Source organism: Asterias amurensis, chromosome 22 (assembly GCF_032118995.1).
Source record: "Asterias amurensis chromosome 22, ASM3211899v1".
Taxonomy (NCBI): Eukaryota; Metazoa; Echinodermata; class Asteroidea; order Forcipulatida; family Asteriidae; genus Asterias; species Asterias amurensis.
Window position 1 is genome coordinate 647,260 of NC_092669.1, and position 70,564 is coordinate 717,823.

The 70,564-nt window shown below is 37.4% G+C and overlaps 7 protein-coding genes across 12 annotated transcripts in view; 4 read left to right on the forward strand and 3 right to left on the reverse strand.

Annotated features, from left to right (window-relative positions):
- Positions 1 to 2,802: 2,802 nt before the first annotated feature.
- Positions 2,803 to 13,169, reverse strand: LOC139953629 (uncharacterized). 2 transcript variants are annotated; one of them, XM_071953118.1, is made up of 8 exons: positions 13,082 to 13,169; positions 11,238 to 11,397; positions 7,954 to 10,798; positions 7,439 to 7,492; positions 7,093 to 7,329; positions 5,773 to 5,877; positions 4,108 to 4,326; positions 2,803 to 3,705 (listed from the first exon to the last, which is right to left on the reverse strand). In XM_071953118.1, exons 1-8 carry the CDS (start codon positions 13,158 to 13,160, stop codon positions 3,643 to 3,645), a joined length of 3,762 nt encoding a protein of 1,253 aa, XP_071809219.1. In that variant the 5' UTR covers positions 13,161 to 13,169; the 3' UTR covers positions 2,803 to 3,642. The 2 variants fall into 2 exon arrangements, with proteins under 2 accessions (XP_071809219.1, XP_071809220.1); XM_071953119.1 differs by lacking the exon at positions 13,082 to 13,169 and adding an exon at positions 12,589 to 12,707.
- LOC139953630 (RING finger protein 141-like) lies at positions 12,844 to 17,573 on the forward strand. Of its 3 annotated transcripts, none has more exons than XM_071953123.1 (6): positions 12,844 to 12,945; positions 13,771 to 13,919; positions 14,201 to 14,312; positions 14,513 to 14,796; positions 15,439 to 15,558; positions 16,211 to 17,573. In XM_071953123.1, exons 2-6 carry the CDS (start codon positions 13,771 to 13,773, stop codon positions 16,413 to 16,415), a joined length of 870 nt encoding a protein of 289 aa, XP_071809224.1. In that variant the 5' UTR covers positions 12,844 to 12,945; the 3' UTR covers positions 16,416 to 17,573. The 3 variants fall into 3 exon arrangements, with proteins under 3 accessions (XP_071809224.1, XP_071809222.1, XP_071809221.1); XM_071953121.1 differs by lacking the exon at positions 12,844 to 12,945 and adding an exon at positions 13,218 to 13,354; XM_071953120.1 differs by lacking the exon at positions 12,844 to 12,945 and adding an exon at positions 13,235 to 13,369.
- A 380-nt stretch (positions 17,574 to 17,953) lies between these two features.
- LOC139953631 (CD63 antigen-like) lies at positions 17,954 to 21,783 on the reverse strand. The gene is made up of 7 exons (XM_071953124.1): positions 21,594 to 21,783; positions 21,069 to 21,266; positions 20,535 to 20,609; positions 20,186 to 20,290; positions 19,514 to 19,684; positions 18,959 to 19,042; positions 17,954 to 18,640 (listed from the first exon to the last, which is right to left on the reverse strand). The coding sequence occupies exons 1-7, from the start codon at positions 21,657 to 21,659 to the stop codon at positions 18,572 to 18,574; spliced, it is 768 nt and encodes a 255-aa protein (XP_071809225.1). The 5' UTR covers positions 21,660 to 21,783; the 3' UTR covers positions 17,954 to 18,571.
- Positions 21,784 to 23,304: 1,521 nt separating this feature from the next.
- On the forward strand, positions 23,305 to 30,861 carry LOC139953607 (tetraspanin-7-like). The gene is made up of 8 exons (XM_071953079.1): positions 23,305 to 23,437; positions 24,052 to 24,134; positions 24,715 to 24,912; positions 25,887 to 25,961; positions 26,223 to 26,321; positions 26,471 to 26,644; positions 27,741 to 27,824; positions 28,522 to 30,861. Exons 2-8 carry the CDS (start codon positions 24,060 to 24,062, stop codon positions 28,630 to 28,632), a joined length of 816 nt encoding a protein of 271 aa, XP_071809180.1. The 5' UTR covers positions 23,305 to 23,437; positions 24,052 to 24,059; the 3' UTR covers positions 28,633 to 30,861.
- A 1,418-nt stretch (positions 30,862 to 32,279) lies between these two features.
- Positions 32,280 to 51,963, forward strand: LOC139953608 (CD151 antigen-like). Of its 3 annotated transcripts, none has more exons than XM_071953081.1 (9): positions 32,292 to 32,557; positions 43,847 to 43,946; positions 45,283 to 45,480; positions 45,853 to 45,927; positions 46,514 to 46,615; positions 48,135 to 48,311; positions 49,329 to 49,412; positions 50,120 to 50,189; positions 50,603 to 51,962. In XM_071953081.1, the coding sequence occupies exons 2-8, from the start codon at positions 43,881 to 43,883 to the stop codon at positions 50,180 to 50,182; spliced, it is 765 nt and encodes a 254-aa protein (XP_071809182.1). In that variant the 5' UTR covers positions 32,292 to 32,557; positions 43,847 to 43,880; the 3' UTR covers positions 50,183 to 50,189; positions 50,603 to 51,962. The 3 variants fall into 3 exon arrangements, with proteins under 3 accessions (XP_071809184.1, XP_071809182.1, XP_071809183.1); XM_071953082.1 differs by lacking the exon at positions 32,292 to 32,557 and adding an exon at positions 34,952 to 35,078 and having other exon boundaries at positions 50,603 to 51,963; XM_071953083.1 differs by lacking the exon at positions 50,120 to 50,189 and having other exon boundaries at positions 32,280 to 32,557.
- Positions 51,964 to 52,373: 410 nt separating this feature from the next.
- Positions 52,374 to 68,241, reverse strand: LOC139953612 (protein arginine N-methyltransferase 1-B-like). Its single transcript, XM_071953088.1, has 11 exons — positions 68,226 to 68,241; positions 62,193 to 62,275; positions 61,390 to 61,566; positions 60,123 to 60,278; positions 59,601 to 59,664; positions 58,691 to 58,833; positions 58,291 to 58,378; positions 57,702 to 57,817; positions 57,019 to 57,169; positions 56,118 to 56,239; positions 52,374 to 54,638 (listed from the first exon to the last, which is right to left on the reverse strand). Exons 2-11 carry the CDS (start codon positions 62,208 to 62,210, stop codon positions 54,555 to 54,557), a joined length of 1,119 nt encoding a protein of 372 aa, XP_071809189.1. The 5' UTR covers positions 62,211 to 62,275; positions 68,226 to 68,241; the 3' UTR covers positions 52,374 to 54,554.
- Positions 68,227 to 70,564, forward strand: part of LOC139953615 (CD151 antigen-like) — a 7,954-nt gene continuing 5,616 nt past the window's right edge. Inside the window, exons 1-4 of the mRNA XM_071953091.1 lie at positions 68,227 to 68,359; positions 69,011 to 69,202; positions 69,870 to 69,944; positions 70,271 to 70,375. Of these exons, the coding sequence (XP_071809192.1) occupies positions 68,276 to 68,359; positions 69,011 to 69,202; positions 69,870 to 69,944; positions 70,271 to 70,375 (456 nt within the window). The 5' untranslated portion in view covers positions 68,227 to 68,275. The remainder of the gene's footprint in view (positions 68,360 to 69,010; positions 69,203 to 69,869; positions 69,945 to 70,270; positions 70,376 to 70,564) is intronic.

The window sequence follows — 70,564 nt, forward strand, 5'->3', positions numbered from 1 at the left end:
AGGTTTTAGTAGATGAAAACATCTCATCACGATCTCATAAATGGAGGGATTTTTGAGGGGAAAAGGGACCGATAGTAAAATGAGAAAGGTTGCAATGTCCTCCAGACACTGTCACCTGGTGTCTCTCCACCGTCATGAGAGAGAGAGAGAGAGAATGTCTCCACAAAAAGCTTGGGGTATTTTTTATTTTCTCCACGTCGTGTAAATGAAGAGCGTAAGCTGAGTGTTACCACGCGTCTATTTCAAGCCGCCGGGGGTACACCAAACTTGATTAACTTCTCACACTCGATACGAGGGTGCTCAACGGGGTGCCGTGACAGAAAACACGGCGACTTGGCCATGTCAAACCATGGAGGATTACCATAGAGGAGAAAGTAGATACAGGTTTGAACCCCCCCCCCCCCCCCCCCCCCTTGGTACCATAGAGAAAGGTTAAACCATGCAGGTAGAATAAATCATGGAGGGGAAAAACACCACGTGACTCTGAGAAAAATAAAAAGTTCTTCGTCCGGACTAAATTACACCCCTCTCTCCCCTGCTTGCTGAAGAAACCAAACTGTAGTATCAAACCAGTCCGTTTCTCCATAACCCCCCCCCCCCCCTCCACCCCATTCGACCCTTAGAAATATCCATGTTTATTTACTTAACAGATAACAAAAGTGATTATCTTTTTACAGATAATAACTGGTAAACAATCTGATGTGCTTGAAGGGTCACTAAAATAAGAAGCATTTTCCAAAATGTCAATACACCTTTCTTGTGCTATTTCTTCTGTCCATTTTTCTTTTATTCGAAGTTGGCTCCAGAAGACGCCCCTCCACCCCAACCCAACCCAACCCTCCCGAAACTCAGTCCAAGACAACCCCAAACCGTGCCACAGACAGACGGGACGGAAGACGAAAGGAAGTATTTCATCTTGGAGATTATTTCAAGACGACTTCCGTATCGCCTTGAGGGTGTTTGCTCAATGGTTTCCACATGGAGCAACATTGTCGTCGTTTCGATGCTTTTATGGTCTACGCTAAATCAAGAATAGTGTGACTCTTTCAGCTCTTCGGAAGTTTACTTTGGAATTTGAGAAACTTGATTCCAACAAATCGGTAGTCATTTTAGAATTATAAATAATAATAATAATAAATAAATAATAATAAGGCTTGTAATGCGCACATATCCACCCTGCTGGGTGTTATGGCTCCAATATTTTACAATACCAACTCGACCGATCCAAGGCAACGTGTCCCTTTAACCTAACTATAAACAAACAGTTTACTGTTAATTCTTATATTTCACACCATGCAAAGCTTCAAACATCATTATTTCAGAACTAAGAAGTCTCCCGAATTCCGAAAATCTACTCCTCGGTGGCAGAATATAATATATCAAGACAAGTTCCCAATCTACCTGGTAAGTAGACACACACACACGTGATGTTCATGTGTTTAATTATACGCCTCCATGGGTCAAACCAAATTATGCAATAAATCATTAACACACGACATGAAACAGTCAACGGGCGACGCAAGAAATTGGTGATTGCGTAACAAGGTGCCATGCATCCAGTCAGACACCTTGCTGTATTGAGTTACCAAAAAGGCTTTAAGTTATGATAAGCTGTTAACAGCTGGTTTATATTTCATCATCTGTTATTCCATGGTTACTCAGTTGCGAAACTTCGAGAGGGGGATTTATGTCCGTGCCCCCCCCCCCCCGCCCCCACCTCAACACCCCACCCCTGTAGAGGATTCCAAAGAAACTTGTAAAGATGGAAACATCTTACACCTTGGAATCAGGAAGATGTTGTACAATAATAAGGAGGATATTCAGGAATACCATGGAGGAAGAAATAATACCTGTACAATTATTTAATCATATTATTAGAAACAAAGTTTCCATAATCATGGAGTTTTTAAAAAACTTATTAGCACATGACCACAAACTTTGGATGGCAACTTTTTGCAGAATCAGGGATAGCTGATAGCTTACGTAGTGAAGGGTTTGATGACCCTCCTGGATTTTTCCATTGAGAAAGAAAATCAGTTATTTCCCACTAACGTCAGTGCCCCACACCCTATTTGAAATCAAAATTGTTGATTATAAAAGATAACAGAGTGTAATGTTACAATTTTATAAGCCGCAAATCGAATACAAATCGATACCTTACTACGTGATGCAATATTATTTCAAAAAGGCCTAACCATGTCTTGTTGACTTTAAGGGCAACAAATCGGAAATCAGATTTTTAGTTAGGAACATCCTAGCTGGATGATCACAAAACTTCCCCTGGTAGCTCCTCTAGCTACCTCACCTAGCTTTGCTGCTGCTTCTTTTTTCTTCCTCCATGTTCTAAGTAACTATTTTCTCAATGCTCATCGTTGAGAAGGCTAGATTGTCACTGTGGTGTGACGTCAAACATTCATGATACAAAGTAAAACTGCCCAACTTTGAACAGTGAGGGCGCTAGCACAACTCAGCGGTCAAAAATCACCATCACAGTAAAAAAGACAACATTTGTTTACAACTTCGGTAAATTTTTGATCACAACTCTGAACATTGTTTTTATACCTGAAATGTTTGACAAAATTTGTTTGTTTATTTGGGTGTCCATTTGTGTGTGTGTTTGTTTGTTTGTTTGTTTGTTTGTTTGTTAACAAGTATACAAAGAAGGGTATCACCTTCTACAGAATATGACTTTAAACAATAACTTTGTAAAATCGTTTCAGACACTATTGTAATCCAATCCTCCAATGGAGAAATAAAATCAACAGAATACTTTAGGGTTTTAAGTTAAATATTTATTCTCACATATATATTTACACCCCTGAATATAGATCAATACATCTCAGACTATAGCAAGAAATACAAACCATACAGTAACAAAAACACGTCCACTAAATGTAATGAAAAACACAATCATTTCTATAAAGGTTATTTTTAAATTAAGAAGAAACATATCCCAGTCAAGCTTGATCCTAGTTAATGATTGCGTCATTTAACTGATATAGTAACTTTGATTTCAAAGGATTGCTGACGCACCTTTTAAACCATATTGCAGATTTTTTTTAAACTCACTCTATAAATCACAGTTATAATCGTTTTCTTTCCATAATATTTGAGGACTTAAACCTGGTTCATGCAAAAGCGAATTCGCATGGCTCAAGCAATATGGCTCAAACAATCAGTATGGGGCGTTTTCCAATTTAGATGTACGAAAACCAAGCCTTGAATTTCGTTCTTGAAGGGGCATAGCAATTCAATCTTCCTTTGGTAAGGGCACTTCTAGGAGGAGAATTTAAATTAAGTATCTTGGACAGGCCGAAACCAGACAACTTGAAGGGTGCATCTTCTGAATTATTGGCATACAACAAGTTCTCTGCCTTCAAATCTCTGTGGACTTTTCCATTCTCAAGTAGGTACTCCGTGGGAACTTTGCAAAGGGCACCACAACAAAAGCACAGGGCACCACGGCATTTGCTGTGTGTGCTGTGAAATATTTCGAGGCCTGGAAAACTCACTGCTCGATTCCCATGAAGTATGAACCTGGCTATAACAAACATGAAATCGATAAGAAATGTTCTCCTTACATGCTTTATAATGCAGGGTCAAAGATCACTCATTTGTTGATGTCTGAATGCTCCGAGGTCATCAATGAAAGTTTACTGGGTTAAAGTTCACCTCTTCTCGACACACTGGACAGATGCGATTTTCCTACAAGAAAAAAATTGCAAAAAAAGTTAATGGCCTGACGTTTCAACTCTTCGGAATCTTTTACATAAAGTATGAACCGGGCTAAATGCTGTATAGTCTTGATTCAACTCACTTTCAGCCATTTATCAATACAGACCGCATGAATGCTGTATAGACTTGATTCAACTCACTTTCAGCCATTTATCAATACAGACCGCATGAACGCTGTATAGTCTTGATTCAACTCACTTTCAGCCATTTATCAATACAGACCGCATGAACGCTGTATAGTCTTGATTCAACTCACTTTCAGCCATTTATCAATACAGACCGCATGAATGCTGTATAGTCTTGATTCAACTCACTTTCAGCCATTTATCAATACAGACCGAATGAATGCAGTCTAGTCTTGATTCAACTCACTTTCAGCCATTTATCAATACAGACAGCATGATAGAAATGGAAGCATGGTAACCGCCTCATGTTCTCTCCCGTCTCGTAGTCTCCCATACAAATAGAGCATTCCTTCTCTTCAGATGACTGGCCAGGAGTGTAGAGAAACGTCGGTAGGTAGTTAATGGAAGATTCAGGAAGACCTTTGCTGATGGCTGGGCCGACTGACTCGGCAAGATTCCATAAAGTCTAAAAAATAATAATAACATTAATATGAATAAAAAGTTCTTGATTTGACCTCTTCCACCCACGTCACACGTTACTAAAGTTTCCCTTGCTCATTGACTCCCAAAATGGCGCAACAAAAATTATTTGACGTTAGGTGAATCGGGTCAATAAGGCATTTAAGTATAAAATCCTGTAACTATTTATAGAGGTAACTATCCGAGTCTTAAGTTAGTTTGAAACTTACAATGGCTTCAGAATGTTAGTTTAACTTCCTATGATAAATCTACAACCCTACAAAGCACCACAAAAAGTTATAGCATTAGCAAATCAATTTGTATACATAAAAGACGTTAATTGAAATTAAACATTAAACATTACAAAAAGAGGTTCCACTGGCAACCAAATTGACCTGTGGTCTAACATCTCTTAACATCTATCAAATGTTAGCAGTATGAACTGAACTTCTAGGCCTAGCTACCGAGTAATCTCGGTGGTCTAGTGGTAAGACATCTACTCTAGAATGGCAAAGGTCGTGGGTTCGAATCCCACCATGCTTGTGGGATTTTTCATAGACCTAGGGAAAATACTGAGTAGGCCTATACAAAGATAACACACATCAGTGAGTAAAACAAAGGAATATCAGGGTAAAAAAAGCAATCAATAAAAGGAAATCAATAAATAAAAACATCATCAAATAAATACAGTATTATTGCCAATATTGCAATAAAGTTAAATAACACAAAGTAAAATGCAGTTGAATATATTTCAATCATAAAAAACACACTGGATTGAAATGTTAAAATTCACAATAAATGGTATGCAATCACAAAGACACATATTAAATGGCAACAATGCAGTCAAATATTGAACAATTACACATCAAAGAAAAAATACATTGACACATTAATTGGCAACAAGGCAACCATAAAGTACAAATGGACACAAAAAACATACACTGGTAAAATATACAATGGAGAAAATACAACAACAATATCATATCAATTTGATTGTCAATGTCAAAAATACAACTTTGTAATTGTTTCAAGTAAAAGTGGGTTATATTTACAGAAGAAAATACAACACATCAAATTTCACAGAAAGTAGCTAAGCATAAAACAATTATGCTTATCAGAATAGGGTTACCACCCAAAATATAATGTCACATAATGGAGGTTCCATCTGTGGCTGGTATCCTTCATAAGCCCGGTTCATACAAATGTACTTCCTGTGAATGCGGATGTTGGCGTCACAAATTTGCAATGAATAATTCGCAGCAGTTGAGATGTGCTCAACTCTTGAGTTGTGACGTCAAAATCACATCAAATTTGCATCGCATTGGCAAACACAGGAAGTATGAACTGGGCTTTACTTGTGTTAAGCAGAAATTTGTGAAGCAATATTTCCTGCTTAAGCAACTCTATGAAATTGGGCCCTGGTCCCAGAGATGAAGGGCAACTCTTTCCCTACCTCATAATCAGCGCCATTAGCCATCGGTGATTGCATATTGTGAGGATTCCGCCGGCCTCTTCCCCTTCCTCGACGCTGACCTCGGTTTCTTTGTCTTGGAGGAGGCTACAAAAGAAGATAAATTTCAAGAAATAAACCATTTGAGAAACTGACTGGATATGATTTTTTTAACAGTTTTGGGTTTGAATAAAAAAAAAATTACTCAAGCATTTACCAAGTGATTATATACTGTCCTATATGCCCCTCTCTGTAGAGACCATTAGCCAAGTGAATATGCTGTCCTATATGAACTCTTACCAAGTGAATATGCTGTCCTATATGAACTCTTACCAAGTGAATATGCTGTCCTATATGAACTCTTACCAAGTGAATATGCTGTCCTATATGAACTCTTACCAAGTGAATATGCTGTCCTATATGAACTCTTACCAAGTGAATATGCTGTCCTATATGAACTCTTACCAAGTGAATATGCTGTCCTATATGAACTCTTACCAAGTGAATATGCTGTCCTATATGAACTCTTACCAAGTGAACATGCTGTCCTATATGAACTCTTACCAAGTGAACATGCTGTCCTATATGAACTCTTACCAAGTGAATATGCTGTCCTATATGAACTCTTACCAAGTGAATATGCTGTCCTATATGAACTCTTACCAAGTGAATATGCTGTCCTATATGAACTCTTACCAAGTGAATATGCTGTCCTATATGAACTCTTACCAAGTGAATATGCTGTCCTATATGAACTCTTACCAAGTGAATATGCTGTCCTATATGAACTCTTACCAAGTGAATATGCTGTCCTATATGAACTCTTACCAAGTGAATATGCTGTCCTATATGAACTCTTACCAAGTGAACATGCTGTCCTATATGAACTCTTACCAAGTGAACATGCTGTCCTATATGAACTCTTACCAAGTGAATATGCTGTCCTATATGAACTCTTACCAAGTGAATATGCTGTCCTATATGAACTCTTACCAAGTGAATATGCTGTCCTATATGAACTCTTACCAAGTGAATATGCTGTCCTATATGAACTCTTACCAAGTGAATATGCTGTTCTATATGAACTCTTACCAAGTGAACATGCTGTCCTATATGAACTCTTACCAAGTGAATATGCTGTCCTATATGAACTCTTACCAAGTGAATATGCTGTTCTATATGAACTCTTACCAAGTGAACATGCTGTCCTATATGAACTCTTACCAAGTGAATATGCTGTCCTATATGAACTCTTACCAAGTGAATATGCTGTCCTATATGAACTCTTACCAAGTGAATATGCTGTCCTATATGAACTCTTACCAAGTGAATATGCTGTCCTATATGCCCCTCCATGTTATCCACAAGAAATCGATCCATCTCCAGCATCATGGCAGCGTTGACGGGATTATTGTCGACCAAGTCATCTCTCCATCTCATCTCCCACTGGTTGGTACCTCGTTGATTGGGGAAGGCAGTGTTATGGGCACCGGGGAAGAGAGGTAACACAGGCATGGAGGGAACATGGCCCGGACCATCGATGTTATGGATCAAGATCGGCTGAAAAATAAAAAGAAATAACATTTGTAAGCAGAAGTGTGAACAGTGAACCATTGAAGAAACTCATACCTGCTAAGCATATGACAAAAGCTGGATAAAACTTGCTTACCTGATCGTTTGAAGACGCCTCTGCCAGTCTGTTCGCCTCTGCATCAAATTCCTCCTAAAAATACAAGAGAAAGAGAGATTAGATTTTAAAATTTCAAAAAGTTTTGCAGGGAACTGTTTAAAAATAGCATACAAATTTCAAAATGGTTTGCAAGAAACCGTTTAACAAAAAATAAACGCACACGTGTACTTTTCTGTTGTGTTTTTCTATTTATTTTTTTAAGGGTTGGGGTTAGAATGGCAGAATTTAAATCAAATCAAAATAATCTTTTGCTGCAAAAGCCATCTATTTTTTATGCTCTATTCATTTTGAGACATCGTCATCGCTACCCAATAAAACTTGATCAACCAGTTCAATACTTGGGACCTAATTCAGAAACGCCATTTATAGGGCATTTTTGTTAAACAAGCCACAATATTTGCTTTTTTTGCCACCATGATTGGATTCAAACAGGCTGACCGAGCCTTAGCCAGCTTAAGCCAGAGCCATTACTGAAGCCATTGTAAGAGACTTACCTGGAGTTGTTTTGCCATAGCCTCATCATTCTCCATCTGTCTTACCAGCTCAATCACATCTGGTGACTCAGGACGCCCCGAAGACCTCTTCTCTCGACTTTTCCGCTTATGTTTAGATGACTTGTGTTCTTTTCTGTGTTTTGACCTATGACCCTCAGAATTCATTGCACCGACATCCGTTGTAGGTGGTTTTGCAATGTCTTTGTCCTTCTTTGATTCTTTTCTAGTCCTTTTTGACTTGTGCCTTGAGACTCTACTTCCATCATCTGGACCAACACTGGGAAGCTCAAGGTGCCTTTCATCAATGGAGTTGGAACATATCCCAGGACTGGTCTGATGGTCACCCAGTTCGCCAACTTCCAGTTCCAAGTTCCTAGTCGCTATACCGGAACCAGGTATGTTGACAACTTGGTTTGAACTTGTGCCGTAACTCCCAATGTTCAAGGAGCTAGCTCTTGGTGTAGTAAGAGTGATATCTTGGATCTCAAGTCTTGGATTAAATCCAATCGGATAAGAAGAACTGCTAACAACAGTAACAGTATCAGTCCTTCCTTGGGAAGGCCTTCTTCTGACTTCTTCGCCATCTGATTTAGAACCTCTTGCTGAATTTCCCAACGCTGAGTTTGATACTTGTCCAGCAAGCACCAAACTGGGATTGGAGTCAGTCCATTTTTGTTTATGCGTTCTTGAAGTGTGTCCAGAAATGTTAGGGTGGTCTGTGTCGGTCAGGTTCACAATCATGTGGTTGTCATCAGGAGACATGGATAGATTTCTGCGGGTATTGTTTTGCTTCCTGTCGTGATTCCTAAGACGATGTTGAGGTGAGGAGTCATCGCTTCCTCGCGTGGTAGTTTCCCTTGAAAAGCGTTGCATGAATCCTGGAGACTGAGAAGGACTTCCAAAACCTGTAAGATTCTGGGGAACTTGGTTGTTGCTCAATGTGATGTCACTCTTTTTAGGGGTGATCTCCTTTTGAGAACATCGAAAGAACACTGGAGAACGAGAAGGGCTAGAACTAATTCCACTTGCCAAAATGGGGATAGAAATTGTAGGACTCTCTGGTTCAGAACTGTCATCTCTTTCTGTGCTTTGAATTGTGTTTATATGCACCACATCGTCATCCCACGCAACGTTGGATCTGATTTTGATCGATGGGACATGATCCTCTCTGTTCAGTGGAGCTTTCTGTTTGAAGCTCATCAAAGAGGTCTTGGAGTTTCTTTGGCAAGGCGAGAAGTTGGACTGGAACTCGGGACTGGTTTGTCCTGACATAGCTCCTCTGTCTGCACTCTGCGTTATGTCGATTAGTATGACTCCTTCGTCCCTACCAGGAGGGTGAGCCACTCTCTTCTGGCTGATATTATCACTTGGACCTTGGCTACATGATGCTCTCAAACTCATGGACATGTGTCTGCTGTCGGGGTTATATGGACGCTGAGTGGTGTTCTTAGCTTGATGAGTTTCTTCGCCAACACCCTGGCCAGAGTCAATCAAGATGACTTGATCATCTTGTCTGTCTTGGATTCTATCATCATCTTCCTCTGTTTCATCCCCATCAGTACTTGATGTCGATCCAAACAACTTCAAGTCCATTTGTTTTTGGTCTGAGTGGTTATCGTTTCGATGAACCTTATCAGAAGTGTCGTGTGTTTGTTTCGCACTTCCAGCAGAGCCTTGTTCAAACTTGGTATGTCTTCTTTCCAATGCATTTGATGAGGAATTTAGAATACTAGACATCGACCAGGAAACTGGCAATATTCTGGCTTTCTTGGTTCTTGGAGGATTGTCAACTTTCAAGGACCGTTTATTCTGTCCGAATTGTTGTCGTATGTTACTGTCTTTTGGAACTGTTGACATTCTTTGCAACACTTTCATGAATCCATTATGTTTTGGTGACGTTACTTTTTCTTCTTCTCTTGCCAGGTTATTATTCACCGAAGCGACCACATCAGGCAGTTGGGAGATGCTTCTCAGAGCATCATTTTGCCGACTTCCCAACTTATTTTGAAGTCTCCTTGCAAGTGGCTGTCTGTTATCAGAGGATGATCTATTTGGAAAGGTTGACGAGAAAATTGAATCAGAATCTGAGCTACTGCCACTCGAGTCATTCTCAACTTTATCAAGACCTTCTAATCTTCTAAACTTCTGGGTGAGTTGCGGCCGACTGCTTGGATAACTTGTTGCCTGCCGGCCAATATCAGATCTTGACTCTGAATTACTGAATACTTCCGAGGTGGGTCTTGACCACACATCACGATGTTTATTGTGTGAACTGTTATTGCTGATAACGGACTTAACTTTTTGGCTCCTTTCGATTTCATTAATACTGTGAGGTATTGCTGGATCATTTTGTTCCCTGAAAAATGTGTCCCTTCTGATGCCAGAGTTTATCCTTCCTTCTCCAAGGAACGGATTCTGCCCATGTATTGATGCACTATTGTGGGTCTTTTCTACAGTAATTACACCCCCTGCCTGTGAAGAGTCTACATTCTTTGTAAAAATTTTTCTTCCACTGTTCTTAGAGCAGTCTCTTTCACTATTCCTTGCGGTTTGATCGACCTTAAACACAAAACTCTTCACAGAAGTTTGTTCTTTATCCTTGGGTGGTTTGACACGACTCAATCTTATTGGAGGTACATGTAGCTTGCTCGGCTTCCTGGTTGTTTGAAACAGCGTCGACTCTTCAGTCTCTTGAGGTAGTCTCAACTCCTTTGTTGAGTCTTGGCTGGATCTTTTTCTCGGCCTCTTCAATTGATGGAGGATACTCTCCCCAATATCAAAAGGACTTTCCCGTCCTGATCGAGGTAGCTGATGCTCAACAATGGGGTGTAGTTTCCGTTCTGGGCTGTAGAAAGTAAACACAAAAAAATCCAAGCATTTTTACTTTGTGCTTCACTAGTACTGCAGTCAACTCTCGTTATAAAAAGGTCGCTGGAACTGGCCAAATTACCCCTTTATAACAGAATGTTGTTTAAGGGCATCCTTATCTTTTACTATTTTTATTTTACTTTTTTTTTTTTGGAGACAAAGTTTATGTGTTTATAATGTATCATTAAACTTACTAATCTTAAGAACTTGTAATATACATAAAGTGGTTGGCAACTCTAAACTGAACAATTGGGGGCCAGTTTGAATTATAATGTTTGACAGCCACCTTTAATTAAAAGAAATAAAGAATAAAAAAATAAAAAGGACCTCATCCCCCTCTTTTTGAAAGAACCTGGATGATAAACTGATTTTGTTTACTTGGCCTTAAACAATCCCTACATGTCAGCTGCACAAACCTTGGTGTATCGGGCACTAAGATGCAACCATCGTTAGACCTGGCCGTTTCATCCTCATCACTGCTACTCCAAAGGTCAAGAAGAACCGCTGCATGTTTGAACTTTGACCTTTTAGAAGCCTCACTCTTCTGAAGATGCTCCATGGGCATCTTTGTCTTTACTAGGGAGGACAAATAGAGAGACATTTACTTTCTTGTAAGCATACAAATTCTGAAAGAAGTTTAAGAAAAAGGGGCGGGGGAGAGAACAAAGTCTATGAAGCAAGAGAACAAAGTCTATGAAGCAAGAGAACAAAGTCTATGAAGCAAGATCTAACTGATGACTGAGGCTTGTTGACATACGTCTATATTTGTGGTTCTCAAGTTTCTTGAGTTTCTGTATGTCAGACAGAAGCAAAAACCACGTCCAAACGAAGTTGTGGTAAAAAAAAAAAAAATTAGTTCATTCATGTGTTTTACTGTAACCACCGGCGCGCGGTGGCATGCAGTCACTGCCTGTCAACAGAAATTAAAATATATTGGAAAGGACATGGTGGAATGGAAGGTCCACAATGAAGGGATGGGGGGGTAGCTCCAACCCATCATGGGATTCATGATCATCATCATGATGGAGATGGACGACGGGAAGGACACATGTTATTTGTTTTACCAGGATTTGGTTAAAAAAAAAAAAGTTTGCTGAATTTGCTGAAAATTTAAAGCTTGGTTCAAAAATCAATGGATGGCAAGTTAGTTAGTCGGTGTGTCCAAATTGTTTAATTCACTTTCTATATTCAATATATTATTTACATGTATAACATGTAATAGTTTTTGTTAATAAATGACAGATCATGCAGATAATAAGTATTTAAAAAATAAAAAACAGGGTAGGGTGTCCAACTCCAAATTTAAAACAGCAGGGGAAGAGGGTGTCAAATTAAAAAGACACACACACAGTCACAGGGGACAGCACAACAGCCCACAGCACAGACACCCCGACACCCCTCCCTTTGCCCCTCTGCTCTTCTGCCTAAACAACACGTAGTAAATAAGGTCCATGTTGTATGGGAAAGGACATGATTTTTCACCGACCCAAACCATAATGGAGGTCCATGCACTAACTAACTAAGTTAGTATTTTACTAACTCAATCAATTAAAAATAAAACTGCCAATCCGCGCCATCACGCTACGCCTGACCGACTCCCGATTTTTGTTCCTTCCTCCCCGGACTGACTGACTGGGTCTCTACTCTCTTCTTGTCATGCTTGTGTAATTACTTAAATAAAAATAACAAAAATCTATCATTTAACATTACCCTAATTTTAAATCATTCCGAAAAGAAAATACGGCTGAATTTACAGTAAATACAAACCTGTTTTTCCATTTGCGCGTAAAATCTCCACCGCTGCCAGATTTTTTTCAAAATCTCATTAAATTATTGACCTTAGGTCATGCTGAAGGCTCTACCCACCAAACGAATAACTTGCTTTAGTCGTTTAAAAATGTAAGTGTGTATTAAATTATTTTTTAATTACATAAAATAAAATTTTGGCCGAGAGTTTTTTTTTATAAGTATTATATAAAAAATCAATTACTGCAAACGAAATAATTTTTCAATTCTAGAATGAAGGAAGAGGGTGAAGTCCTCAAAACAAGATGGCCGCGCCTGATCGTCTGCCAAATTTTCAACGTTTTTAATAGAAAGGACTAGATCTCCATCGATTATGAGGCAAATATTTTAACAATTTATATTTAAACTAAACTACAACAATTTGCATATATTAAGTAGTGTATCGTTTAATTTGTGGACATTTTTATGATGTTTTAAAGGGTTTTAACGTCATTTATGTCGCTGAGTGACTTACTTTTACCGCTGCCGTCTCCTAAATGCTGTTTGACATTAAAAGCGCTGACGTGATTGAGGGCGCTGTTTATGTAATTCATTCAAACAAACAAAAGAGCGTGAACTGAATGGAGGGGGATTTCCCAAGAGTGGCCCTGTTACAAACTGTGCACGACGGAGCTCAATCATGCATGGAGGAAGGAGAGTAGACATACTTTGTTGTGTGGATCATGAAAAGAACTGATGAAAAGTCCTATATTACCGTCTGTGGTTTTGTTCTAACTCAATGCCTCAAGTAAGGAAGGCTAGAGTTAGTAATTTATATTTTGATATTTTTAAAGAAAGTTCAAATTCAGATTCATAATATTAATAATGACATGTATGAACAAATTTACATTACATTAGTGATGATGGGGTAATGGTTGGTTAAACGGCTATCATGACTATATAAATTGCATCAATTTCTAGAAATTGTGATTCGGTCACTAGACAACAAAACTTATTCTAGTCATTGTTAAAATAAATCAGCGGTTAGCTTGGTAAGATTTGAACCCACAACCTTCCCTTGTAATTGCAAGTCCAACAGTCTAACCACCAGACCGAGGTGCACTACATAGGCCTGCTGCTCGGCAGTCCAAACAAGACAACTGGGGGTATTTCATGTTAACAAATTGATCAAGATGTTTTCTTTTCCTTTCTCCTATTTCATAGATGGGCCATAATCAAAGCAATGTTTGCGGCAAGCAAAACAGTCTGAGTGAATGGAGGGATTTCTTCTTCTCACAAGGTCATCTACTTAAGCAGATAGCTACACTCAAATATGCAGACTTTGTTAAGGCTGTCGAGGGACTCAATACCATGTAAGACATAGCCAAGTGATTGCTGTTGGTGATATTCATCCATGATGATAACAGAATGTTGAGGTGCCTCCCCTCCCCTTTCGCCCGTCTTTCACAAAAATCCTTTGTTTCTGTGTGGTACTCACTACGCCTAGCCAAGTAATTATCGTCCATACGTCTTCAACAGCAATGCAAATATTGAAAGATAAATCAACCAACATCACTTTTGCTCAGAAAAACAGGCTAAAACCACCCCATTCTTCTTGTCCATCGAAAATAGTCATTTCAATTTTTATTTGCAGATCCAACACATTGAGTAGTTCAAGAGGCAGGTACTTAGTTTTTAGTATCATTCCTGGAACAGACAGCACATCCATGCTCTGGAGGTCAAAGGTCAGGGTAAAGTGTTGTAAGGTAAGAAATGTTAATGTATATCAAAGTAACCAGTGTGCCACGTGTCATTGATACTCTTCTTGTATCTAAGTTGTCCATGCACTTTGTTTAATGTAAAACTCAAAAAAAGGGCAAGACTTTTGTAGAATGAAATTCCTTAAATCACTTCAGTAATAAAACCCTCCAACTAAACCAATTCTTCAATATTCCTTAATTTAAAGATGACATCCGCCTTGTCTCCAGAATGTGAGTCTACTCGAACGATGACCCTAAAACAATTCGTCCAAGTCTACGCCAGCATCATGCAGCAGTGCGAAAGCATCGAAGACCGACAAAGATCAACAGACGTAACTAGTGCTTCAGGAGAATCCAGGATGAATATCAATTCAGACATAGAGGAGGCGGATGATGTTGGAGCTACGGAGATTGATGATGAAAGTGAATATCGTCAAACCATCGACTCAAGCGAGACTCACTGGCTGGAAGTCTCTTCAATATTTGCAACGTATGTTTGAAAGTCTGGTAAAATTGTTCTCAATAGTTACACAAGTTTTGAATAGATGGTACAATGTAAAGGCCTCAAAATAACCCCTGGCACCCACAGCACTTACCTTGGTGCCCTGTGGTGCCCTTGGCAACTTCCAATACAAAGTTAAGTTTGTTCTAAATGAAGTGCCCCTTACTAGAGAAAAATTGCTGTGCCCTTCAAGAACGCTGCTCTTCTTCAAGAACGCAGCTCTTCTTCAAGAACGCAGCTCTTCTTCAAGAACGCAGCTCTTCTTCAAGAACGCAGCTCTTCTTCAAGAACGCAGCTCTTCTTCAAGAACGCAGCTCTTCAAGGCCTGAAGATTGCTTTCAGCTTTTGCAAATTTAATCCCAGAAAAACTGTTCTCTTAGGAAACCTTCTTTCTGCAAGGTTAGGAAGGAGTGTTAGTTTCTATGGTTTTTATTTTGCATAATTAGCTTAAATTTATCATCTAATATCTTAAGGATTTTTATTTCAAATTTTGTCATTTTCTCAGCGTCATCTACTGTGTTCCTTTGTTTCTAGTTCCTTCAAAGTTTACACATCCTAGTTTTAAGTTGTTTGAACTTTAGTTTCTTTTATCGACCGATAATTTTGAGTTTGATTTTTCTTTTGACGCAGTGTAGAGCAGGTTTCCCTGGAGTCGACAGACGAGGGCGATTGCTGTATCTGTATGGAGAAAAAATCTGACATAGTCCTGAATTGTGCTCATACTTACTGCCAGGCCTGCATAGACGATTGGTAAGGCAAAGTGAGGTGTATAGTACCTCATACTCATTTAGTACCCCATTCTCATTTAGTACCTCATCTCACATAGTACCTCATTCTCATGCATATAGGTTTTTGTTGGCACAGAGTACCTCATTCTTGAATAAAACCTCATTCTCATATAGAACTTCATTTGCTTAGAGTACCTAACTCTTGTGTAGAACCTCAGGCCCGATACTTCATGGAGGCAATAGAAGCAATTGCCTCCATGCCCCTTGGTCATTGCCTTGGTGCTCATAAAATGCACCAGTAGAAATGTACAATTTCCTCTTAGCATGCCGTTTACCAAGGAGAAAATGTCTTAGTGCCCTTGCCCTTACAAAAAAACGAAGCATACAGGCCTGAAACCTCATCCTCATATACCTCATGGGCATAGAGTATCTCATTCTCCAGTACTTCATTTGTATAGTACCTCTTTCTATATTTTACTCTTGAGTAAAATTCCATCCCAACCAAGTCATCAACTCTCTAAAGTTGTTTTAACCTTTGGTTGCGTATTCTCGGACTGCTTGAATATAGATAGTTTCCATGAGCTGATAAACGGAATTGAAAACAGGAAAGAATTTAGAAGTTTGTTCTGATTCTTGAGTATTTCTGTAACAAAATCAATTGTTTCTATGTATAGGAGAAAACAGCACAACACATGTCCACTGTGTATGGGAGACATAGGCTCAAGTAAAGACGTTTGGACCCTCCCGGATAAACCCAACGCTGAAGAAATGACAACTTATCTCATGAGTATCGCCGACGGTCACGCTCAGACACAACCTCCCCGGCCAACAACGAGGAGGTCAGATGTGGAAGAATGGGAGACAGTTTCAGTCGACTGAAATATATTTTGGACTTTGAATATCCAAAACAGGTGTTTCTATGTTGTACATACTGTTGATTAATTAAATGAAATAAACAACTCATTAATTGTACATTAGAATAGAAGATACTACAGCCGTGATATTCTTTCTACTTAAGTCTGTTTTCAGATTTTGTTGCCCTCAGTAAAATCACAAAATTTTGTATTTATGAGGCTGATTGTTCAAGAGTCTACTGAAACCTGTATATGTGGATCAGCCCATGCACTCAGATAAACAAATCTTACTTTTTTCCAAAGAACAAATCGTTGACTCAGTACTAGGTCATGAATTAAAACTTCATATTTCTAATGATCAAAAGGTCATTTGTTTAAAAAATTTGTATAAAGTTGAAAAAAAAGAATCAAAATCGACAAATAAATGTTTAACTTAGAAAATGAATGTTACTTTTTGCAAATACTCTGAAAACCACAATTGATCAATAAACTCCATTTACAGAAGCTCCAAAATAAAAGTATTGAAACCAATTGCACTATGGCCTTATAATCTTGAGCAGACTCACTATCTCTTCTGATGTTGACAATATCTAGTTATGTTTCCCATTATTCCATAATGTAAAAATATCGGTGTATCTACTTAATCTGTAGTTCCAGAAGAAAACAAATTTGTAATTTTTTTATTTTTTAAGTTGAGGGTGTTAAAATTGCAAAACATATTGGTGTATATGAACCACGACTTTTAATCATTAAAACAATTGCCATTATGTTTCTAAGATAGCTAGCAGGATAAAAATCGTGTTTTTGGTGCATCCCCTTTATTCATGACTTAGCCTACCCATGAATTATGTCCACAAGTATAGCTTTTCTTTTGTGGTCACTGCAATCATAAAAAAAATGTTATTTTTCTACAAGTTTGCGTTTTTTAGAGTGTGTCTATTTCTTTTTATTTACACAAGTTTAATTCACAAGTAAGTTCACAATAATAATGTGTAATTTGTGTTTCCTGAAATATTTGTATTATAATATTCACACAGAACCATATCTTTTTCTGTATTACAATTACTTGATTTTCACATCTATTCACTCCAGGATTCCTCTGTGCAAGTTCAGAATAACACATTTTCAAAAATGAACAAATCTTCCATCATTTCTTCAATGATTGTGCAGATGTTGAAATAAATGCAACTGGTCAAATCTCGCGTGTATTGGAATGATAGGACACGTTCAATGACGCTTATGTGTTTCATCCACACTGGACGTTGGCAACTGAGGTTGCAAAATTGTTCAAATACAAATGGAACTTTCACATTATATTGTAGGGTCTTTTCGGAACAACCGGATTTAGGGTTGGGGCTTCCTTCAGTGCAAATTCAATCAACAGGCGGACGCGCCTCGAAGCCCAGCAGAAAGCCGTGGTTTCGAAAACGGACGTAGAACCCTTGCATCACCGAGGTCAAACAATAGCAATGCGCACTCTCGTAATTAAACGCAACACGCGCAACTCTCAGCCAATGATACGTCTTCCTTTGACGCCAATATGAGACTGTGTTGCAAAGAGTCTGGATTTCTCCGTGTTTTATAATTTATCAACTGTAACAACTCAATAAAATCATTTTTCATCCAATATTTGTACATAACATAAATTGTCCAGGATATATTTATAGCAACAATAAAATGCATTGTAATGTATGTCGTTTTAAACCCAGAACCAAAGTGCGACTGCTGTTTTATTTGAGCCTCTAGCATTCGAGTTACCTTTTTTAACTCCATGAGAGTACACAGAACCAGCAAGGAAATACACGAAGACTTAAAGGCCCCAATTAATGTTTAGTTCTTGCTAATTGTCTAAAGTAGGTTTTAAAATGTTATGTTGCAAAATCAGTTTCAGGGCTTACAAATTTAAGTCAGACACATTGCAAATTATTTGGCAGAAATGAAAAAAAAAATACAAAGCGGTGTTAAAAACATTTCAAAAGCAACTTTGAGATGGGAAATAATTACAACAAATAGGCCTACTTATGACTTCTTACGTGAAGAAAATTCTAAAAGCATTACTCTCTATGAATCAATATAATGTACAATTATTTCAGTAAAACTGTCACTAAGTTTGATATTAGTAAAATCAAAAGTTATATACAATATTCATTAAATATTAGTCTGTTGTTATTGGCCAATACACTAGACCGTTTCGTAACCACTGTTGTCAATACCACTGATCAGACAACAAGCCATGACCATCGCAAGAATCTGAAAGGTAAAAAAAAAAATATTAAAAAAAAATTAGATTTGGGAAATTTATAAAAGTGGTAGTACAAGTTATGACAAAAGAATAACAATATTTTCTTCCAATACAAAAATCTAAAATTGTTTTAAAAATTCTATTCAAAAGGTTTTCCCTGTACTAGGAGTCAAGTTTCAACGAAAAAATCTGGTCTTTGACAACTACCAAAGGTGTCCAGGGCCTTTAATCACTGGCCAATGACCGAAACAGTTACTGGTTACGACCGCCGAAGACGCACCCCAAGATTATCAAAACTCTTAAAACACAAATCGCAAGATTCTTACCTGCACAATTACCAGACCTAAGGCAGCACCTCCAATGTAGAGAAAGTTACTCTCAAAGAAATCAATGAGTTTATCCACACACCCCTGCAAAATAAAGAGACAAAAAAAAAACAAGCAGGAAGTTACGCATGACGTCACATTGCTGTTAAAAGCACAGTGCCCAAATATAAGAACAAGTTCTATATAATGATAACTTTATAACAAATAATTTGCATCAATTACGAGTATTTCAGCTTATTTATTATAGTGTGTGTCTTTGTTTTCTTCTTTTATATGTTTTGGGGTTGTCGTTTTGTCCGGGGGGTTGGGGTTGGGGGTTACTTTCTTATTTTATTTTACAGGTTTGATTTACTGACGAATTGAAAATCCGTAAATGGACATCTGTGACATTACTATGACGTCATGCCGACGTCAATTAGCTAACCCCTAATGAACCAATACGACTGGTATCGTCGTAAAATGCTAGCTCGAAACGAAAAGTCACCAACAAAAGTCAAAACTTCCAGCCTAAACATAGCCGGAGCCATCCCTCAGATTCCTACGTCATTAACTTACATCAGTATTGATTTTACTTGGGTCTGCGATAGTGCCATCAGCCTTAGCGTCGTTGCAACTCGAGTCCGTCTCGTCAATGCAGCAGGTCACTGGTACAGCTTGGTTACCAGGGAGCTTTGAAAACTCACTATCGTAGTAATTAGTGAAGTTTTCAGCACCGCAGCAGTGGCTCTGGAAGAATAGAACAAACATGAACTTTGCATCAATTGCAGTTTGATCGGGGGTACCACAGTTTAAACAAAGTAGGCCATCAATTCAATTTTTAAAAAAATGTCATTATTTTTATTTCATAGAAATCATAGATAGTTCACAATTAAAGATTAAATAGTCTACTTTGGGGTAAAGGTTAAATGGTATCTTTTTTAACCACGCTCATCATAATTCTAATTGTGTGTCATCAAAGATGGCGGTCATGACGTCATGCAATCCACCATTGGTCAATATTTTATTGAGATTTATACAATCTACCTATTCTCTTCCATTGGAGAAACCCAAAGGAATAGGTAGATCGCATTGTATATAACAATACAGGTCAATGGTTGATTGAATGTGACGTCATTGACCACCATATTGGATTACACACAATGGAAACAATGATAGACTTTCACGCATGCACGTTTAATCAAAGATGGCGATTAATACAAGGGGTCTATTAATCAAAATGACCCTTACATCTCTCTGCAGTGCGTCGATAGAGTCTGTGATAACTGTCTGATCCGGGAGGCCGTATAACTGCTGGACCTGCTTCAAAAGCTCGTCGTTAAATGTCTCTTTAATCTGGAAAACAAATAAAAAATATTTACAAAAAATAGTCCGGCTGCAGAGCCCCTACTACCTAAAACACGGTCAAGTCAACCCAGTTTTTGTAAGAGTGCATTTGAAAACTCGTGCCCGGTACGCCAGTTTGTTCCAATACTCGTAAATAAAGAACAAGAAAATGTACGATAAAACAGCTGTAAGTTAATTACTTTGGTAAACTATAGGTGACCTTTGCTTTGACCCGTACATCACAGAAACTTACCTCATCCTTGAAGACGAGAGCAAGGATACCTCCGACAATCTCCACAAGAGTCAAGATGAGAAGGAAGGTGAAGTACTGGAGAATAAGAAAGAAATAAAGTTATTCTTCCCAAAACCATCAAAATTACTTTCAGACAAAAAACACTGACTCCTTGTTTTTGTTTGTCTGTTTTGTTCCATTCATACAACAAATAATAACAATTCATAATATACAAGGCCCACACTGTCAATAAAACAAACTTCTAATACCATTTCTACCCTACTTATATATAGCCCACCCGGTTACTCTTTGGTTATTGTATTGCAACCTTCAACTGGCAACCTTCTTAATTGCTCTCAAACAATTTATCAACAGAAGTAACAAAAAAAAACACCGTACAGTTTTATCCATTTTGTTCTAAAGTTGTGAGTATGCTCCTGTAATAAAACAACTCCCGGGCCTCCCGGGCTGAATTCCACGGGGATCAAATACAGCGTGAAAATGGCTTTAGATAGATTCGGAAAAAGTTAGACTGAAAGAGAGGAAATTACCCACCAGTTTGAGGAAGCATGAGTTCTCTGTGGAGGCACCGCAGCACCCGAGGAATCCCACCAGGAATATGAAGCAACCGATGCCGATGAGTGTGCCACAAACTACGGCCAAAGTATTGGTGTCTTCCCCGAACAGATCGGAGTACTTCGCACTATTATTCAAGACATAGCCACCAATTGCGATCAGAACAATGCTGGCAACCTGGGCAGAGAATCATAGTGAGATGGTCAGTATCAAATAAAGCAGCTTAGCATCAAATGGAAAAAGCTATAGCAGGAATCGAACACCTGCTGAAACAACATAACTCGCTATTTTCTTCGTTTACACTTGGCCCTTTTTTGTTTAGTAATAACTAAAACTCGAATCTCCCGAAACTAAGGTGAGAATAATGTGAGAACACAGCTGGATTTCGATTGTCAGGAAATCGTGAATAAAAAAAAGCAAAATTTAAATTCGGATTGTCAATCTTTGGGGTAAAACTCCACAAATTTCTTGGTTATATTCTATTCAAGACAATGTGTCACTTACCCAGACCAAAAAGTTGAAGACAAAGAGCGTAAATTTGGCGACTGTTGCGCCACACCCATGTACCATCTTGACTGCTGTTGAGGTTTTTATTACAACTTGACGAGGAAGAGGGCGATCGCTTAATTTGAGCTCTTCTCTACAAACTTCAGGATTTGGCAATGGGGTCTGCTCACAGCGAGAAGTGGACTATAGCCTCATTGAAACCATGAGATATCAGTGTAACTTCAGCGTGATCTAACGGACTTTGGTCAATGGATTTACAAATCTGATAACATCATCAATTTTGAGTTTCGTTCCGCTTTCGCACTAGACTTGTCAGTAGTCTCTTCCCGAAGATCGATAACGCTATAAAATGAAAACTTTACTTCTGTGTAGTAGACGGGCCAAACAATCAACATTTCGGAAGAAAATTTACAATAAGATTCGACTTATGAGTCAATTCTGAAATGAAATAGAAGAGTTTGTTTTATTGCAAAGCATTAGCGACTTTGTTAATTAAAAAATAAAACGTCCGGTCGACACTTGGCTTGTCTATTACAGAGCTCCTGACTAATACACCCGTGTTGCAACATAATGACGTCAGAGTTCCGGATAATGTTTCATTAATTACACACAAACTATGAGGTTTGTTGTTCACTTTTCAATTTACACTTTGCATTACAAGCACGTAATGGAATGGGACAAAGGTTCAAAGTCGTCACCTACTTTTCTTCCTATTTGAGATAGAAAATTCTCAAACAAAGGTCAAGGAACAAGTAGCATTTAACTAATTTGTGTGGTCATTAACTATGGGTTTGATTTTTTTTAACCGATATCCTAACCCGCTGTGCGACAAGCACTTGGTGCATGTAATACTGAAGTTGCACTTCCGCTTGGGGAAATATTTTTGTGTTGCTGACATTTTCACAATGACAGATTGTGTAAAGAACATTTATAAATCTATTTACAAAATTACATCACAATAAAACAGTCCAAACAATGGAAACGAAAGTAGCATACTACTCTTGTGTATTTTTCCATATCGTATGAAACGCGAAATTAAAAAAACAGACAGACCAGGTGAAAATAAAAAATAGCAGATAACCGAACTAAGAAGTCTCCCGAATTCCGAAAATCTACTCCTATGTAGAATACTAAGCAAGACGGTTTAACACAATTTACCTGGCAAGACTACACATGGTGTTTAATACCACAAGCCACCTCACCATGCAATGCCTAAAAATCCACAGGGATTTAATAGGCCTTTTGCCAAAATGTTCAAAAAAATATGTAGTGACAAGTTTACAGTCAACATTATAAAAGATTGTACCAAGTCGTAATATCAATTATTTCTGCTTTGTGGTTTTTTGTTTTGCTGTCCTCTTATGACAACGTTCCTGTTATAAAGAGGTCATTGTTGGCCAGTCCCAGTGATTTTGTTATACGAATGTGTGACGGTACATTTATGTAGCAAAATCAAACAGCATCCCGTGTGGTTTACAACTTTATAAATTGTGGTATACCCATCCTGCGCAAACGGGCATCAGTATTTTTAACCAAAAAATCATTTGTTGTAGTAGTTGGCATCCAATTGGTGTATAATAATTAATAAATTGACAGGATCTTTGGACTTCGATCATTCGCTATCGAAGTTTCTGTGTTTTACTATTTGAACGAGGGCCCCAACAGAAACCTCAAAGTCAATGTTCCTATTGAGTTTTAAAAGGTTATCAATTTTAAATCATAATAATCAAATAATGTCAAGCAAGGTTATGGAGTCCACTTCTTGTGTCTGGTTTTAGAGTCAAGCTTTACATCAAATTTCTGTAATTATTAAAACTGTGTTTTGAGAACGGAGGAGACAGGTAAGTCAAACTAAAGTAATGTGCCATTCCTTGAGCTTGAGCTCTGTAGAGTGTGTGCATTTTAAGACATCTTTTTAGAGACTAAGAAACTTCTAAACTGAATATCTTCCTTGTATTCACTGAGTGTCACAGACTTTAGACCTCTTTACACTTGAGTTTTTGAATTTTATTGATGGCGTGATTTCATAAACATCTTTAGAGAAATAAACTACTGTTCAACTCCTAAACGAACATTGAATATATATATACCTTTCTTTCACTGATTGGTTTAGAGTGTCGCAGATAGGCCATACCTGAGTCTGGGTTTTGTAGAAACATCTTTCTTGAAGGAAACTGCTAAACCAACTCCTAAACGGACATTGGATATATCAACTTTTCAATCCAATTTTGGTTTAGAGAATCGCAGGATATAGACCCAACTTGTGTCTGAGTTTTGTAGAATGCACGTAGGCCTATTTCAAAAAACATATTTTCTGGAAATAAACTGCTAAACTAAACTAAACCCAACGGCCATTGATATCTTCCTTGCGCCTTGAGCACCTCATTTTGGTGGATTTTGTCGCCTTATAAATATTCTTTAAGATGATGATTATTTTATTGACTTATTGGTTTAGAGAGTTACATGATGGCGGATAAACCAAGCTGTGTCGCAAAGAACTCTCGCGTCCTCTACTTCTTTGTGAATTTTGTGGTTTGGGTAAGTTTGTCCAGTTAGGTGAGGTTTATGGTGATATAGCAGCCCCGTTGATTGACCATGTGGGGGATCGGGACAAAATCTCCGGCTCCAGATTTCCTTGGAACACCGGCTCAATATTGAATATCCGAATGGCTTGCCTCGGAGACTTATTTTTAATCTATACTAAACTAATTTTCAGTTGGCTTCATGTTTTAAATGTTGTTCGAAGCTTTGCATGAAAGAAACTATAAATAAATAGTAAACCTGCGGGTACAACCATTTTGAGGGAGTGTTGGCTCTGGAAAGAGCCCGTTTGGTCTCGACGTTTCCAACAGTATACTCTGCTGGTCTTCAGTAGATTGTGTACCCGCAACTTTACTATTTGTTTATCATTTCTTCCTACGTTTTTATATGTTTGGGCTTTTTGTTTTTTTGTTATGTGGTCAGTTTGTTTCTTGTGTTAGATATTTCGGTTTGTTTCTTGTCTAAATGCTGCATAGGCTTTGGCAAGTAGCTGGAATGACGTAGACTCATTTACAATCTAACTAAAACTAATGTTCAGTTTGATTCTTGTTTTATATTGGTTTGTTTCTTGCTTTAGATATTCGGTTTGATCCTGATTGCGGTTGGTGGTTTTATCCTACAAAACCTGTCAGCATTTGCCTTCGTCTACGTTCAGAATGAGAGCGAACTTCTGATTGGCTGCTGGGTTCTGATTGGTTTAGGATGTCTCGTCTTTTTAGCTGGCTTCAATGGAGTCTGGGCTTGCATGAAAGAAAGCCACATCGGAATGAAAATAGTAGGTGTTAATGTAGTGGTGTAAGACATGCACAAGTCTATTGTGATTGTTAGGTGACGTCACGTAGTCTGTACTGGACGCCGCCATGTTTGGCTCAAGTTTTATAAGACAGTAACACGTATACGTTACCGTTAATAGTTCAGCTCACAACAATACTTCTGGACTAATCTATAATTATAACAATTACAATGAATAGTCTGTTTCAGTGGGCCTTTAACAAAAACATCTCAAAGTGAAATTCTTTGCCAGCCAATTGCGAGACAAAAATGAGGTTTAGCTCTAACTCCCTAGTTTTCCTATTGACCAAGCTGTCCCTCTAATTCCCCCTAATTATAGTTTGAATTGTTTTATGAGATTTCACCTAACATCACTGGGCCAGACGGCCACTTCAGTTGATTTAGGCTGCCAACCCAAATCAACTGTCACCAGGGGCACGTCTCCACCTACTCTTGGGGCTGAAAGAGGGTTACCCCCTTCACAGTCTGTCAGGATGTAGGCATGGGTAGCATCCACTAGGAGTCACCTACTTCTTGGGCTGAAACAGGGTTACCCCCTTCACAGTCTGTCAGGATGTAGGCATGGGTAGCATCCACTAGAAGCCACCTACTCCTTGGGCTGAAACAGGGTTACCCCCTTCACAGTCTGTCAGGATGTAGGCATGGGTATCATCCACTAGAAGCCACCTACTCCTTGGGCTGAAACAGGGTTACCCCCTTCACAGTCTGTCAGGATGTAGGCATGGGTATCGTAGAAGCATGACTGATTGACTGTTTACGAAGCAATGTTGATGAAGTGCCTTGCTGAATGGCATAGGTGTCATGACCGGGGTTCGAACCCACACTCTGCTACGACACGCCAAACTATAGAGGGCAGTCTTTTTGGACTTAACACCCTTTGTTGTGAAGAAGAGAGTGTTATTGTTTCCTCTTAATGGTCGTTCATTAAAATTGGTTAATATTTCTTTCACCCATCAGTATTTTGCTGTTATGATCTGCATAGTGATTGCTGAACTGGCGACGGGTATTCTCGCATTTGTCGGCAGGGAACAGGTTGGTACAATTCTGGATAACCTTTGGTTAGAGTAGGGATTTTGGTTAAAAGAGTGGAATCTAAGTTAGTTGCCATGGCAACATACTGATATATAGTCAATTGTTTATAAACTAGTTACATTACAAGGATGTCGTTTATCGGGAGCTATGGGGACACGGGAACCAATAAACGGGACAGATTGAGGGATGCAGTCGATTGGAACCAAACAAAAAGGAGGGATTCCACAAAATCAACAATTGTGATTATTTTTTTTGTTTCAGGTTAAAGAGAATACTAGAAATACCATGAAGAATCAGGTAAAAAACGAGTTCGGTAAAGGTGGCATTGTGGATGATGGCTACAATAACATCCAACAGAAGGTAATTAATGACATAGACATTGACAATGACAAATCATTTTGATAATGATATAATTGACAATGACCCCTGGTCATTTTAGTTTAGGATCAAGTTGCAACATCTAAACTCATTTTATTTGCCCTATCTGTATTCTAAACTCATTTTATCAGCAACGATGTTGTGGGGTTGATGGACCAAGTGACTGGAATGATTCCTACTTTTCAAGGTTAGTTGAAAACTCAGGAGTTGCTGTTCCGCCATCTTGCTGCATTCCCAAGAATAAGACCGGATGTAACCTTGGGACCCCTGGACAACCAGACAAACCTCAGCTTGTTCATGAAAAGGCAAGTAGTCATACACCAATGTTCCGACAACCCTTTATTTCGACACCCCTATGTGCCGACAACCCTTTGTTCCGACAACCCTGTTTTCCGACACTCCTTTATTTCGACACCCCTATGTTCCGACAACCCTTTATTTCGACACCCCTATGTTCCGACATCCCTTTATTTCGACACCCCTTTGTTCCGACAACCCTGTGTTTCGACACCCCTTTATTTCGACACCCCTATGTTCCGACATCCCTTTATTTTGACACCCCTTTGTTCCGAAAACCCTGTGTTTCGACAACCCTGTGTTTCGACAACCCTTTGTTCCGACAACCCTGTGTTTCGACACCCCTTTGTTCCGACAACCCTATGTTTCGACACCCCTATGTTCCGACATCCCTTTATTTAGAAAACCCTTTGTTCCGCAACCCCTATGTTTCAACACATTTTGAACGTCGACACAAGTTCCGACACCTCTTTATTCCGACACCCCCTTTTCAACACCTTTATATTCAGACACCCATTTGATCCGACACCCCTGTTTTCCTACACACGTTTGCTCCGACACCCCCATTTTCTGACACATCTTAAGTTTCGACACATGTTCCGACACATCTGTATTTCGACACTCCTTTGTTTCGACACCCCTATGTTCTAACACCCCAGGTAGTGTTTCGACACCATTATAAATATGTTCCGACACCCCTAAAACAAAAACAACCACAAACACTAGCTACGACCTTGTTTGGCACCAAGTACAAATGACTTAATAATGTGTTTATTATACACGTTCAGCTCGCTAACTGTCCATTAAAGCATGTTGTTCGGCAATACGGAGAATCTGGCCGAAAACAGACCCGATAAAATGTCCGCCAAACAATGACAAATTTATGTGACAGTAATTCGCGCTCGTTACCAATAACTGTTTCGGCTGACGTTGACCATTGGTTGATCACTAGCCAATGACCGAAACAGTTACTGGTTTATACCAAAACGCACCCATGATCTACACAGACGCAGTCCTTGACCAATCATCATCCACCTGAGAGGATACCGATATGAAAACACCCGCATGTCAAAGGTCAATCTGTCAATTTCTTCTCTTTTGCAGGGATGCTCTGAGGCAGTTGTTACATTTCAAATTGGAAATATCAACACCCTAGGAATGATTGCTCTGATCATGGTTGCTCTGGAGGTAAAGTGGAAAAGTCTACTATAATTATTATTGAATTCAAGTCAATTCAATGTATTTGTTCATCATGAAAAAAACCGAAAACCCCTTGAAATTTTGCTTCCAATCTACAGCATTTAAAAAATTAAAAACTACACCGAAGTACATCATAATTTAGACAATTATATAAAGCAGGATTTGAAGCTTTGCATGGTGGAAATATGATATGGAAAAGTTTGCGGTAATGAGTTGGGGGGGGGGGGGTTCTGAAAAGAACCATTGGTTTTCAACTCGACGTTTCGATCAGTATGCTCTGGTCGTCTTCTGGAGAACAATTATATTCAAAATAAAAGAGAGAGAGTCAGACAAACAGGCAAGAACATTCCAAGTAGTCCAATCCTGTGCCTAATTTCATCAAGCTGCTTAAAGCAACAAAGGTTGCTAAGCACAACAACATTATGCTCACAAGAATGAGGGCACCAGCCACACCATGTCACGGGTACATTCTGTGACTGGTAGGATGCTGCTTGTTTTTGCTTAGCAGGATTTTTAAGAATAATTCTCTGTTTTAGCAGATTAATCCTGCTGTCTATAATTACTGTTGGTGTCACTTTAATCTATTTTTTTTAATCATTATTTAAAAAGAAATGCACTTGTTGCCTTAAATTAAAGCAAGCTCATGATAACAAAGTGTCATGTCTTGTATCCATCTCCCTTTCAGAGTGTTTCTCTACTGTTGGTCTGTTGCGTCATCAGCACCAGACCAGAGCTAGATTTAGAAAAACCTGACCAATCAGAGAGCTCCGTCACCAGCGAGGATGAAAAGCTGTAAACACTGTTCAGTCAACCTCGTACCCACACGGGTTTACAAGATCGTCCTGCCATTTCCTCGAGGACGCCTTGCTCAAAAACAGAGTACAGTGATGCTGTAATAATAACGCCTATTAATCACCAGGTTAATTTTAGCGCCTCTTATTGTTATTTTTTCTAGTAACCGTTTTAGTGGTAGCGCCCTCTTGTGTCTCCATTAAGTATTAGTGTGTTTTTATCACTGAATATTGTCATTCAAACCATGCAGTGTTACGATCCAAAAATCCAAAAATCATAATAAAAATAAAAGGGATCATGAAGTTGTGTGATAAATATGAAACTAGAGAAAATGGGCCCCACAACTCTTGCTGAAAAAAAAATGTCGAAATATGCCATTGTTATCCATTAGAGATTTTTGTAGTCACTTTGGAGCGGGAGCGAGGAATCTAGCAAAAACACACGAAAATCCCAGAGCTGGGACATTATTTTATGCATCAACAGAATCTATATATTCTTTTGGATATTGTATTTGTAATATAGATTCATGGTCCATTGAATAAGTGAGTGGTTGTAGCGACAACAGACTTTTATCCTTTTGATCACCATCAGCCCATGGAGACGATATATTACTATGGTTGCACTTTTTGTATTGTCACTGTTAAGCTCGGGCTCCATTGTGTGCTGTATGTTGACCTCCATACATACATTTCCTTGTGAATTATGATTCATGGTTCTTTGAATATTGTGGCGACAACAACTTTTTTTCATTTTGAACTGAATGCATGATTTATTACCTCAGTTCTTCTCGCGTAACTACAAAGCGTGAGGCCAGTAACAATATTCTTCATGTACACCATGTAGTTTTTAGTTGGAAGCAATTTGCTAACCGCCATTGCTATTACCCTTTGAAATAAAATCAGAAAAGTAATAAGTTTGCTTGTAACATAAAATTTAAATTGAAGATGATGCCTGAATTCATTTATGCAATCGGAGTTGAACTCTAAGACTAACGTCTTGAACTCCACACTGTAAATAGGTTCCAATACTTATGATGATGTTCTTATGACGTCAGCATCAACAGCAAGTTCCATTTATTAAAACGGTGTAGAAAAAAGTTGTCTTGATAGTTCAATAAAATAAACTTGGGCAATGAGCATGTCCACCTAAATCAAAATGAATGTCTCTGTTTTTTTAAACAAAATAAACCAATGGTATCTATATCTAAGACATCACCATCCTCACAATTCAACGATGGCATTTTGAGCGATCCCTTAATAAGAGAATTCAAGGAATCTCTCCAATGTCTTATTCACTATCACAGCGTTGATGTAAGAGAAACACACATCACATACCATATGTGACGTCATGGAATGTCTACAGATAGGATGACCGTTCAATTCGATCTCGAGTAATGTTCACAACGTCCCATGTGTATGTTCACAAAGTATCTTGTGTAAGACAAGTTATGTTCACAAGTGCAAAGACGAGTAATGTTCACAAAGTCACAGGTTTTGTTATTGTTATGCATATGTTGAGGTACACCAAGTAAGAAGACTGGTCTTTGACAATTACCAATAGTGTCCATCTGTCTTGACGCACGGATAAAAATATCAACCAATGAGAGATGGACGTATTGCTAGCCGCCAATCCTGCCCCCTCTCCTTTACAAGACCGAACTATCGTCATGTAATTTGACCTTTTTCACCACAATGTGACGATAGATTAATACAAAATACAAATAAAATACCAATCCCACACCCATGCACCCTAAACGTGTAACCTTGTCCCTGACCATGAAGAGTTTATCTCGACCCCGTAACCTCATCCAAAATGAACTGAACTCTCACGTTACAAAAATAACAACCGGATTTGATATTTAAAACTCCATCCAACTGGATTTATTTGTACAACTTATTGCCTACCGACCTTGTTGATAGTGTCAGTACACAAAACGCGTTCACCTGGTGGTCATTGTTTACACGCTATTCGTGGCCGAGTTCAATTTCACGTATAGGTACAGTGTCGCCGGTTGGTTTTAATAGACTTGATACTAGTCCTTCTTTAGTTATTCCAATTGCAAATCCATTCAATTAAAGCATGGAGGTAGAATAATGATTTTAAGTTTTTAGAAACAAATATCTTGTGTAAACTTTAATTGAACCAAGCAATTATTAATGTAACAACTCGAACAATAATAACTGTTTACAATAAATACAAACAGACCTATAACGACTTTGAAGGCTACATAAATAGGGGAAATGCTAAAAAGAAGTCTGAAACTTCCGGAAAATATAACATTTCTGCAAGTGTGACTTTTTTCTTTTGTTTATGTTATGCACTGTTGTTTTATAGACTTCATCTTTGATTTGAATGAACAATGGTTTCCCAGTTTAAAAATGTATTTATGGGAATTCGTTTACAGCTATGACCTTTATCTTAATACTTTTATCTTTGTATTTTCCCCTTTATTGCAAAGCAGCCTCGAATATACTGCAGTAATCAAACAACAAATGACCAGACGAGAAGGCAGAAGGTAAAGGTGCTTGGATGATACGGCCGTTGTCAGATGCAATTGTGTCCGCCATACAATGGCTGCGGACACTTTTGCACATGCAATCGTGTCCGGGGCTATGCAAAAACCATCCGGTGGACACACATGACTGTACTGTACATTGTATGTGCGCGCGTAGGCGAGCTTGCATGCACTGAACCTATATACAGCATGAATATTCACGTATTTTATGATTGCAGCGAATACCCAACGGCCGAACATTTTCCATGACTTTCATTGTAAAAAAATGGCGAACGTGTTTCGTCGACCGAGGGCGTTTAATTTACTGCAAGGACGGTTTTGCACGGGGCGCACACAACTGCATATGCAAATGTGTCCGGGCGGACACAATAGCATTATGCAGCAGCGTCCGGGCGGACACGATTGCATATGCAAAACCGTCCAGCAGACATTATTGCATAGTATTGCATAGAGGACATAATAAAGAAACATTTATTCCGAGGATTATGTCGTCCAAAACTATACCTCCGTTGGAAGTCAACAATTTGGGCAACATTTATACACTGTTTTATTGGGCTTTTTAGTTTAATTTTTTAAAATTTTAAATCTTCGGACATAATTGTTGGCAGGGGCCGTCCAGCCAGGGTAAGACAAAAGTTTTAAAAACTGTCATCAAAGCGATGTACCCTCCCAGACCCCTCAAACTCAAAAACATACATGTTTATAAAAATACAGAAACTAAAAGCGTGAATTTAAAGAAAACAGAGATAATTAAATATAAAAGTACAAAACACTACATATTTGAATATTTGAATATTTTGAGGGCCTTCCCTTTTTAGTGGGATGGGTGCACCCTGGCACAAGCCCAACGATGAAAGAATTTGAACTAAAATCCGAATTCCGAAACACAGATGACAAAGGTTCGTTTGATTTGAATCATCGCGGTGTTTAGTCTATGCATTCCAGTTTGTACCAATTGATATTGACAAAGCAAACACGATCGTTATTGACTCAGACGCGTCACGAGGTCAAAAACAAACACTCTGATTGGCTAGCAGACCAACGACGTATTTCATTTTAGTCTTAAGTTCAAGTTTAATTAAGAAATATGTTTACTGGGTGAGCCTTTGTGTTTGTTTCTTTTCCTTTATAATTGTACATCAATAATTACCTTTTTCGTTCAAATATTAACAGCGATCTCGTAGGGATACTGTACTGTTTTGGATACGGTATCAACACTCGAACTTAAGTACATTGTGCGATTATCATAAAGAGAGACGAGTGAGGACACTGTCCACTACGACGCCCTAATCGACTGAAGATAACTGCGAAATAAATTTACTGCTGAAAGAAATCAAGATTACTGGTTTCAGGGAAAACTGATTTGATTTCATCCACAAGAAAAGAGCTTCCGATCATCTCTCGTTTGTGCTAGGTAAGTTCATTCAAATGATTTATTTATTACAATGTTTTTGGAGTTTTTTAGATGATTTTCCCGTCATGGGAACTCAGCAAACTCCCACAATAGAAATAAACACCAAGCTGGCCAACTCACACAAACATTGGATTATCGTCTATGATTACGAATTGCACAAATCAAGAAATCGTGTTTCAGTAAGTAGATGACAATTCTTATTCTAGTCATTGTGAAATCAGTGGTTAGCTTGGGGGAGTCGGACCTACAGCCTTGTGATTGTAAGTCCTGCAGTCTAACCACTTGACCACGGTGACACAGTGTGGATCTAGTTTCGCACATGTCGTTGCTTCACTTCAAAATGGTCGAGTTTTTTGTGATATCGCCGAAAAGCGGAGCGCAGGACTCGACTGAAAACAATTCCTTTAGGCCTATACAGAATCTGATTGGGCAGAATAACTGAAATATTTTGTACATAACCACACTATTTCAAAGTGAAATGTTTCTCAAAATGCTTTATGCATGTCCTGTCAAACGCTGCTGTATATTAGCCTTCTAACCAAAGGTTTGTATCGCCATTTATTTTATGAGTGACTACCAAACGTATAACCCTTTATTTATTAATAAACGGCTTTCAGGGTCTGATCTAGCGCAATACTCGACTGTCTTTTTCTTTTTCCTTTTCCTTTTTGTTTTGCAAAATACTAGACATTGCCGGCCTTTGGACTTTTGTTGATACACCATTAATATCTTTTAGGAAGGGTGCAGTTTAGTTATGAGTTAGAGATGTTTTCCAAGTCCGCTCATTCGTTTTGAAACAAAAAAGTACAAATTATCATGAAAAGAGGGACGCAATTGGAACAAGAATAGTTTTCCTGTGTTTGTAAGATCTTGACTTTGTATACTAAAAGTAAAAAATGAAAAGACACGAAAACAAAATGTTTTTCCCTCGTGTTTTCTTGTTGCTTAATGTTGTTGTTGATCAGCAGTATGTCTACGAAATAACTTAACATTGTTTAAGGATACTATGTCAGACTTTTGGCCCCAAACATTAAAAAATAGATTTTTTAAGTGAATGGTATTTCAAAGAGTATCATCCGCTCTAACGAAAGAAAGTTGAACTTTTACTTTTAATGGTCAGGAACCATGACAAAAATTTAAAACGTTTCTTATAAAACACATAAGAATTGGTCACGTGGCATATTGTCGGGATCCCGACAAAAACTAATTTTGAGCACTTTATTTCACTGCTACTAATAACTTGCGGACTTTTTCGAACAATGGCTCAAATGAAAGCTTGTAACTTTCTCGACTCCCATCAAAATACCTATTGAATTTTAAATCAAAATTGTTGGGTCAAATCGGCCAAAAAACTGACATAGCATCTTTAAAGACTGGCTTCATTGACGCAAGGATTTTATTTTCTTATTATCCTCTTATTTTTCTTGTTATAATCTTAATATTTCTTTGGTGTTTTATATTTTATTTGAAATATGTTTGTTTGTTAATACATTTTTCTGATGTACATTTTTTAAATATAACGAACCCTTTAAAATTAATTTTACTTCCATGGGACATTTTATATGCTCATAAAACCATGATCTTTTATTGCTGGTATAATTCTGAGTGCTCATCAATTTACATAATAAGTATGCTTATGTACATGTTTGGTCTATTTCACATGGGGAATTTTACAGGCAACAGTTCTAGGCTATTTCAGATGCGAAAGTTCTTTCACATTTTTAGTTTTCCCATTAATTTCTTTGGGATGGTGAGTTACAGCTCGAGTAAAGTATAAAGTCATACCGATGTGTTCGTGCATACAGTGCAATTGGCTACCTCTAACTTGCCTGAAATTATTTTTAAAATTCCCTTGCTCACATTTTTCGAACCACATAAAGATCGCAGCGGCTTACAAAACTTACAAATCAATATAGACACAACAGTACGTTGACACAGATTCAAAACTACACTTGGAAAATTGCCTTGTCACAATAATTGTATGCAGCCTTGTGTAAATAAAAACAACCATTGTTTATTTTCTTTAATAATTGATTAATGATTTATTGAATTAAGTGGTCGACCAACCACCCAAGAGACAAAACCATATTATCATCAATCAATCAAACATTCAATCAATCAATCAATCAATCAATCAGTCAATCAACTAGTCAATCAAAATGAATCCAACATTCACCAGTACTTTACACAATAACTTTACAAAAAAAATCAGTTAACACTTATATTTTGTCTCGCCCAATTGCCACATCTAAAAAAACATTCATATTTTTGTTACACACATTATGCAAAATATCATCCCGACATTAGTTTATAAAACAAACCGAATCGATTCATCGGGTGATCCAAAACGCAGAGATGACTAGAGGCAAGTCTACGCCACACCCATACACACACTGCATGGTCCAGAGACGAGTCCGTTTTAGCAATAACGCACATTCACTCAGCGCCTGTTATACGTGGAGTTGTTTTTTTATTCTACGGCAGTGTTGGGACGTTTGGAAGTATTTACATCGGGTATAAGGTAGGAATAAGCACACGTAGATAGGATGGACAAAATAATTATGATGACATATTTTAAGGTTCTCATCTGGTCCAAACAGAGAGAAAAAAAACGTGAAAATCTACATCTTTTAAAACATCACTAGGACGAATTTATTTTGATTTGTATTATACAAAAAATATGAGCAACGTTGAAGAGTGTAGTACACAGTTTTGCGCACAGCTTGCTTCGGTAAATTTGTTTGGTTTTATAGATGGTTGGCCGTAATATTTTTTTTATGGGTCATAAATTATTCATTTTGTAAATGTTATTACCGTGATCAGAGAAAACTGCTCCTACTGTGAATAACTCCAAGGCGATTCGAGTGGAATATTTGATTATCGTGTTTGGTCCGTAAGAAATCAAATTTGGGACAGTAAATTTTAAGCCGTGCGGACTTCAGTTAGTGACATTATGGTTTTGAGTGTAAGCGATGGTGAAAGTATGGTTGCTGCCGGAGTGCAAGCGATGGTGAAAGTATGACTGGGGAGTACGGGCGATTGTGAAAGTATGGTTGCCGGAGTGCGGGCGATTTGTGTAATGGTTGACTGACCGTCAACGCATGATGAAGTCTGGCCTCTCTTAAAAAATTAGAATAATATACTGGTAATTAATCCACTAAAGCTTGCTCGCCCGAGGAACAGTCTACAAGTGAACAAGTGTGCAATTGCCACGTGAACCAGAAACACGGGGGTTAACCCCTGTAATTTGATATCTTCCACGGTACTAAGTTAGTGTTATGGGTTCTTTTACGAGCGCTACCAATTCCAGTACACGGGACCTACAGCGTTATGTCCCATCGTACGGATGGTGTGCCTTGCCCAGGGACGCGAAAGCCACAACCAGGACCCGAACCCACACTCTGATAATCAGAAACACGCAGGCTAAGTCTGGTGTCCTAAGCCGCTCGGAAAGTTTATACTTTATTGAAGTTATTTATTGATTCATGATTATGGTGATGAACTGTTTTCACTCCCAGAATTTTGCCTTTCAACGAATAATTTTATGGTAATAGCAGTTTACGAATTGTTATACAATAAGATTGGTATCCCCAGTTACGAATGGATTGCATATTTCTGGACTGTTTGTCATCCTCTAGTGATAGATGACAAACGAAGAATGAAAAATACAAAATATCTGAATGTTAAGAAGAATGAAAAACACAAAATGTTTGAATATTTAGAAGAAGATGAGCGATAGGCACAATGGATTCACACAGCAATTGGATACAATTCGTGACTATGTGATTTTAAAACATCTTTCTATTGGCTGACCTTTACACCAGACACCATTGAAAACCAATTTCAATGTCATATCCAGAATAATAATAAAATTCGTGAATGGCTTTCATACAGAATGGAGCATTGTATGACATCTGGTGACGTTTTATTAACATACAGACTGCATATTGTATATAAGCTGTAATTGGCTGCAATTAATGTTTAAAGGAGAAGTCCTCCGCAAAAAAACATGAACATAACCTGTGACTTTCATCACAATTGAAGGGCTAACTTTTAAAAGAAAATAATTAATAAAGTTTGAAGGCCAGGGCATCTTAAAATTTTGATATTGCTTTGTGATGTTTTATTTATATATAACAAATAATAATAAGTAAAGCTTTTATGATGATCACTGACTTTTGAAGCAATTCACAATCTATGACCATACCTTTAAGGGCATGTTATACGGTGTGGGCGGGTTATACGCAAAAAGGGTTGCCGAATTGAATAATGGCTTAGGATGCTCGACTGATTTCACGCTTAAAGGTATAGTAAAGAAACAGAAATACACTATTATTTTTAGCTCGTCCTAAGCACCAGTGCAAACGTAACAGACAAATAATTTTGGACTAAAATAAGTACCGTCACTAGCAGAGTTCATCTTTATCAAAACATGGCACTTTACAAAAAACTGTCCATTATAGTAATTACTTTTAAATACAAACCAAAAACCCACAGAATTGAAGAGGCTGTGAGAGAGCTTGTATTTACTGCCATTAGGCCTACTCCTTCTATAAGATTTCCATTCATCGAATACAAAAGCCTCAAGTTCTATTTTTAGACGTCTTAGCTTTCTTTCCCAAGGAAGAGCCGCATCTTCATAATTTATCATCTGCAAAAAAAGGCTTGGAATATGATTTCAACGAGCACAGTGTTATTGCATGAGTGTATCAGGGAGATAATTCTATCCAGGTCAGGAAACACTTTAGAACGAAGGACACGATGTTGATGTCTTTCTTGTTATGACGTTTGCATATGCTCATCGGGGGGGGGGGGGGTGTTGGCGATGCAGTGAATCAAACTATAATTTATTGATATGTTGGGAAATCTAAATGCTCGTAGCGCACAGGGATTTTCCTTGATGAAGCTATCAAATAAATGGCTAGAGGGAAAGAGAAAGTTTGTTTGTACGCTGAATGTCTAGTCATGGTTTTGAGAAATCAGAGTTAATTCAGAGGGAGCCGTTTCTCACAATGTTTTATAATATTTTCATCAGCTCTCCGTTGTTCGTTGCCAAGTAAGATCTTATGCTTACAATTAATTTGAGTAATCAACAAATATAAAAAACAATGGCCGCCATTTTGAAAATTTGAAATTTACTCGTTAAACTTCGTGTTGTTTTGGGTTTTTTTCAATAGTCAAATCTGCAATAATGAAACCTATAAGATAGCAATAGATTTTTCTCACGACTTACTCCGACTGTGTGAATTTCATGCTTGTATCATTAAGGGTAATCCGCCAAAATGTGTCCTATCTGCATGCCCCACCAATTTTTGGTAACTGTACATTTTTTAAAGGATTTAGGTACTTTTTGTAACCCAAAACACAATGTCCACAGATTAACATTAAACTTGCACCATTTGAAGATAATGATGGTAGAAAGCGTACCTTCAAATATTAGTTGCTGAGGTACTGTAGCTTTTGAGAAATGAGTAAAACAATGTCATGAAACTACGTTTTTACACATGCTAAAATAATTTTCGTCTCATGATCACTGAGACGAAAATTATTTTCATGACAATCATTGATTTAATCATTTCTCCAAAACTAAAGCACCTCGGCAAGTAATATTTTCAGGGAAGCTTTTTCTACTATCATTATCTTCAAACTGTGTAAGTTTAGTGTAAATTTGTAGACATTGTGTTTTTTTGTCCTACAAAAAGTTCATAGACCACGGTTGGGGCCTGAGTTAAAATTTTGAAAGTAATTATAGGCGAGATTAATTTTGTCTTGTTCAAATGTTGTTCTCGTCATTATGCCTATTATACCTTTGTATGATATAATATTAATTAGATGCTACATCATTTTAAAACCTATATGCTGATCCAGTTTATGTTTTAATTAAATCTACAATTAAAAGTCGCAAAATATTATAATATTAATAGTCGTCTGAATTGAATTACAAAACCATGATTGAGTATAAATACACAAAATTAAATATGTTGAAAATGTCCCCAACCATCCGGAATATTCACGAACTAATATGAAATTAATTCCAACTGCCCGGATGTTTGTATAATCACAATAAAAACCACAATTTAACAAATGTGGCCTTCATTAATAAAACATTTCGCAATACCATGAAACATTCTACAATGAGAAAAGAAATATTATTGATTTGTTATTCTACTGTGGGTAGGCGTTGTTTTATTGGACTTTAAACACTGGGCTGAATACACCAAATGCTGAGTCTATCCTACTGCGTCATTTTTGTTTTATTCTTTTGGTTAATATTCAACTTTCTTACTTAATAAACGACGAAGGGTACTTGGGGTCATTTCAAAGTGCGGTCACGTGCAAGTTAGTAAAGGTTTTGTTGTGTGGTGTCGCAAGACACAAAATAACCAATTGTTAGCCTACACGTTACAGTTTAAAAAAAAAAATTAAGAATTGGTCCTTTCACTAAAATATTGAAACTAACCTGTGAAAATTTCATTTAAAGCCATTATACACTTTCGGTAAACAGATTGTCCAAGTCCCACACTTCGTGTATCACAACTTATATATAAAATAACAAACCTGTGAAAATTTAGGCTCAATCGGACATCGAAGTCGGGAGAAAATAACGGGAAAACCCACTCTTGTTTCCGCGCGTTTCGCCGTGTCATGAAATGTGTTTAAAATAAATCCGTAATTCTCGCTAACGAGAATTTATATTGTTTTACCGTTTTCTCAAAAAGTAAAGCATTTCATGGACTAATATTTCAAGAGAAGTCTTTCACCATTACCTTCTGTAAACCCTGTAAATTATTTGTAAATCTGTGAACTTTTTTTTTTCTGTACCGAAAGGGTCCAATGGCTTTAAGTGGAATCATTTTTGAGGTAACGCCGACAAAAAAATTGAGCAGTCATATTCACGCAGGAAGAATGAATCGTAATTGGATTACACAACCCGAGAAACGCATTGACAGAAACGTTTCACCGATTCAAATTATACAACTCAGTAACCAAATTTATACTTCGAAGTAAAATGTTTCGGTGAAATGTTACTCAAAATGCTTGCTACCTTAAAAACAAAACATATATAACACAATATCAGTGACTCTTCTATGGGCAGTGGGTGGGACGCTCTCCACTCTAGCAAGACGCTCTATATACCCAGCGTGAACCCTGATAACTGAAGGAGCCCACTGAGATAGGGGTCAGATGTCAATGTCAAAGATCATTAGGTCTTTTAACAAACCATGTTCTGCCCAAACCTGTTCTAGCCATCTTTTATCACGGACTGAGGAAACCTGGATAAAATATCGCAGATTTTGTCAATACTCTAGGGTTCAAGGTTCGTTGGTGATTACATGTCATCAACACAACCACAATGAATCCTTCGGGGAGATGGATTTGAGACAAATTAAACGCGTCTCAAGATTGACACACCCGTTGAGATGAACTAAACATCTTAATTAGTTTGGTATCGAAGAAGGTTATTATAATATGACCTAAAGTAGGCCTTCGTGTTTGTAGCGTTCAATTTCAACCTATAGACATTTATTACGCTGTCATCTTCTTGGTCATGTTCCCTGTTTTCAATAACAGTATTGCATGCTAACATTCATTGCGCATGGCACCAGACTATTATATTGTCCAGCATCAGTTTGGTAACATTTACAATGGAGTAAAGTAAAGGTCTGTACGCTCGTATATTCGGCATGTTTAATCAGACATCAACCAACACTCATCTCTCATCTGTCATTGACGGTAGAAGAACACAACGTCAAGAACGCAACGGATTAGTTTGGGTATAGTTAATATAAAGGCAAGCTGGCAACGATTTTTTTCAATTAACGTTACTCGAGTCATGGCTGACTATTCCGTTATGATAACAGCCGTCGAGTTCTAAGATTAAACTTGCCCGCGCAGAAGTGTAAAGTACATTAAACATAATTTTCAGTTCTATATTAAAAAAAAAAAAAAGTTTTGTTGTGTTTTGTATGAAAACTGACACTCAGTGTTTCACTCCTTTAGCAAATATGAACTTGACTGTTTTATTTATCTACAGCAGCTGAGATGCTTAATCATTAACGAATTGTGGAAGGATGAGGTGAAAGGTGGAGACTCGACAAGTGCACTGGGTCACAACGACGACTGTTTCGTGTTTAACCTATGTTGATTGACGCGGGGAGTGCCTTAATACAAATTGAATTTTCAATCGATTTTAATCAATGTTAGACCTAGTTTACTAAACGTTTTAATTGGCTCGGCGATATATATTTTCTCAGTGGCAAGTTAATTAATTCGTTCTGGAAATTGGCGCCAGTAACCTTGACAACCGTGCAGAAATATCGCTCGTTATGTTATTGTTATCTTGAGTTGAAGGGTTGCCCATAACAACCATGGACAAAATAAGAATGTACTAAATATAATTATCTCCGAATTTAACTTGTACAAACATTTCCCATTATAAAACAATTCTGACTGAACCTTTCTGAACTCGCATAAACATTTTCATTGTGTGGCTAAAGACAATGGCCACCTTTGATAATTGCCAAAGACCAGTATCATCACTGATGTTGATGTACCCCAATTTATGCACACACAAACAACATCTGGACAATTTTGGGCTAAGTTTGTCATAGAAAGAAACCACCCTTGTTGCACAAACTGTGTGTGATTTTCTCCGAATCAAATATGTTAGTGAGAAATTACCCCTTTATAAACTGAGGGAGCCGTTTATCACATTGATTTATACTATCAACAGCTATCTCCGTTACTCCGTTGCTTATGTGCCAAGTAAGTTGGTAAGCTAACAACTATTTTGAGTAATTACCCATAGTGTAAAATATTGTAAACCCCTCCGACAAAGAGATTCACCTCATACACAATAAATAAAATCGATAAGCATTTTGTCTATATGATAAATCTCTATTATTGATTCTGAAGACTCGTGACAACTTGCAGTGGATTCATGTGACGTCATGGTAGATTTACAATCACAGAATGGTGTCTCTCTTTATTGGCGCCAATTGGAGCATATGCAACGATCCCATTGAAGCGTGTTAGGATCACATTGGAGCGTGTAACAATCAAATCAATTTTTATATGATGTAAAAGGAACAATAACATGAATAAATTTACGAATTCGAGAATTTTGTTTGTTTGTTTGTTCAGATGATTTCCTGTCATGGGAACACAACAAAATCAAACAAGGGGATATAAACACGAAGCTGACAACAGCCAATCTCTCTTATACAAGAAATTGGTTTAATGTGTATTTTTATGATTTGAACAAATCTGATACAAACACCAAGCTGACAACAGCCATCCCTCATACAAACATTCGTTTAATGTTTTTGATTATGAAGTGCACAAATTAAAAAATTGTGATTCAGCAGCTTGACGACAGTACTCAGTTGTAAATAGTCAGTGTAAAATCAACGACTAGCTAAGTGGACTCGAACCCATGAATAACTTTTATTTATAGTGTAATAGCTCGTAGGTGTTTTTTTAAGGAATTGTTCATTTCAAAATCAACATATAGTACAGCCTTGAAACACGCCAAACAGAGTTCCCAGTGACGCATCGTTGGCCTAGTTGGCGCAGAGGGTGCGAACTTCATTGTTGGAATATCTAATAAATCAAGCATACTAATTGGGTTTGGAGATATAGCGTTAGGTGCTTTCATAAAACTCAAAGGTTGAGTGGATTTCTCCCACAAAATGAGGACAAAGTCCACCTTATCGGAAAAAACTGCGAAACCATGGTAACTATCATGTTAATAATGGGATAAGATCTGGGATGTGCAGACAGGGTGCAGTGTCGTGCACTTTTAAACATCTTTTGGGGTGACTTGGGTCGTATAAATATAAATCAAATTGGTTTATTGCTAAACACAAATTGCAGTCCATATATAAGGCTGAATTAAATGACATTTACAACATTAAACTCACATAATTATAATTGCATTATTAAAACTCCGTAAATCTGAGACTAAAATAATATACAGAAATGCCAACTAGAAAAGACAGTCCGTTCGAGTAGAAAATTAAAAATAAATTATAATTTTGGCCGATAAAGTAACAACAGACGGAGGTATTATGCGGCTACGACTACGGCTACGGTTGTAGGCTCAATTCAATGTTGAAGAAAAGGACTTTTAGACATTCTAGCCATAGCCACTAGCGTAGCCATTAATTTGAACATGGCCTTGAATTCCTATGATACAAAGTCACGCGCTTTGACGGAGGTTGGCGGGATTGTGCGTTATTTGCACGGTCAGTAAATTGGCAAGCCCAGCACTACGTCATAATTGCAAAATAAACTAAGCAACGCCCTTTAGGGCGCCACTTCTCAAAGAACTAATTTGTGTTAAGATGTATAACAATCTTAATTGATGTGACGTCACAAGACAAATCACTATGGTGATAATGACAACGTATTCTTAAGATGAATTCGTGTGTTTTTATAGATCGAATTCAGAGGGCAATTTCATAGAGCATATCTGCTTTAAGCAATTTGGCAGATGCTTTTGCTTCCCATGTACAGTTACAATTATCAGTCATAACGACACGTCACATGTACCATTTTGACTGGTATCCCGCGCTTGTTTGCTTATTAGAATGTGTTAAACATTATTTTCTGCTTGAAACAGCTATTTAATCTAGGCCCTGCTGTTTTTAAGAGAAACATGTTCACCGCTAGTAAGGTGAACAATTTAAACATTATATTAAATTTTAACTTCGATGTGCATCAGTACCGGATTCCGCTGAAAATATTATTTATACATTTTTCGCTAGTACGACTCTTTTCCCCCTATTTATAATAACAAGTTGAAATCCCCAAACAAATAGACGGGTTCCTTTACTCAAAACCAAATCGGTAAGATACCATGCATACATGACAGTCGAGCACTGTGTCAATGTGTAGAACATTAGGTACTAGACTTCCCAAATACTCATTTTTAGTTACATAATTTGTAATTTAAATAAAGTGCATGGCACTCGTGACATACATGTACTCTCTCTTTATTATTCTATCATCTTTCGTGACAGGCTACACAGTGCTGGCCTTAAGAGAAAAGTTATATGTTTCTCAATTTGTTTTGATAAACGCGTTTGGTTACTTTTTGTTGACATGATGTCAGTAAAATATAATATATTAAAGTTAAATTAACTTGTTAAAGGACTTACTGTGATTCTCTTTCAGGAGCTGAGAATTTTGAATTTTTATCTTCCCTCAATTTTCCACTCTAATTTTTGTAGTTGGTTGTTATTTTTGGCACCAATAAAATAAAAACTTGTTTCTTTCTTTCTGCAGGATTCTGCTCAAAAGCAACACATAAATAATCAAGATGGTTGAAGGTTGTGGAGCCACACTTTCTAAGATGATTCTTTTCGTCTTGAATGCTCTCGTATGGGTAGGTTAAACAAGAAGCTGTATAGGGCCTTCTTTTATGCTTTTATTTTTTTTTTATTTTTTTTTTTTTTTCGCTTAAATGGTTGTGTTCTAAGACCTTATGCACATGACATCATTTGAGTATAGGGCGCCCTCGCCGTTTGGTAATTGTCAAAGACCCATATTGATTCCCACTTGGTGTACCCCAACAATTATGTGTAAAATAACAAACCTGTAAAAGTTTGCAAGAGAACAATTAAAGAAGAAAAAAATCCCTCATTCCATTACTTTGTGTGCTTTCTTTAGATGCATAATACATGGCCTCAGCTGAAGTCTTTTATTATTTGAGTGAGAACTTACCTCTTTCTCAAAGTATAAGTTACTTCAGAGGGAGCAATTTCTCACATTGTGTTGTACTATCAACAGCTCTCCATTGCTCGTTACCAAATAAGTTTTTTACTGCTAACAAGTTTTTGAGTCATCACCAACAGTGTCAAGTGCCTGTAAGCATTTATCTTTGTACCAATGGTACCTTCATCAATAACGCTGAATTTGAGATTGTATTTTTATTTTCATAAATTACATTCTCGCGTCATTATTCACGAGCATAATGATGTTAATCATTATTGTCGTGTCGTGTAAAGAACTTTTCCCCTTCGCGCATATAATTCATCATCATTATCTACGTCAATGCTCCAATCATTGAAGACTTTATTTGGTCTTCCAGTTGCCCTTGTAACGGAAATTGAAATGCGCCTCTTCCCATAATGTCAACAATGACGTCATCCTGTATGAAATATCATACCTGACAAGAATAAACATTTATTTTAAGCTGTATGGCCAGGGTAGCATGTAAACCTATAATTATTCCAAAAGTGCAATTTTCGTACATGTACACTCAATAAGTGGCAAAAAGATACCATAGACTTTAGGATGTACCATGGCACCACACATTAGCATTACTTTTTTGTTTGGTGATGAAAAAGACTTAGGCCTAACATTACTTACAAAAACAATAATAGAATTTTGAAAAACCAAACATTATAGATAATTGGCAATTTCAGTTCAAAACGCAAATAAAAAACGGATACTGGGAAACAGTGAGTGGCAGACAAGATACGGGGCAAACAATAATTGACACGAGTAACATCTTTATTCGTAGTGATGGTTTAAATAAGGAACACGGGTGTCTGAACATATAATGGTGTCGGAACATATAATGGTGTCGGAACATAGGGGTGTCTGAACATGAATAACCTTCAGGCACCAACGTACGTCATAATATGCAATGGGTCTTTTTGAGAGATTTCTTTTCTACAACCTCAACCTCTATCTATGTTTTTTTCCTCGATCTCCAGGTGGTGAGCATTGCTCTGATTGCTCTTGGTGCGTACGTGCTCGCCAATCAGGGTGAATTTGCGGGAGTTTTTGGCAATAACGCCAACGCCCTGCTAGCAGTGAGCTGCACAGTCCTTAGTGTAGGGTGCATGATATTCTTGACGGCTTTCTGCGGTTGTTGTGGTGCAATTAAAGAGAGCAGCTGCCTTCTGAAAACGGTTAGTATTAAGACGACTGTCATCAGGCCGTCAATGAGGGTGCGTGTGGTAGTCCATACTGTAGTACACAATATTCTCCCCCATCCATCCTTTTGAGATTGGAGTGAAATTTGTTGCCTTCATATAAAAACAGGTTTTCCAACCAAATTTCCCTGTGGTTTTCAAGATAAGCCAAAAACAGCTGAATACCAGTAACAGGCAATATACATCAAATGGAGATTTTGTGCTGTTTTTATCAAGGAAGAAATGTTATGCTAAGCAAATTTTAGTGCTTAGTAGCTCTATGAAATTGGGCCCTGAACGCTCGGCCACAACACGCCACTGTGTACAGTACAAAAATATTTTTTTTTCAAATGTCTTTTCTTTTCTCAGTACATCGGTATCTTGATTATTGTGATCCTTGCGGAAGTCATTGGAGGAGTCTTGGCTCTTGTCTTCAGAGGATCCGTAAGTTATCTTTTTTTGTTTTACCCTTTCTTAAAGGCACTGGATACTATTGGTAATTGCTGAAAATAATTATTGCTATTATTATTTAGAGACAACATAGCGTAAGTCTGCTGACATGAAGCGTCCCGAACGTCCCCTAGTAGTACCATTTTTAGAATGTCTAGAGAACTTCTGTTCCAGCCATCAGAACAAGAATTGTGCCCACCCCCCCCCCCAAAAAAAAATAATAATAATAATAATAAATATATAAATAAATAAATAAATAAAAATATATCAAAAAGGTATTTATCCGTTATCTGGCTGCCAATGTCGCCCAGTTGTCCAGCATGAAATATCAAGAAGCTCTAAAAAAAAAAAATTGACAAATGGTGTCAGTCATTGCCGTAGGTCCGGACCTGTTGCAATGTTGGACAAGATTTTACAAGGGACCCTGAACACACCAAAAGTTGCTGTCATTTCACACGATGTATACATTTTGTAAAATTGCTACAATTTGTAACCATGCTACAATTTTAATAGCGAGGGACCCTTGCTAATTTGCTCTCGCATGAGAGAGGCTTAACTTTCTCACTTTTGCTACCTACAGATTCGAACTGTCCTGTCGGATGAGATGCAGACACAAGTCACAAAGTCGTACGGGGAAGACGGCCAAGAGACAGTGACGAAATTTTTGGATGCTTTCCAGTCGGTAAATATACAAAATCACCAAAAAGAAGTCTAGTTGTGTTTGTTTGCTTTCTTGTTTGTTGACAGCTTAGTGACATTCAACAAACCTTGGTTAGAAACCAATACAACTTGGTGACAATCAACACAACTTGGTGACAATCAATACAACTAATCAATACAACTTGGTGACAATCAATACAACTAATCAATACAACTTGGTGACAATTAATGTAACTTGGTGACAACCAATACAACTAATCAATACAACTTGGTAACAATCAATACAACCTGGTGACAATCAATACAACTTGGTGACAATCAACACAATTAATCAATACAACTTGGTGATAATTAATATAACTTAGTGACATTCAACAAACCTTGGTTAGAAACCATTACAACTTGGTGACAATCAACACAACTAATCAATACAACTTGGTGACAATTATTATAACTTGGTGACAATCAATACAACTTGGTGACAATCAACACAACTAATCAATACAACTTGGTGACAATTAATGTAACTTGGTGACAATCAATACAACTAATCAATACAACTTGGTGACAATCAATACAACTAACAACCTATACAACTTGGTGACAATCAATACAACTTGGTGACAATCAACACAACTATTCAATACAACTTGGTGACAATCAATACAACTTGGTGACAATTAATACAACTTGGTGACAGACAATACAACTTGGTGACAATCAATACAACTAATCAATACAACTTGGTGACAATTAATGTTACTTGGTGACAATCAACACAACTAATCTATACAACTTGGTGACAATTAATGTAGCTTGGTGACAATCAATACAACTAATCAATACAACTTGGTGACAATCAATATAATTTGGTGACAACCAATACAACTTAATGACAATAATCAATACAGCTTGGTGACAATCAATACAACTAACAACCTATACAACTTGGTGACAATCAATACAACTTGGTGACAATCAACACAACTAGTCAATACAAATTGGTGACAATCAATATAACTTGGTGACAGTCAATACAACTTGGTGACAGACAATACAACTTGGTGACAATCAATATAACTTGGTGACAGTCAATACAACTTGGTGACAATCAACACAACTAATCAATACAACTTGGTGACAATTAATGTAACTTGTTAACAACCAATACAACTAATCAATACAACTTGGTGACAATCAATACAACTTGGTGACAATCAATACAACTAATCAATACAACTTGGTGACAATTAATGTAACTTGTTAACAACCAATACAACTTGGTGACAATCAATACAACTTAGTGACAGTCAATACAACTTGGTGACAATCAATACCACTTGGTGAAAATTAATACAACTTAATAATAATAATCAATACAACTTCGTGACAATCATGCTTCACAGCCGATATTTATATACACATTATTTCATGTAGCAAAATTATTGCTTTCCGTGTAATTTTGTTCCAAAAGGAAAACACCATCAGTAACTCTATCAGTATTTATTATTTAATATTTTTGTTAATGTTGTTCTTAACAGGGACAAAAATGCTGTGGTGTGGAAAACTACACCGACTACTCGGGCAGTGCGTTCCAAACAGCTAACCCGGGGAAATTCGTTCCAGCAAGCTGCTGCAAAAAGGAGACGGATACCTGCAATAACGCAAACGGAAACGACATAGCTGATCCAGCCCTCATTTACAGCGGTCCTAAAGAAGTAAGTGTCACCTATTGACCCAATTCACCTGACGTCATCATCCGAATAATCTTGGATGCGCCATTTTGGTAGTCAATGTCAACGTGTGTTACTCAGTGAATTTGCTCACCAATCTTGTACTGAACTACTACTTGCAGGATACCAGTGAATTTGCTCACCAATCTTGCACTGAACTACTACTTGCAGGATACCAGTGATTTGCTCACCAATCTTGCACTGAACTATTACTTGCAGGATACCAGTTACAGACAATGCATGTTGATTCATTACGCCCAGAGTTATGTGCAAAATATGTTGACCTGGACAGGTGTCGAATGCAATTATGTCCTCTATGCAATAATATCCGGAGGACATTATTGCACATGCAACAATGTCCGCCGGACGATTTTGCATATGCATCAATGTCCGCCGGACGGTTTTGCATATGCAATCATGTCGGCCAGGACGTTGCTGCATACTGCAATTGTGCCCACCCGGACACATTTGCATACGCAGTTGTGTCCGCCCCGTGCAAAACCGTCCTTGTAATAAATTAAACGCCCTTGGTCGACGAAACACAATTGCCATTGTTTTACAAGCTACTTAGTGCATGTCATGAATGACATGGGATGTTCGGCCGTTGGGTATTCGCTGCAATCATATACAGTCTTGTACATGTCCACCGGACACGATAGTATAAATGCAAAAGTGTTCGGAGCGGACAGTTTTGCACGGCGGACACAGTTGCATCTGACACCGGCTTGGTTCAGCGCACAATTGTAGTTTGTAAAATGACGTCACACTTTGCTTAATAGCGAGTGAAATTAATACAGATTATTAGGATCACTCGTTTTGAAATCAACCCGGACTAGGATAAAGGTTGCCAAACGAATACTCGCGAGTATTTTACGGGACTCTCATACCGCCAGAGCAATATGTAGTCTTACCTCAAGTCTGTACTTAGGAGCATAATCGCATCCATCCACATCGTACCAAGATCAACCTACATTTTTATTCGTTACGCTTTGTTTCTTACAGGGTTGCCTTCCAAAATTGGTGAAATTCTTCGAGGACAACTTCCTGTATATCGGAGCTGCGGCACTTGCACTAGTCGCCTTTGAGGTAAGTTCACACGGCTTGAGAAACGTCTACAGAATAGTTACAGGGGCCCAATTTCATAAAGCCTGTAAGCACAAAAATTTGGTTAGCATGAAATTTCTTCCTTGATAAAAACAAGATTACCAACCAAATTTTAATGTGTTGCATATTGCTTGTTACTGGCATTCAGCTGTTGTTTGCAAAATCACATGGAAATTTGGTTGGTAAATCCTGTTTTTATTAAGGAAGAAATTTCATGCTAAGAAAATGTTTGTGCTTACAGGCTTATCAGTTTAATTCGATATCTCCGTTTCAGATAAAGAAGACTTTTCTGTTGTGATAAGAGTTTTGTTTGAGCAATGTCTGCCGAAAGGCGGAGTTTGTGAGGATATGTTCCCTTCTTGTGTTTGCCAAAGACGGTTTTGTTTTTCGTTACGTGCAGCATGAGTTTTTGTGAAAGTGTTGCGAGAAAGTTTGTCCTTTTTGGGATTTCTTCTGTCAGCAGTTTCTCACCATATATAGTTCATAAAAAAACTAATTATTTGGGGTTGAACACGATTTGACTAAAGCGGGACTTGAACATTGGACCTCCGGATCAGTTCGTGGTGATCCACTTTAATAAGACTGTTTTATAATTTTAAAACAAACTCGCAGTTTAATGTTTTTGTTCTCCGTGAGCAGAGTGTTAACCTAACGTTGTATGTGTTGTTGCTGTTTCCAATTCCCTTTAGATATTCTCTTGTATCTTTGCATGCTGTGTCATCAGTGGTATCAACAAGGACGAATACACCTAAATAACAGGTCTGCTCATTGGCCACCAGTCATGTCACATGTCTCATCCTACATCACTCATCGACCAATCACAATCCATATTACTTAGTTACAAACCATGTTGTTTAGTGCGTCCAAAACACCACATGTGACTTTAAATCATTGTGTTCGTGCGGCAAGATAGCACCCGAAATGAGCCTTGGGGTTGTAGGACACTACTGTAGTCAACTAACATAGCCGTAGCCGCTCAACCTAGACACTGTAAACAATAGCTGTAGCTGGTCGTAGCCAGTAGCCACAAAAGCACATACTGTACATATTATATAAACCATGACATCATTAAAGGTTGACACAACGATTACGTGCGCATAATCCACGCCAAGGAAAGCTTAAACTTGCAACGATATTGCTCGCAATAATCACGTTTTCTTCATTTCTCACAGATACTGGCGTGCATCTTTGCTTGCTGCGTCATCGGAGGCATCAAGAGGGGAGAATACGAGTAGTTCGTGCCAGCTAGCTAACGAGTAGTTCATGTCATATCAGTGTGCCTAATTGTTATTATTAAATCACACATTATTTTATTTAAATTCCAGCTTTTCAAATTTTCAACTTTGGCGCCTTACAAAACGAAACTGCAACTCAGGCCCTTCTTAGTTTTGCTTATTGCATTTAGCAATTTTTGAATTAATATCAACATTTACTATTGATTTTTGTTTTGTTTTGTTGAAACCGTTAATTTGCATGCAGTTTTGTTTTTATATTTTGTATAAAACTTCACGTGTTATCTTGTCGTGGCCCTTTTTGAAACCACGGCTTTGGATTCGGCTTTGGCTAGCTTGGCCCCGCGGTTGTTTTTGACAATTTGAAGGTGCTTTACATTACGTGCTCAGGGCTTCAGACGAGAGAACGGAGCCGGAAGCCAAATCCAAATCCGAAGCTGTGGTGTAAAAAGCAACATGTTGTTTAAACAGATGAAGAAAACATACTTGGAAGAAGAGGGAAAACCGATAGAATGAAAAATAAAGTGATGATTTATAATTAGGATCTGACTTTTTGAATTTTGAACCGAAAGGGATCAAATTGAACCTGCCCTATTTAGCATAAACGCGTTTCAGCCGCTCAATTTTTTACCAATCAGGTCGCTTGTAGTATAGCTGTAGGACCTTCCTTTTTTTACACGAGACGTATGATAGGGCAGTAAGCAAAACCGTCTTTACATGTTACGCAGTTCTTGTTAATGTCAACGTAAGTAGGATTTGAAACTTTCAACTTTAATGTCAACTTACATTTGTAGAAATTTAAGTATTAGTCAGGCTTACATAATCGCTCAAAAAAAAGGCGGACGAAACGTGATACCTTTAAAGGATATTATTTCGTTGGATGATGCCATAATTCGAATGGGGTGTTCAACCCAAACTAAAACTTCCTGAAAGTTAAATCCTCAATGAAAGACGAGCGCCCTCTAGTGACAATGTTTTGGCGGTTGGATGAGACGAGTTTTCGACCCTATCTCAATATCGCACAGAAGGAACACCTGGAAAGCAGGAGAGTTTGGTCGAATGCCCCTTTAAATAATTTTAAAGAGACAATTATAGTGATTATAATCCTTCTATAATCCTTGTAATGATAATTATTTAAAAAATAAAGAGAAATTCAAATAAAAATTTATCTTTGATAATTGAAATCTAAATTGTAAAAAAAACCGATAGGATCAATTTGTAACTACAACGTAATACTTTCAGCATAGAAAACCCGTTGACGAACGCTGTATAAAATAAACCAAAAAAAAATACAACTAAATGTTCTTTTCCTCTCAATTTTGTTATCAATTGTCACCGCTACCCTCCTAAATCAGAATGGTTTAGCCCATGACGTCACAGATACTCTCCTTTATCTGGGCCCAATTTCATAGAGCCGCTCAGCACAAAGATTTGCTAAGCATGAAATTTCTTCCTTGATAAAAACAGGATTACCAACAAAAATTCCATTTGTTGCATATTTCTTGTTACTGGTATTTAGCTGTTGTTGCTTATCCTGAAAATCATGTGGAATGGAAAATTGGTTGGTAATCCTGTTTCTATCAAGGCAGAAATTTCATGCAAAGCAAATATGTGTGCTTAGCAGCTGTATGAAATTGGGCCCAGATAGTTAAAACCCATGACGTCACTGATGTCTGAGCATGCAATGTAAGACACTCTCAGTCCAACTCAGTTACTTTAACTCATCTTTGTTTTAATGTTCAATCAATAGCAACAAATGTCATGGTTCTCAGTCTTATAACGAATAAACATACAAAAAGAAAAAAAAAAAACTATACACAAACGACATGTTTACAAAACAAATGCAATAAGCAAGTTTAAAAATGTGGTTTTACGTAATGAGTGGCCTCTTGCCAGCAGGGCTTTCTCTCCAGACTAAGCGCGGTGCCCATGTGAGCATATCCGCAACATTTTACATCATAAAATCCAAATGGTTTATTTCCTTACTTCTCCAGCACAGCCCCCCCCCCCCTCCTCCCCCCCCCTTCCCCCAATTCCAAACAACAATACTGTCTTTCTTTTTCTTTGATTCGAGTAGCACACGTCCGTACCAGAAAGTAATAGCAGAAGTTTAAAATCTATTACTTAGAAGCAGATTATTCATCCTAAAACATCCTTCTGTTGGCATAAACCCTTTTATCTTCAAGTACGCGCTAATCCTCCAATCAGATTGGCAGAATGGAGTGATGATAAAAACCTATATTGCACGGCTAATATCACTACCATGCGTCTTGTGTGTTCTATGTCACGCGCCAAGTTTGCTTGAAGATAAATACGTTATCACACACGCGCTCGTGGAAATACGGAAAATATAGCGCGTCTGCGTCCAATATCCAACTCGACCTTTGGCCTTGTTGGATATGGGACGCAGAAGCGCTATATATTTCCGTATTCCACTCGCGCTTGTGTGATAACTTTAATTAGAAATATTCCAAAAACGCGAAAATTTAATTGGACTTTACGTTGTTCATGAAGAGTTGTAAAGAAAACATCAGCCACTCAAAGCTTAAGTCGGAGAATAATTGTATATTTGATACGCCAATTATATAAGCAAATAATTGTCCATGTACTTATACATGTACACTTCAGTTTGTCTTTTCTAGCAACCAAGATCTCATATAAAAGTTGTTGCTCATCGTGACAATCTTAACACAGCAGTGCAGTGTCCAAACACCAACACTAGGAACATCAGTGAAGCAAAAAATCCTCTGCATTACAGTTACTCAAACAAGAAAAGATTACAAAATAAATTGACTACAGTACAAGGAATTATAATGATGTACATTTACAAGAAAAAAATAGAATTTCCTTTCCCTTATGACGAGGGTAAAGCCCTCAAGAGTCCTTGGAGTTCCAAATAAATTAGCCTCATCTTAATATTTATCTTGCACTAGATTCTTCAAGCATTACTTGATTAGTAACTGGGTATAGGAATAAATAGCAATGCATGAGAATGGGGAGGGAGTAGGGGGGGCCAACTGAAAAAGGGGGGTGGTTCAACTTGGGGAGCGCTGTGACAGTCCATGGGTTGATTCTTCCACAGGACCACTGGCCCCCTACTGGCCCAGTTTACCGTTCAGGACAGCGGAGTTCAAAATGATGAGAAAACTGGGTGGGCTGGGGGGGGGGGGAAGGGGGGGGGGTTGAATGACAAGGATGATGCATGGGAAATTGTCAGGGCTTTAATTTTACACTGAAATTATTGGCCTGAGGCCAGTCAATTACTGGCTCAGTAATTTTAGAGTCGGTCGGTAAACTTAAGACGGTGGTTTGGTTTTTTCCTCTTCAATTCAACATCTTTGTCTCAAAGAATGTTTAAATGTTGAGTTTGCGTTTCACAAATGTCTTTTATAACTCTGCTGCGTATCGCCCATAAAACAGTAGAGATAAATCTACTTGTAGCGTTTTGTTGAAATGAGAAAGTTTAGATGACGTAACTGTGTTCTCATTTCAACTCTTGTATCGTTTTATTTGTTTTTCTGGCCTCGGTCCAGTAACGAGTCTGTGCCTCAAAGTCCTACAGGCGATTCCAAGAAAAGCTAGGGTTAATCCTATCTCGAGTTAGGACGAGTAACTTATCTTGAGTTAGGGCGAGTAACCCGTTCTAACTTAATATGGGTTCAATGTGTCTGCGAGTAACCTTTCCGAACTTAATATGGGTTCAATTTGATCTAACGTCTTCGAAGATGGAAATGAACTCGTACGAAGTCCTTAAAATTAATCCTAAAGTTAGGAAGTTTAGGTGAAATTTACGGCTATGTTTTGTGGATTTTTGCTTTAAATTTGAGCCCTAATTAGTCAGAGAGTCTTTCCATAATTTGACGTGACTGGCGTTCTTACTTTACATTGGATTCTATCGCATATGGTACTGAAGAGTTTGCTTCATTTGGGAAAGTTCTCCTTCGAAATCAAGCTCCACGGTGAAGTCCAGATCCCGCTGATGGAAAAGATGAGGAAATTTAATTAAAATCATAAATAATGGAAGTTGTAGGAACATGATTTAAATACTGGATTGATAATAACAAAAATAGACATTCATAAAAGACATAACTGCGATAAGCCTCTAAGCGTTTAAAAATTACAGTTAACATAACAAACTAAGTTATAGGGTTTAAAGAACAAAAGAACTAAGAATTAACAGTCACTAAAGACTGACATAAACAAATAGATACATATATCAAAGCAGGATCGGTATTAAATAATGGAAGGGAAGTAAGCTGATTAAGTAATAAATATTATGGGGAAGTGTTGAAGGGGGGATTAATTCCTGGAAAAATAGTCCTAAACTAATTATTAACAACTCATTAAAGCCCTGCTAATAAGAATTGTAACATCAAAGGAAACAACTATATCATATTATTGTCACATTTCCATTTCCACATTAAAAAAAGTTATAAAAAGCATTTTAAAATAGTTGAGAAACATGAATTACAATAAAAACAGGCAACAATCAAACAAAATTTGCAAATTTGCAAATTTTGAGCAAAGGTACAAAATTCACTCTGAAAATAACAACTTGACAACAAAAATGCAATACAAATAAAGTAGCGGATCAGTATCAAACATTATATTGACCAATATTCAACATGAACAACCGTATAACATTGAATATTCATGACACAGGTAATCAATATTCATATGGCAGAATTATTTGCGTTGAAAAATATACTGATGATATGAAACACAAGTGAGTGACTCAGAAATCACAACAAAAAATGACTGAAACCAAAATGATCAAATTCCACAGATCACTGGTAACCCTTTTTCATTCACTCGTGAAATACCAGGCAGCACAAACACTTTATAATGTGGCATTATCAGGAAAGAAAAGGTAGGTAAAAAATGCAGAATAAAGACACACAAAACGCAAAATCGAAATACAGGGGTTGGTACATATAGAATAGGTAAAACAAGAGTAACATTATACAATAAGTACAATGCACACAATATTATAAGACTATACATGGTGGAAACTTACTTAAAGTAAGTAAGGTTTGTGGTGACACCATGTACAAAAAAAGGAACAGAAATAAGTATTTGAAACTCACAGGTCAACAATTACTTCATAGTATTAATAATAATAATAATAATAATAATAATAATAATAATAATAATAATAATAATAATAATAATAATAATAATAATAATAATAATAATAATAATAATAATAATAATAATAATAATAATAATAATAATAATAATAACAATAATAACATGTATTTAGAAACGCTACCCATAGAAAACTATATCACAGTGCTTACATATACTAAAAATGCACAATTAACAACAAAATCTTATCGGAAAAGCTACATACACAAAGTCATAAAGGTGAGTTTTGAGAGAAGTTATAAATGAAGATGTTATATCAGCAGTCCTGATGCGGTAAGGAAAACTATTCCACCCTACTAATACTCACATTGTTTTTGTTGTTTGGTTTCATTGCGATGACCCCGTTGATGACCTCTCCTCTCTTTACTGTGACGTAGTCGTCAATATAGAAGACAGTCTGTTTCCAATGTGTGTAGGGGGCATCAGGAGCTGGAACACAAACATTGACAAGATGATGATGAGAATCAAACATTTAAGTTTAATCAACATAAACAAAAGGTATGCCAAAACACAAGTCACACATCAACTCATTCAGGAAGTGACAAGTAAGAGTGGAGACAATGGAGTTGAGTACAAGTCAAATTGGAAGTCAAAGAAGCCGCCCAAAGCCTGTAGATAGCCAGGGACATTCCTATGTCATGAAGAAACATTCTCAGAGTGGAATGACTTGCTGGAAACAAGTACAAATTATTCACATATCAATTGATGACGCTGGTACCTCAGTGGAGTACAAGTTGGTACCAATTGGAAGTCAAAGAAGCTGCCCAAAGCCTGTAGATAGCCAGGGACACTCCTATGTCTGGAAGGAACACTCTCAGAGTGGAACGACTTACTGGAGGTAGGTACAAATTAAGGAAACGTAGCTGCACTTGAAAACTCAACGTAAGAGTGTCAATCCCTAAAGAGTGAAATCACTAGACTCAATGATGTTGCCAACCAAAAGAATACCATGGCAACAGATGTTGCCAACCAAAAGAATACCATGGCAACACGTAAGAATACCATCAGGAAACACGAGACGCCAAGGAGCAAACTTCACCACACCATTCAAGAGTTGAAGGGCAATGTTCGTGCTTGCAACAAGGCAACAGGCTAACACCAAATTTCTGCACGTATCTTATAGGGCCTTGCAGTTGAGACATCGCCTATCTTAATTTACATCTCCAAACAGAGTTTTAAGAAAGCTTGAGAACGATGTTGGAACTTACATGTTGAGAATCCGATGCGTTTATGGCACATACTGAAGTCAATGTTGAAATACGTCACCAACGCTTGGATGTAGTCGTTCCTCTGAACAGTCAGACAGAAGTTTGAGGTGAAGGTCAGATCAGCGATTGTCACTGTGTACATGTCAATTTCCTGCAAATGAAAACATTTATTCAGAATCAGATTAGAATCAGAGAGCAGTTTTATTATATTTACTGTTTTATTTGAACGGAAGTTTTATCTCTTCTGTTTTTTTTTTGGTATAAAGATATTTGTAAAACTCGAACTCAACTTTGGAACATCATTCTTTTGAGAAAAAGGTGTTGAATTGAAAAAGCAACACCCCAAGACTTGTCCTGTCTTGAGTTTACTGGGGTGGATTTCACAAAAGAGTGAAGACTCATCTTATCTCGAGTTAGGACCAGTTACTCACCCTAACTTAGGACTAGCCGTACGTTTTTTTTATATCTCCTAGGACTAGACCTAAAGGTGGACTAGTCCTATCTCTTTGTGAAATCGACCCCTGGCCCGACACTGAAATTACTGGTGTCGGGCCTGCGTTCCAGTGTACAATTCAGAGACATGAGATACGTTTAAAAAAAAGAGTTACAGGTTCCAGAGGCATTTGGGAACAGTATCAGGAGGTGGAAAAAAGAAAGAAATAGGAATGAGAGTTTGTACCAACCTTGATGAGAAACGAATTAGAGACTCTTTGCTTAGCGTCAACAACATCCACTAAGGGCTCGCTGATTGCAATGTCACGGATACAACTCATGTCAAATCCATAGACGCTATCCCACCCTACAAAGGAGGAAAATAAAGCAATCCAAAATAAATATCAAACTAAACAATTCAAATAAATGCTACAAGATATAAATCTAGTGGTTTGATTATAGCAAGGGCTGGGTCTGTCTTCCCTGTGTTGGAAACTTCAACTCTAAAGCCCGGTTCAAACTTCATGCAAAGCAAATGCGAAGCGAATATGACATGAATTTGACGTCACAACTCTTTTTTCGCTGCGAATTCATAAGAGGCCCAAGTCACACAAGTAAATTTCTCCAAGAAGAAAAGCCCTTCACATTTCAATGTTCACATATTTTTATGTGGACTGGAATACATTGTCTGAAGAATGACTCAACAGGCTACCAAAGTGATCCCTATAGCATGCATTGCAGTTGGTTGCCTCCAAGTTGCTCGTACAAGTTGCCTGATGTGACAAGACCCTTAAATGGATTTCAGCAAGGGAAGATTTTAAGACTAGTAAATTGACTTACAGTTAATTTTTTCATCTTTATACTGCCTGTCCTCAATGGCAGTGATATGAAGAGTAGCTCTGTCGGGAAATATTAAACCCCCTTTTCCCTGGAAAGAAAAATAAATAAAATCAATAAATCAAATGCCAACACAACAACCATGTACACTGGTGTACTACACCAGTATATCAGTATACAAGTTCATGTTTGTTGTGTTCTAACTCAAAAGGAAGTCCCACATACCTTGCATGAAAAAACTGTATGTTAAAGCGCCTGGAAACGTCACTGAGTGACGCGCTATATAAAAAACCACTATTATTACTTATTATTATTCCTATTTAGCCTTCAAGAAAGACTCTGCTAGGGTCGAAACATCAAGCCATTGACTATTTTTTGGTAAGAAACAAGACTAAACACTTACCAGCCACTTATCTCTGGCATAAAGTACTGTGTTGAGCATGGATTCATAGAACAAGCAGTAACCCATCCATTCGCTAATGATGATATCAACATTCTCCACTGGTAGCGTAACCTCTTCCACCTTACCCTTTATTAACGTAATCACTGTAGTGGGGAATAAGACAATGTTGAACAGATTTATAAGACAATAGTTATATGGTATTCAAGACATTGTAAGATGATGATATCAACATTCTCCACTGGTAGCGTAACCTCTTTCACCTTAGTGGGGAATAAGACAAGGTTTAACAGATTTATAAGACAATAGTTATATGGTATTCAAGACATTGTAAGATGATAATATTAACATTCTCTACTGGTAGCGTAACCTCTTCCACCTTAGTGGGGGATAAGACAAGGTTTAACAGATTTATAAGACAATAGTTATATGGTATTCAAGACATTGTAAGATGATAATATTAACATTCTCCACTGGTAGCGTAACCTCTTCCACCTTAGTGGGGGATAAGACAAGGTTTAACAGATTTATAAGACAATAGTTATATGGTATTCAAGACTTTGTAAGATGATGATATTAACATTCTCCACTGGTAGCGTAAACTCTTCCACCATACCCTTTATTAACGTTATCACTGTAGCGGGAGATAAGACATGGTTGGATGGATTTTTCAGACAATAGTTAAACAGGATTTGAGGCATTGCATAGTGAGGTTTACGGTAACACCATGTGTATATCTACTTGCTGGGTAGGTTCTTTTGAGAACTTGTCTTGCTTTGTTTTTTATTACTTTGGAGTAGATTTTTTGGAATTCAGGAGACTTTACTACTAACGCAGAGTAGGTTTTAGAATTTGGGAGACTTCTGAGTCCTGCTATATATAAACATACTAATCTTGATGTCGAACTACTTACCATCATCAAGTTTGTTTGCCTTCACAATCTTCTCAGCATGGTCTATAATGTTGGAACACTCAATCTAAACAAAGGACCAGAAAAGTAACAATTTAATTTGAGTATTTAGATGAAGACAAATGTCTCCTTTCTGAAATTTGTAACTGTAGGAATGTTCTAATTTGAAGGAATGAGTAATCTAGTGCGCACAAGTATAGATGACATCATCAAACTGCTGGAACATTTCATTTGAACGCTTAAAATACGAATGAACATATTCCTGCACTTCAAGTTCAACACAATGAAGCGGTCTAGCAGAACATTTTGGTGATCCAGAGGATTGCATGTGTGGTGTGCTCCTGTTAATTTTCTTTCACACTAAGAACTTGCCCGACTTTTAAAAAGGCTGTCGTAACCAAGGTTCTTTAATCATAGACTTAATTGGAAAAAATTAGTCAGAGTCAGTGGGGATCGGTCAGCAACAAATGCAAACAAATTAAAAGCTATTGGACCTTCAAGCACAAGAACTGTTAATGAACTTACCCCTATGACCTGAGCAGCACCAGCCTTGGCTGCAAACATACAGAGAATTCCTGTCCCACATCCTACGTCCAGAACTGTCTTCCCTTTGAACAGGTGTTTGTTATGCCACATGGCGTTACGGTATGTTAGCGTCCTCACTTCATCTTTCAACATTTCCTATCAGTCACAAAAACAAATGGATTTATACAAATAAAATCAATATTTTCGTACTACTTTTTTTAATTACAATTTCAATTCACTTTACTATCCACGATAGGAAATTAAGTACTGCCTTTTATACAATAAATTTACAAAAATTACATTAAGTTATTTTTTAACATAGGCCTAAAACAGTACAAAAAACACTACAAGCCACAAAGACTATAAAAATAAATATATATGGTACTACATGAAAAGCTGGAAATACATAGATTAGTGTTATTAACATATTTTTTAAAGATAAATAAGATTAATATGACACATCTAACAGTACAATGAGTGCCAATAATAGGACGAATGGGGAACAAGAAGAAATGTTTAGTTTTACATTTGGAAGGAAAACCCAAGAGGGGAAAACACCCACAATCAGGTAGGGATTGAAAACCCAATCAACAGTAAAGGCTCCGGTCTAAAGTGGGATCCTCATAAATAAAAGGCAGGGAAAGACACCACTGAGCCTGATCCCTGTGTAAAGGCCCGGTCCCACTGCAGCGATAACGAGAACGGTAACGAGAACGATAACGATAACGACGCAAAGAGACTGCAGTCCATTGGTTGAATGAGCGTATGCGTATTCTGCGCGGAGCAATTCAACCAATAGAATGCGTTCTCTTTGCGTCTTGATTGTTATCGTTTTCGTTATCGCTGCAGTGTGACTCGGCCTTTAAGCCTGTGTTCTCCTTAAGCAGAAAAGAGCGGCCTTTAAGCCTGTGTTCTCCTTAAGCAGAAAAGAGCAGGATACCAGTCACAAAAATGATATGTGACATGGTAATTTGGCTGGTAATCTCATTCTGGTAAGCAAAAGAAGAAGGTACTTATCGCGGTACAAGTGTACTGTCCCCCAAATAGGAATTGGAGTACAAGTATACCCCAATTAGGAATCGGGAGAATAGGTATACACCAATCCGGGACCGCGCAAGTGTTGAGCACGGTGCGCGCGTCATTACTGCGGTGTCTTCAGTGCCTGGATTACGCACAAAGAACCGCAGTTGATAAGTTTTGTCAATAGAGGGCGCTACCAATTTTGTTTGGTCAGATTGGTCTATACCCTAATTAGAAATTCACCCACCTCATGGATTCCAAAATGGGCATAGGAGTCAAAATAGTAATCTTTTGACGTCATCTCCTCCAGCTTCATCTTCTTATCTGAGTGTCCATCGGCATCTGATCCACCATTTACGAGCAACTTCTCCTTGGTAGGCTCAGGCACCTGGACAGGGACGTTCGTCGCTTCAATTGTCTGTGTCTATTAAAAAAGTGATGAAGAAAAAAAGTGCTACGAGTTGTGAAATTAAATTAAAAGGATATTTAATACTTGGCTGTACCCGCAAGTTTAATACGGTAGTTTTCAGGTGTTGTAGCCTTAATTGTACAGATAAACAAGCGGAGTAGATTTGATATTGTTCTATTCTGGAGATTTTAAAACCAATGAATAACTGGTGGCAGGATATGGAAACTTTTCTCTAAAATGACGATTCGAGTTCGACATTCGATTCAACAAATAAAACAGTTTATAAATAGTTAAAAAAATAAGGGGGAACTTACACACAACTAAAATGTTTGTATTATCTTTACTAAATGTGCTAAGGACACACCATTTTATTTGGCTCACGTTTGGATGGAAATAATTTCACAAAGAATAGAAAGGTCGAGTTGACTGTTAAGTGCGCACGTGCACGTTGTTTTCCGGAAAAAAAATTGGACAGCTAAAAAAGTAAAACTCGCTACAAAATTCAATCTCAATTAACATTACCAAACATATTATCAATCTTGGAATCACAATACATATAATCTATAATAACACTGAAACAGACATTCAAGTTAATTAGTCAATAAAACTAACAAAATTTCATAAAAATAGAAAATACAAACCTCCATCGTTTCTGCCATGCTGCATCTACTTATTGAACGAAATTAAATGCACGCCATGCGGCTTGTGTACTACGTCACAGAAACTGGAGGTCAAAGGGAACGGACACAAGTAAAATTAATTATGTATGCTGTTAAAGTAAACCTTGAGGCCAGCTTCTTTTCTTTAGCTTGTTTACTCTATGGTTTAATGGGGGTTTTTTTCTGTTTACAAATTTATTAAAAATACATTATGCTATAAAATCCAGTATTTTGAAATGAAACCTAAGCCATTTTACTGAAAAAATATGTTTGTTTTTTTTCTATTTCATTCTTCAGCAAACTAGAATAGAATAACTATTATTTTACTTTTGTAAACATAATTTTGTTTCGGCCCACCCTCGGTTTGTGCAACACAAATTTTAACAGTGCACATATTTTTGCATGTCGTCGATCCGTTGTGTGTCTCATTTACATAATAAACCGCAAAGTGGATCTTGGCACCACACGAAACGATCTGACTTATAAAATCGAATTCCTCAAGAAATTCATCTATTTCTACAAGTTGTCCAGCGATCACAGACTTGTAAGTAAATTATTAAAATCTGTAATTATTTGATGATGTAATTATTGTAGGTGCGTGGAAATCGGGCTGAAGGTTTGTAAGTAATTTGAGTGAAATTAGAGTGGGATTTGCACTGTCAATGTCGTTCACACAGCCGTGTGACGACTGAGTAATGATGGGGTGACAGACGTCGATTGACGGGGGATGGAAGGAGCTTCACACGGTCGGTCGGTCGGTCGGGCGGGCGGGGGCCCTGTCGGTGGTGTGGTGAGAGATTGAATCATTTCAGAGATTGTAGCTTGAGCTGTTGAGATAATTGCCAATTTATGAGGGACAATCTATGATAAATGGAGGGTGCCTGTGTGTTGGATTGCAGCCGACAGTGTGCTGTTTTTAAGCTGAGCAAACTAAGTTAACTAGCTAAGCACAGAAAAACCTTGTTTAGCAAAAATAGTTTCCCATCCATCATTCCATGATATTTACATTGCTATGTGACTGGTGCCCAACTCATTTTTTGCTAACCAAAAAAAATAATTTTTAAGCAGTGTTTTCTGCTAAACATGAAATTGGGGCCCTGTGTGTAGTGTGAGTGGAAAACCAGAACATCATGGAGGGCAAACAAAAAGGGGAATAATTATATGAAAAAAAATATTTAAAGAAATAGGGCCTCATATTAATAATATTTAACATAATTCGCACACATAAATACAACATTAGTATTGGTAAAACAATAATAAATCATTTGATCCTACAATAATACGTAAGTACTAGGAGTAGGGTGTTGCTACTTCTAGAAACTATTATAAGGCTCCCCTGTGAGCGGGGAGTGAGCGGGGAGCCTCATAGTTTCTAGAAGTAGGGTGTTGCAGCGCTGAGGAATAATGTCATAATTTTTAATATGATTTAGCAATTTGAATTCATGATTTTGTTTTTGCTTCATACAAGTTTTGATATATACATGTATATCAACGCATCATTCCTCTTTTGGAGTAGCGCTTGATAACATACAATTTGTTTAATTTAATTCTTATTTGTAATAAATTATTATCAATCATTATTTATAAATTAATAGCTAGAATGATGAGTCAATTTGTGTCAACTCAGATGCTGGATGAACATGTTTTATGTATGAAAGCCTTGTCCCTGAAATAGTTACAGAGTCTGTGTCAGATCTCTACCGCACTATTGTTTGAGTGACATCTAAAATGAAAATGCTAACTCCTTGCTAGACCACGATTACACCAAGCAAGATGTTAATTACGAAACTAGAATCAAAATAAGAATTCATCATATTAAACTGTTTTACTTTATATAAATAAAAAAAAATTATTTATCTCCTTCTGTCTTCTGTTTCATGTGTTAACAGTATATTTGGGTTGAACACCACTCTCGAGAGAAGGATGCAAGAATTTTTTAAAAAGACCACCAGACTTGTCCTGTCTTGAGTTTACTGGCCCGACACTAAAATCACTGGCCGTTGGTACGGTGTAAAATTCAAACTAGGCCTAGCCTTGTCTTGTGTTCCTCTTAAGGGCACTGTACACGTTTGGTAATTGTCAAAGACCAGTATCCCATCATAAGCAGAGCCTGTGAAAATTTGGGCCCAATCGGTCTTTGAAGTTGCGAGAAAATGATGAAAAGAAAAAACACCCTTGTTGGACGAATTTGTGTGCTTTCAGACAGGAATAAAAGACTTCTAGCTAGAAGTATTTTATTATTTTAGTGAGAAAGTACCTCTTTCTCAAAAACTATGTTACTTCAGAGGGAGTCGTTTCCCACAATGTTTTATATTGTCAAAGCTCTCCAATGCTCATTACCATGTCAGTTTTTAAGTTAATATTTGTTTTGAGTATTTATAGTGTGTTTGCTTCCTTATGTGACTGGATTAGTATGTTTGCTTCCCTATGTCACTTTAGATTTGTTAAATTTCTATGTACTGTCTAATTCTCACAATTGTTTTGTTTTCTCAACAAGAGTATGAAATAAATGTGTATTGAATTAACAGGCTTTCGAGCTGAAGTGTTTAATTATACTTTTGTTGATCCTGGCCATCACATTAGGGTTGTTTTATAATTTCCTGTGCCCTTATTGTTTTTCTTGCTTTGTATTTACTTTTGTACATGTACTTATAATTATCTATTTGACATACAGTCTGCTTGTATTTGTAATTGTTTATTGGCAAAATAAAGAATAAGAATAAGAATAAGTAATTACCAAACGTGTACCTTCCCTTTGAAAATTCTTACGCAACCTTCTTAGCTGTACCAGCTGCATGTTATTATTATATAAATGCCTCCATCTGATAAATATCATGTTATTTTAATTTAAGGTTATTTGTACTCAGTAATTACTACTTGAGCCGAGTCTAGTACAGACAGTGACTTCCAGAGCTAACTCATGTGCATGCCTAGGAAAGACTGGAATGTAGTCGATGTCAAAGGGCAGGTTAGACTTGTCAAAGTCTTTTGGTGGGAACAATCTAAGTGTTTTTGCTGATTAAAAATGAGAAAATTGAATAAGCTGGTTGCAAACTGCTTAGCAACCAAAAGGACCTACATACGTCATCATGTAGGTCGTTATACCATCCATTTACCTTGTGTGGTGTAAGTGCAAAAAAAGTTGTTATTTGCCCTAATGTTTCGACCCTAGCAGAGCTTTACTCAAAGGCTAAAGGATTACACACAGAAATAAACAACTTTTTCAGTTTATATTTTAAAAAACATCAACACTTAAAACACTTACAATCATTGTGACTAAGTCCATGTGTCACTTGTCACAAAACAATCATAATGAGAACCATTCTACTGCATACATAGTAAGCTGAAATTTCTATTTTAAAAACCTCTTTTATGACTCACCTCTCCATGTTAATTTCTATTGATAGAATAGGCCTACTTCCTTAAAAACTGTAATTGTTTGTTTTGTTGTTTTTATTCCTCCATGGTTATAGTATCTTTTGAATCAGTGCTTGTCGGTTTGTCACATATAATCACCAAGTACACAGCCACAAACCTGTTTTTATACCGGTAACGTTGTTGGGGGGGGGGGAGGATAGTACAAAATAAATCAAGTATTTTAAAATCTGTTTAAATGATAGGAAGTTAAATAGCAGAGAAAGGTCAGAAATGTTATTCTGCGTAAGACGTTTTTATCATGAATGATAAATCAATTAAGATGTGATGAATCACAGTTCAGCAAGTGTGTTTTTTAGTCTCGATAACAAATTCCTTCAGATTTAGGAATCTGAAAAATGCAAAATCGAATCTATCAGTGTGTACATGTATTAGGAAAATCGACATGGTACAAACATACTTTTATTGGAGTAACTTGCTCCTGAAAACCTGTGTCATTCGAAGCCTGATAAAATAATTAAACTTTATACAATAAATTTTAAAAAATTACATGTGGGCCAAGAAAATAAGCAAATCTAAATAGAGTGGCTTCATTCTGAAATGACCAAACAAAATCAACAATGGATGGATAATTGTTGTTCTTTTTCTTACTAATCACCGTATACATCTTGATCAATTGGTGCGCTTTCTAAGTTTGGAAAATGTGTGTTAAAAATGTTACTGTTATTATCAATGAGTAAGATGACAACCCTCACCTTCTGTAGTACTTGATGTTAATGTTTCTGCTCAGTGCTCACATTTATTTGGATTATAAAGATCCCATTGCCTGAAGCACATAATAGTGATTCACTCCTTTTCAATGCCACACTACTTGATGGCATCACTGCCCAATATGTTTATTAATCCAACTAGAATTCTAGAAGGGGAGGAGTGGCTCGTTGTAAGGCATTCACTTTCAAAATTTGGCTGAGGAATTCCAGCCATCTGTTCACACTGGTCAGTACCGGTGATATTTTGACATGTGTGTTTTTGTTTATGCAGTTTGCAAGTATGAGTTGATTAAATGAAACGGGCCTTTGCTGTTCATTTATTGTGATTGAGATGCAAAATAACTATTTATTCAAGAGTTAATACTGTTCACACTGTTGATATTTTGACGTGTGTGTTTTGAAATGCAGTTGTGCAAAATGTGTTGATAAAATGAAACGAATGTTTGCTGTTCATTGTAGTGTAATTGAGATGCTGTATTATGTATTTCAGGCCTGTACGCTTCGTTTTTGAAAGGGCAAGGGCACGAGGCATTTTCTAGGGCACCAAGGCAATGACCAGGGGGCACAGAGGCAATTGCCTCCGTTAAGTATCAGGCCTGATTTTTATTCTAGAAAAAGGAAAACACCACTCAGTGGAAGGTATGTTTCATAACTGTGAAAAAAAATGTCCCCTAGTGTGCAGTAAGAGTGGATAAACAGACATTTGTTTGTTTTTTGTGCGTGATTGAGATGCAATTTGACTATATTCTAGAGTTAATAATACTCTTGTGGTGGTTACACAGTGCTCTCCTCAGCATTTTCCAAAATTGGGGAATTATGGACCAGAATTTTTGATGTTTGGCCAAAGCATGCCTGTTGTTGAAACCAGGTCCTCGGGATGTTTTTCTCATGGGTGTTTTTCCTCAACTAATTCAGACCAAAAGGGCCAATACAGGAAAGATCTCCTTACAGTATCAAGCCCTCAACGATCTTAATCAGGAAGTTGTGAGATATTTTTTTGGAAGCTACAACAACAATCGTTGGTTATTGAAACCAGCATAAAAGGCTTATATTGGATGTTTGTTTACACCTAGTTTGAGCATATAAGGCTGGATTTGTGGCATGGTGTATGCATGGTGATACTTGCAGTACTTGGAAGTGAAGTGTTTCTCAAAATTCATTTTACTACCCAAAGCTAATTCTCAAAATATATTATGTACTATCCTAAGCTGCTGTACTTACCACGTAAGTTTTTATTACCACTAATTTTTAGTCATTAGGCCTACCTAGTACCAAGCCTCGAATTAAAGATGCTATGTCAGATTTTTGGCCGATTTGACCCACAAAATTTTGATTTAAAATTCAATAGGTATTTTGATGGGGGTCGAGAAAGTTACAAGCTTTCATTTGAGCCACTCTCGAAAAAGTCCGCCAATTATTAGTAGCAGTGAAATAAAGTGCTCAAAATTAGTTTTTGTCAGGATCCCGACAATATACATGTATCACGTGACCAATTCTTATGTGTTTTATAAGAAACGTTTTAAATTTTTGTCATGGTTCCTGACCATTAAAAGTAAAAGATAAACTTTTTTCCGTTAGAGCAGGTGATACTCTTTGAAATATCATTCAGTCAAAAAAATCAATTTTTTAATGTTTAGGGCCAAAAATCTGACATAGCATCTTTAACCGCTGGCACTCACAGCGGTGCCCTGTGCTTTTGTTACTAGTGTCCTTTGGAAGGTTTCAATACAAATTGACATTTTCCTCATAGAAGTGCCCTTTACCAGAGGACAATTGTTGTGCCCCGTCAAGAGTCAAGGCCTGCATAACCAAACGCGTACAGACCCTTTAAATGTGTCCTTTCCTTTAATCTTGAATTCTTTCAGATTACCTGACAGTGTATGCAGGCATCTTGACTTAAGGTCATCTGAGGTCGTTGCCATGGGATCATCATATGATAAGGAGCCATGTTGTGGCATCTCTCTTCTTAAGTACATCCTCTTCATCTTTAACTTCTTCCTCCTAGTGAGTCTTCTCAAATCTTTCTGCCACCTTTAAACAAAAGTTAAACATCAAGCCCCGTCAGTCTTGTGGATTTTTACCCCAAATTCGAGCCCTGTGTCAACCTGATTGGATTACCTTGTAAAATGCACTCACACAAAATATATTGTTATGATTGTTTGGTAGAGGATAGGCCTAATACCTTCATGGATAAATCCCCAAAAGATCTTCTACCTTCATCTAAAAAATATTGACTGGAGATACAATATGTCGACTTTCTCCATAAGACGATCAGAGCATACTGATCGAAACGTCAAGTTGAAACCAACAGTTCTTTTCAGAACCACCCCAACTCATTAGAGATAGTCATTACATGGTGTTACCGCAAACATTTCTATATCGTATTTCCACCATGCAAAGTTTCAAATCCTACTTAATATGTCGACTGTGACAAGTCTAGTTGTTATTTTGGAAATCATAGAGATCAGTTGTTTACATCATACATTGCTGTAAGTGGACATTTCAGAAGATTCTGAAGTACTTTTAGATTTCATTTGCTTACTAGAAATGGAAAATCACATATAAGCCATATTTTTTACCATTTCCATGTTGTAAATAAGGAAGGAAATGGACTTATTTTACAGAATGCTTATTTATTTTTTATTTTTTATCTAGCTCGGTGGTGCAGGCGTTTGTGGCATCGGACTCTGGACTCTACTCAAGAAATGGGACTACGCTAGCCTGCTGTGCGATGACCTCTACACAATATCAACTTACGTTCTGATCATCTCGGGTGGTGTGATCATTATCATAGCTGCATTGGGGTGCTTTGGCGCTCAACAAGAACACAAATGCTGCCTGCTTATTGTAAGTGAAGTCAGGAGACAAGACTTTTGGTTTTCGATGACCGTATTTGGCTGTTGAAGCCACTCACCCTGGGATCAGTTTTAGTCACTGACATGAGCACTAACTAGTATCAAAACAAAAAACAACTTTAAGGGGAGGTATGATTATGTTTGGTTATTACTCCTACAATTATGGAAATACAAAACTTACTTGGCTAGGTATGGCAGCTCTTGATTGTTTCAAGCATTTTGAGAAACATTTCACTTCAAATAAGTAATGTGGTTATGGAAAAAAGATAATTTTGTTGTCCCAAAACTTTTAATTTGAAACAGGTTACTGTCAGATGTTATGTTTCTCAGATAGTGTATTCCATTATTACAGAATATTCTTCCTGCATGGGTATAACAGCTCACGATCTCTCAAAAGTGCTACCGCCTTTTACAATGAAATTTTAACAGGTCAATTGCATTGTATAAATCTACATTTATGTAGGATTTAATCAATCAAAAGTACACTTTGCCTTTTAAGGCAAAGTGTACTTAAAAAGGGGGCAGATAGAGGCTTTAAACGTTTCAGATTTCTTTGATGGCAATTTGATTTGGTCTTTCAGAAATAGAAGCAGAATTTACCATGAACTACAAATACTATTGAACTTTTTTGATCTTTTGTTATTTTTCCCTCCCTGCAGTATTTTACATTTCTGCTCTTCCTGTGCTTAGGAGAGCTGGTTGTTGGAATTTATGTTTACATCTACAGGGAATCGGTAAGTATTATTATATTAGTTATTATTTAATTTATTTATTTGGTTACACTTTACACTGGCAAACCACTAAAAGAAACTAGATATTCAGAGTTTGTCTTCAGACAAACTTATGTGTTTGGCTCCAGAGAGTAAAATGCTTGTGAGCATTTAAAAAATGTTTTGTTCTCAAGATATGTTGAAAATGGTCAAAATTATGTTGGGCCCAGTTGATTGGGAAGGTCAAAACCATCACATTTTGAGAAGGAAAAAACATATTTTTCCACACATTCAAAGGTTTTTTTGTAACAAGTCAACATTATGTAAAAACAAGTCCTCTTTTTTTTCAGGTGAATATGGAGTTAGAACGATGCTTGAATGAGACGATTGTTGCCAATTATGGTATGAAGGGACAGAAAGAATTCACCGAAGCCTATGATGATCTCCAGAGAACCGTGAGTATTTTGATTTTTTTTCAAGAACAATTACCACCAGTAACTGAGTATGAAACTAGAGAGAAATGTTCAGTTTTGGAGGAAAAACCCGACCACATGTAAGGCTTTGGTCCGAGCATCTATTACATGCATTACACAACACACTGGACCTACAGCTTTTATGTTCCATCCAAAGGACAAAGCAACAAT

Excerpts from the sequence above, each read along its gene's own strand:
- LOC139953629 (XM_071953118.1), bottom strand. The coding sequence starts at position 13,160 with ATGAATTACATAAACAGCGCCCTCAATCACGTCAGCGCTTTTAATGTC. Across the intron at positions 7,493-7,953 it reads CTATGGCAAAACAACTCCAG|GAGGAATTTGATGCAGAGGC; the intron begins GTAAGTCTCTTA and ends TTGTATTTTTAG. Across the intron at positions 5,878-7,092 it reads TAGGACAGCATATTCACTTG|CCTCCTCCAAGACAAAGAAA; the intron begins GTAAGAGTTCAT and ends CTTCTTTTGTAG.
- LOC139953630 (XM_071953120.1), top strand. The coding sequence starts at position 13,346 with ATGCCTCAAGTAAGGAAGGCTAGA. Across the intron at positions 13,920-14,200 it reads GTCGAGGGACTCAATACCAT|ATCCAACACATTGAGTAGTT; the intron begins GTAAGACATAGC and ends TTTTATTTGCAG. Across the intron at positions 14,797-15,438 it reads GTCTCTTCAATATTTGCAAC|TGTAGAGCAGGTTTCCCTGG; the intron begins GTATGTTTGAAA and ends CTTTTGACGCAG.
- LOC139953631 (XM_071953124.1), bottom strand. The coding sequence starts at position 21,659 with ATGGTACATGGGTGTGGCGCAACAGTCGCCAAATTTACGCTCTTTGTC. Across the intron at positions 21,267-21,593 it reads TCTTCAACTTTTTGGTCTGG|GTTGCCAGCATTGTTCTGAT; the intron begins GTAAGTGACACA and ends TTCTCTGCCCAG. Across the intron at positions 19,043-19,513 it reads CAAGTAAAATCAATACTGAT|GGGTGTGTGGATAAACTCAT; the intron begins GTAAGTTAATGA and ends TTTATTTTGCAG.
- LOC139953607 (XM_071953079.1), top strand. The coding sequence starts at position 24,060 with ATGATGGCGGATAAACCAAGCTGTGTCGCAAAGAACTCTCGCGTCCTC. Across the intron at positions 24,135-24,714 it reads TTGTGAATTTTGTGGTTTGG|ATATTCGGTTTGATCCTGAT; the intron begins GTAAGTTTGTCC and ends TTCTTGCTTTAG. Across the intron at positions 26,322-26,470 it reads ACAATAACATCCAACAGAAG|CAACGATGTTGTGGGGTTGA; the intron begins GTAATTAATGAC and ends TCATTTTATCAG.
- LOC139953608 (XM_071953083.1), top strand. The coding sequence starts at position 43,881 with ATGGTTGAAGGTTGTGGAGCCACACTTTCTAAGATGATTCTTTTCGTC. Across the intron at positions 43,947-45,282 it reads TCTTGAATGCTCTCGTATGG|GTGGTGAGCATTGCTCTGAT; the intron begins GTAGGTTAAACA and ends CTCGATCTCCAG. Across the intron at positions 49,413-50,602 it reads TTGCACTAGTCGCCTTTGAG|ATACTGGCGTGCATCTTTGC; the intron begins GTAAGTTCACAC and ends CATTTCTCACAG.
- LOC139953612 (XM_071953088.1), bottom strand. Across the intron at positions 58,834-59,600 it reads GGCAAACAAACTTGATGATG|TGATTACGTTAATAAAGGGT; the intron begins GTAAGTAGTTCG and ends TCCCCACTACAG. Across the intron at positions 56,240-57,018 it reads ACGCATCGGATTCTCAACAT|CTCCTGATGCCCCCTACACA; the intron begins GTAAGTTCCAAC and ends TTTGTGTTCCAG.